At 40.6% G+C, this 72,089-nt stretch overlaps 2 protein-coding genes across 6 annotated transcripts in view; both read right to left on the bottom strand.

The window, feature by feature from the left end:
• Positions 1–21,958: 21,958 nt before the first annotated feature.
• Positions 21,959–44,820, bottom strand: LOC118362571 (protein phosphatase 1A). Of its 4 annotated transcripts, none has more exons than XM_035743001.2 (6): positions 44,034–44,231; positions 42,619–43,464; positions 42,304–42,421; positions 42,060–42,171; positions 41,694–41,751; positions 21,959–22,570 (listed from the first exon to the last, which is right to left on the bottom strand). In XM_035743001.2, exons 1-6 carry the CDS (start codon positions 44,064–44,066, stop codon positions 22,541–22,543), a joined length of 1,197 nt encoding a protein of 398 aa, XP_035598894.1. In that variant the 5' UTR covers positions 44,067–44,231; the 3' UTR covers positions 21,959–22,540. The 4 variants fall into 4 exon arrangements, with proteins under 4 accessions (XP_035598894.1, XP_035598896.1, XP_035598893.1 ...); XM_035743003.2 differs by lacking the exons at positions 21,959–22,570; positions 44,034–44,231 and adding exons at positions 28,089–37,047; positions 44,451–44,820; XM_035743000.2 differs by lacking the exon at positions 21,959–22,570 and adding an exon at positions 28,089–37,047 and having other exon boundaries at positions 44,034–44,229.
• Positions 44,821–68,025: 23,205 nt separating this feature from the next.
• LOC118362570 (pecanex-like protein 4) overlaps positions 68,026–72,089 on the bottom strand; it is an 11,024-nt gene continuing 6,960 nt past the window's right edge. For both annotated transcript variants that reach the window (XM_035742998.2, XM_035742997.2), the window contains exons 10-11: positions 71,967–72,089; positions 68,026–71,781 (exon numbers count right to left, since the gene is read on the bottom strand). The exon at positions 71,967–72,089 is cut by the window's right edge and continues 64 nt beyond it. In XM_035742998.2, coding sequence (XP_035598891.1) covers positions 71,530–71,781; positions 71,967–72,089 — 375 coding nt within the window. In that variant the 3' untranslated portion in view covers positions 68,026–71,529. The remainder of the gene's footprint in view (positions 71,782–71,966) is intronic.

The following is a 72,089-nucleotide window of genomic DNA, read 5'->3' as shown; positions in this document are numbered from 1 at the left end:
GTTGTTACTCTTTGCTTATTTGAACTTTTCTTGCCATAATATGGACTTGGTCTTTTACCAAATAGGGCTATCTTCTGTATAACAACCCTACCTTGTCACAACACAACTGATTGGCTCAAACGCATTAAGGAAAGAAATTCAACAAATGAACTTTAACAAGGCACACCTATTAATTTAAATTAATTCCAGGTGACTACCTCATGAAGCTGGTTGAGAGAATGCCAAGAGTGTCCAAAGCTGTCATCAAGGCAACGGGTGGCTACTTTGAAGAATCTCAAATCTCAAATATTGTTAACACTTTTTTGGTTACTGCATGATTTCATATGTGTTCTTTAATAGTTGTGATGTCTTCACTATTATTCTACAATGTAGAAAATAGTAAAAATAAAGAAAAACCTTTGAATGAGTAGGTATATCCAGACTTTTGACTGACACTGTATGTTTTTTAGATAAGTATTCTTACCACAAGCCTTCTCATTTCCTTCTGTGGACATGCTCACATTCAACCACTTACTCTGGAATTATGCTGAATATGCATAACCATGGTGTAATAAGTTGTAGATGAACTGGGTATACAGTGCAAGCAGGAATTACTTTACACAGAAATTCTTGAAATATGACTGATATATTCATAGAAAAATTAATCCTAAAAATATAAATCAGAAGAAAATATCTGTAATGGTTAAGCAGAATATTTATTGTATAGTGTTACAGTACTTTACCTTGTTATGTTTAGTTAATGGGAGGTATAGGAGAACAAATAGCTACAGTGGTATCCCTTAAGCCAACTATCTTTGACAGATGTCAAAAACACAGTCGGAGGCTAGCAACCTGGCTGTTCAGCAAGGAAATATCAACAGCAATCATTTTTTCTGATAAATCTATTGTTCCAAAATACCAGCCTTTCAGTGTACACTTTACCCTTAATTACACTTTAAAACAGAAACACTAAGTTTTGTTTTTCATGCGAAAATATTGAATACTTTTGAAGAATATCCCCAAAATCTAATCATAGCATTTCAGGTTGCTAATATACACTGGGTGTACACCCCCTACACAACCCACCTTGCACTCAGAACAGCCTCAATTGGTTGCAACATGGACTCTATAGGGTGTCAAAAGTGTTCCACAAGAATGCTGGCACATGTTGACTGCAATGCTTCCAACAGTTGTATCAAGTTGGCACTGACACTGATTGAAGTGGATTTAACAAGAGAAATCAATAAAGGATCATAGCTTTCATCTGGTCAGTCTATGTCATGGAAAAAGCAGTTGTTCTTAATGTTTTGCACACTGAACATTGTGAAGACATGGGTAAAATTATCAGATCGAGTTTCTATTTTGCACAATGTTTTTCACCTTTACTGAATGTTCAGATTCATCCTCTGAGCCAGAGGAGAGATGGTCACCTGCAGAACCTTTGTGACAGAGGGAGCGTCTCTCCTGTCCTGTACATGTCAAAGGGTCTTGATGTCACCCAATGGTGACAGGAGTCAAAACTCATCATGGTGAGGGGGCCAGGGACCCATATGATGCGCGAGTCAGGGCACAGGTCACGGTGCTGCAGTGTTGTCTCTCTCTCTCTCTCGCACAGCCTTTGCTCTTTTATTGTCTGCAGACCTTAGCTTTTAGGCAATAACGACCTCTAGACACCCAAACCGGGGGTACTAGCTAGTGTATTTTGATATATGGTGCTGTCTATGTAGTGTAACTGTGTGAGGGACGATAATGCAGTAAAATCTGTGTATTCACTGGCCAGTTCATCAGTATTGAGGAGTGATACCATAAGATTGAAACACCTCCAGCCCTTCCAAATAGGGTATTAATTCCGCCATGTTTCCTTCTTGCTCTGACTGACAATGGGACAAAGCTGCACGGAGCCTGAAGTCTGTCCATTAGCTCTGCTGGGTGATTCATAACAAGTCCCTGGTAGCACAGTGACTTCATGCTGATCTCAGAGTAACAGTACAGTACACTCATCGTTAGGCTACACTTCGGTCTGGAGACTCCGTCATCACCACTTCCATGATGAGGCTCCCTTAGATTAGTCTCCTTAAAAATAGCACTGTTCTGTTTCCTATTTAGAAGTAAGCCCTTCAATAGAATCAGCCGTAATACAACCAGGCACCCACCTTACCTTCTGTAGCGGGAATGGGTATTTGGGCTTTGCGTATAAAGTGCAGGGGCAACATCACCAGGCAACTTAAGCAGTGCTACATATATCACAGCGAGCAGCTTACAGACACCAATATGTTACTTAACAGTAAAGCATGATGATCATGTCTTGGAATAGCTGTCTGGAACATGCTGAACATTCCTGGACACCACTATTCTAGTATTACAGGGAAAAGTCCCTGAAATACACTACCGGTCAAAAGTTTTAGATCACCTACTCAATCAAGGGTTTTTCTACATTGTAGAATAACAGTGAATACATCAACACTATGAAATAACACATATGGAATCATGTAGTAACCAAAAAAGTGTTAAACAAATCTAAATATATTTTATATTTGAGATTCTTCAAATAGCCACCCTTTGCCTTGATGACAGCTTTGCACATTCTTGGCATTCTCTCAACCAGCTTCATAAGGTAGTCACTTGGAATGCATTTCAATTAACAGGAGTGCCTTGTTAAAAGTTCATTTGTGGAATTTCTTTCCTTCTTAATGCATTTGAGCGAATCAGTTGTGTTGTGACAAGGTACGGTTGGTATACAGAAGGTAGCCCTATTTGGTGAAAGACCAAGTCCATATTATGGCAAGAACAGCTCAAATAAGCAAAGGGAAACGACAGTCCATCATTACTTTAAGACACGAAGGTCAGTCAATACGGAAATTGTCAAGAACTTTTATAGTTTCTTCAAGTGCAGACGCAAAAACCATCAAGCGCTATGATGAAACTGACTCTCATGAGGACTGCCACAGGAATGGAAGACCCAGAGTTACAGTGCCTTGCGAAAGTATTCGGCCCCCTTGAACTTTGCGACCTTTTGCCACATTTCAGGCTTCAAACATAAAGATATAAAACTGTATATTTTTGTGAAGAATCAACAACAAGTGGGACACAATCATGAAGTGGAACGACATTTATTGGATATTTCAAACTTTTTTAACAAATCAAAAGCTGAAAAATTGGGCGTGCAAAATTATTCAGCCCCTTTACTTTCAGTGCAGCAAACTCTCTCCAGAAGTTCAGTGAGGATCTCTGAATGATCCAATGTTGACCTAAATGACTAATGATGATACAATACAATCCACCTGTGTGTAATCAAGTCTCCGTATAAATGCACCTGCACTGTGATAGTCTCAGAGGTCCGTTAAAAGCGCAGAGAGCATCATGAAGAACAAGGAACACACCAGGCAGGTCCGAGATACTGTTGTGAAGAAGTTTAAAGCCGGATTTGGATACAAAAAGATTTCCCAAGCTTTAAACATCCCAAGGAGCACTGTGCAAGCGATAATATTGAAATGGAAGGAGTATCAGACCACTGCAAATCTACCAAGAACTGGCCGTCCTTCTAAACTTTCAGCTCATACAAGGAGAAGACTGATCAGAGATGCAGCCAAGAGGCCCATGATCACTCTGGATGAACTGCAGAGATCTACAGCTGAGGTGGGAGACTCTGTCCATAGAACAACAATCAGTCGTATATTGCACAAATCTGGCCTTTATGGAAGAGTGGCAAGAAGAAAGCCATTTCTTAAAGATATCCATAAAAAGTGTTGTTTAAAGTTTGCCACAAGCCACCTGGGAGACACACCAAACATGTGGAAGAAGGTGCTCTGGTCAGATCAAACCAAAATTGAACTTTTTGGCAACAATGCAAAACGTTATGTTTGGCGTAAAAGCAACACCCTGAACACACCATCCCCACTGTCAAACATGGTGGTGGCAGCATCATGGTTTGGGCCTGCTTTTCTTCAGCAGGGACAGGGAAGATGGTTAAAATTGATGGGAAGATGGATGGAGCCAAATACAGGACCATTCTGGAAGAAAACCTGATGGAGTCTGCAAAAGACCTGAGACTGGGACGGAGATTTGTCTTCCAACAAGACAATGATCCAAAACATAAAGCAAAATCTACAATGGAATGGTTCAAAAATAAACATATCCAGGTGTTAGAATGGCCAAGTCAAAGTCCAGACCTGAATCCAATCGAGAATCTGTGGAAAGAACTGAAAACTGCTGTTCACAAATGCTCTCCATCCAACCTCACTGAGCTCGAGCTGTTTTGCAAGAAGGAATGGGAGAAAATGTCAGTCTCTCGATGTGCAAGACATACCCCAAGCAACTTACAGCTGTAATCGCAGCAAAAGGTGGCGCTACAAAGTATTAACTTAAAGGGGCTGAATAATTTTGCACGCCCAATTTTTCAGTTTTTGTTAAAAAAGTTTGAAATATCCAATAAATGTCGTTCCACTTCATGATTGTGTCCCACTTGTTGTTGATTCTTCACAAAAAAATACAGTTTTATATCTTTATGTTTGAAGCCTGAAATGTGGCAAAAGGTCGCAAAGTTCAAGGGGGCAAAATACTTTCGCAAGGCACTGTACCTCTGCTGCAGAGGATACGTTCATTAGAGTTAGCAGCCTCAGAATTTGCAGCCCACATAAATGCTTCACAGAGTTCAAGTAACAGACACATCAACTGTTCAGAGGAGACTGTGTGAATCAGGCCTTTATGGTCGAATTGCTGCAAAGAAAACACTACTATAGGACAGCAATAAGAAGGAGAGACTTGCTTGGGCTAAGAAACATGAGCAATGGACATTAGACTGGTGGAAATTTGTCCTTTGGTCTGGAGACCAAATTTGAGATTTTTTGTTCCAACCGCCATGTCTGTGTGAGACGCGGTGTGGGTGAATGGATGATCTACACGTGTATTTCCCACCGTAAAGCATGGAGGTGGTGTTATGGTGCTTTGCTGGTGACAATGTCTGTGAGTTATTTAGAATTCAAGGCACACTTAACCAACATGGCTACCACAGCATTCTGCAGCAATACGCCATCCCATCTGGTTTGCGCTTAGTGGGTCTATCATTTGTTTTCCAACAGGACAATGACCCAACACACCTCTACGCTATCTTACCAAGAAGGAGAGTGATGGAGTGCTGCATCAGATGACCTGGCCTCCACAATCCCCTGACCTCAACCAAATTGAGATGGTTTGGGATGAGTCGGACCACAGAGTGAAGGAAAAGCAGCCAACAAGTGCTCAGCATATGTGGGAACTCCTTCAAGACTGTTGGGAAAGCATTCCAAGTGAAACTGGTTGAGAGAATGCCAAGAGTGTGTAAAGCTGTCATCAAGGCAAAGGGTGGCTATTTGAATAATCTCAAATATAAAATATTGTTAACACTTTTTTTTGGTTACTACATGAGTCCATATGTGTTGTTTCATAGAATATTAGTGAAGACATCAAAACTATGTAGAAAATAGTAAAAATAAAGAAAAACCCTTGAATGAGTAGGTATTCTAAAAACTTTCCTCTGGTACTGTTATTTTTCAAACTACAACAAAACCTATAGCAGAATGTTGCAGCACTGTGCAACAAAAGCATTCCCAGTGTGATAACCAATAGAAGGCAGTGTTTTAGCTTGCAATCGCCAAAGTATGCATTGCATAGGCATAACGTTTCTGAGAATGCATTTGTGTAATATGTGTGGCAGAACAGAAGTCAGATTTCAATCTGAGTGATGCAACATGGATAACTGTCAGCTGTGCCATAGATCAGAACATCCAGAGAGGGCCTCGTGTTCAGATTACAGACAGATTACAAGGTCAGCATTGCTGTTGTGTGTTTTTCCTCTTCAGGAGACCAGGAATCTTCTGAATGTCCACATTCTTAATGTCTGTCAACTGTGCTTTATTGATGGCTTATGTCAAATGCCATTCTGACAGAGCTCATTAGGCTGAGGGGCTCTGCTAGGTAGAGGGAAGGCAGGGGAAGACAGAGCTGTCGCGATGCCCCATCATTGTCTGTGCAAACCCTGCTGTACTAGTACCAGGGGGTTGATGTGGTGATGAGTTTGACAGGGCTTTGCTGACAGGTCTGTGTGTGTGTGTGTGTGTGTGTGTGTGTGTGTGTGTGTGTGTGTGTGTGTGTGTGTGTGTGTGTGTGTGTGTGTGTGTGTGTGTGTGTGTGTGTGTGTGTGTGTGTGTGTGTGTGTGTGTGTGTGTGTGTGTGTGTGTGTGTGGTGTGTGTGTGTGTGTGTCCGCGTGACTACTTGAGTCACCCTGTGTCACAGAGCAGGTCTCCTGCTTGATGCCATGACTCGAATCACAACTGACAGGCTGTGAGTCGTCTCCCTTTCGCCCCTTACACGTATTCAAATATTTATCTCTGCAGAGCCTCCTCAGTGCAGTGCCTCACATCAGCAGTCCTGCTCTGGGAGGACAAGGCACTGGGAGGACAAGGGAGGACAAGGCACTGCAGAGGTATCCAACTGAGTGAGTGAAACGACTTCACATTGATCCTCTCTCAACCAGTCTCAACCATACCAAAAAACGTCCTACAGCATGAAAATGGCTTTCCTTACACTCTCATAACTAGAAAACACTGGGCGTATAAGCAAAGTACACGCTTTCCCTTCAGCATCACATTACATGTTTACACAATGATGCGGTAAATAAAAATTACCCCTCATTACACTAACAGATTCAGCAAACACACGGATTATTGTATTGCTGTCGGCGGATGAGGCCCAATGCCACTGTAAATAGTCTAATGCACATCTGCTATGGCTAATGGCGAGGGCTATGAGACCAGACTGTTATGTGACATCTTAAGGTAGTTTTCTAATATGCTGATTAAAAATTGATGTTTGGAGGGCAAGCAGAGGGGTACACTGTCAGAGAAGATTAAATCATCATATTTAATACACATTCTCAGGATTAGGGTCAATGTAAATGAGCAAACTGTGGGACGCCAAAGTCAGCAGCTGCGCAGATAACTGTACAAAAGGGGGAATAAAGATAATGTCAAAATGCATGATAAAAATCCTTGCACATGGCTGCATATGTACAAAGTGTAAATTAATCACATGGGTGAACCTTCCTTGGCTGAAGGCTTTTTCATCTAAATTGTAGTCAATTCAAAACAAATCCTTGATTAAATGAACCTGAACAATTATTGTATTAATTTCACTGAATTGAAATATAATTCATCCCAACTGGGTAACCTTGATTCAACAGAAGCATAATGCTACCATTCAATTGAATAGAAATTCAGCTAACATTATACAGTGCTTTCAGAAAATATTCACACCCCTTGACTTTTTCCACACTTTTTGTGTTACAGCCTGAATTTAAAATGGATTACCCCATAATGTCAAAGTTGAATTTTCGTTTTTCTATATTTTTTTACAAATTCATTTAAAATGAAAAGCTGAAATGTGTTGAGTCAATAAGTATTCAACCCCTTTGTTATGGTCAGTCTAAAAAAAGTTCAGGAGTAAAAATGTGCTTAACAAGTCACATAATAAGTTGCATGGACTCACTCTGTGTGCAATAATAGTGTTTAACATGATTTTTGAATGACTACCTCATCTCTGTACCCCACACATACAATTAACTGTCGATAAGTGAATTTCAAACAGATTCAACCACAAAGACCATGGAGGTTTTCCAAAGCCTCGCAAAGAAGGCAGGTAAAAAAGAAGGTGGTGAAGTTATTCATTACACTTTGGATGGTGTATCAATATACCCAGTCACTACAAAGATACAGGAGTCCTTCCTAACTCAGTTGCTGGAGAGGAAGGAAACCTCTCAGGAATTTCACCATGAGGTCAATGGTGACATTAAAACAATTAGAGTCTATGGCTGTGATAGGAGAAAACTGAGGATGGATCAACAACATTGTACTTACTACACAATACTAACCTAATTCACAGAGTGAAAAGAAGGAAGCCTGTACCGAATAAAAATATTCCACATCCTGTTTGGAACAAGGCACTAAAGTAACACTGACAAAATATGCCAACATATTACTGAGAATTACTCTCCATATTTTCAAGCATAGTGGTGTCTGCATCTTGTTATGGGTAATCGTTAAGAACTGGGGAGTTTTTCAGGATAAAAAATAAATGGAATAGAGCTAAGCACAGGCTAACAATGGGAGATTAATTCACCTTTCAGCAGGACAATAACCTAAAACACAAGGCCAAATCTACATTGGAGTTGCTTACCAAGAAGACAGTGAATGTTCCTGAGTGGAAGAGTTACAGTTCTACATGAAAATCCATGGTAAGACCTGAAAATAGTTGTCTAGCAATGATAAATGAATAAATGGGTAAATGTTGCACAATCCAGGTGTGAAAAGTGCTTAGAGACTTACCCAGAAAGACTCACAGCTGTAATCACTGCCAAAGGTGCTTCTACAAAGTATTGACTCAGGGGTGTAAATATTTATGTAAATGAGATATTTCTGTATTTAATTTTCAATACATTTGCTTAAATTTATAAAAACACATTTTCACTTTGTCTTTATGAGGTATTGCGTGTAAAAAGAAAACTATTTAATCAATTTTGAAATCCAGCTGTAACACTACAAAATGTGGAATAAGTCGAGGGGTACATTACTGTAGCCCACAACAGAGACAGACACACACAGACAGATAAGTAAAATCCTTGGCAGTGATAATGCCCTGATAGCTTAGAGAGGCTCTCCCTGGTACATCTTAGTCCTTTGGCGGTATGCAGGGTGGCCAAAGGGGATGTTAATCCAATCAGCTAACAGACAAGCCCATATGCTTTGAGCCAGGCTTTGAATTGAGCCAATCAATAATTCCTGCTCTCCTCTCTAACAGTTCCTTTCAATGGCAAAATTCTGAGAAACCACTGATTGAATATGCAACTACACCACACACACTTCAATCCTGCTACAGTAGCACCAGTAGTACTGTTACAAAAAACAATGAATGTATTTTGAATTTCTCCAAGGTACAAATCCATACCGTTTCACAACAATAAACATAAAGTGTTCCGTGTACACTGTCCTGTGGACGTATCCCTGGGTTTTGGTATTTGGGCTGAGATATCATCTAGCTTTGATATCTCTGAAGTATTCTCTCTCCCTCCACATCTATCTTCTGGTTCCAATGTAGTCTGCACTGGTCCTTTAATGACTCTGTTGTGATCCTAAAATGCCTGAAATAACTCAGTGTCTGTCCTCTCAGAAAACATTATGTTGCACACACATACACACCTATTGGCTTTTGACCCCCTTTTACACGTAAGCCTTTGCTTTCATACCGAAATGATGATCCATTGGAACTGAAAAAGAAAAACTCAAGTGCAATATCACATTCTCTACTTTATGCAATTAGTTCGATGTGGAGTCACTTTTTAAGGAGAACAAAATACTTTTTCTTCTTCTGAACAACCCTTCATGTGGAAATAAATGTATTCTATGAGGTATTCAATGGAGGATATTGGTATAAGATGACAGCCATTGAGCGAGGGAAAGAAAGACGAGACAGAGAGTGTCACATCCTGACCTTAGTTCCTTTTTTCTATCTCTATTTTAGTTTGGTCAGGGAGTGAGTTGGGGTGGGCATTCTATGTTTTGTTCTATGTTTTGTATTTCTGGTTTTAGCCTGGTATGGTTCCCAATCAGAGGCAGCTGTCAATCGTTGTCTCTGTTTGAGAACCATACTTAGGCAGCCTGTTTTCCCACTATGGGTTGTGGGTAGTTATTTTCTGTTTTTCACCTGACGGAGCTGTTTCGGTTGTTCTCTTTTGTTGTTTTGTTCATCAGTGTTCAGTTCCATTAATAAAATGACGAACACGTACCACGCTGTGCTTTGGTCCTCACCTTCTTCCACCGACGGCTGTTACAGAGAGAGAGTGGAAAATACTAAATTCATTAAGAGTTGTGGGGACAGTTGATATGGGATAAGGAGGGTGTTATGTTCTTTTTGAGAAAACATTCACTGTTTTACACAGAACAAATGTTTCAACCCCCCCCCCCCACGTATACAGTACATACCTGTATTGCTGTGCCCATTGACTTACTAGAGACTAATTGGTTTAACAATGAGACAGGGTTAACACTGATGAGGTCAGTAAAGCTCCATGACAGATGCCTGAGTTATATTCACTCTAAGCCCATACGTGTCCCATCTCATTATATCAAGATGAATGGATCTAGTTATGATATCAAAGGATATTCACACTGTGTCTGTCTCACTGCACAACGCAAAGGGAGAGGTCAGACCATGTATATATACACTATGTAGACTGTCTATATGTCACAATGTTAAAGGCTCAGTGTAATCAAAATAGGATTTTCCTGTTTCATATACACCGAGTGTACAGAACATTAGGAACACGTGCTCTTTCCATGACAGACTGGCCAAGTGAAAGCTATGTATCATCCCTTATTGATGTCACTTGTTAAATCCACTTCAATCAGTCTAGATGAAGGGGAGGACAGGTAAAACATGTATTTATAAGCCTTGAGACAACTGAGACATGGATTGTCCATGTGTGCCATTCAAAGGGTGAATGGGCAAGACAAAAGATTTAAGTGCCTTTGAGCCAGTATGGTAGTACGTGCCAAGCACACCGGTTTGTGTCAAGAACTGCAACACTGCTGGGTTTTTCACACTCAACTGTTTCCCGTGTGTATCAAGAATGGTCCACCACCCAAGGAATATCCAGTCAACTTGACACAACTGTGGGAACAATTGGAGTGAACATGGGCCAGCATCCCTGGGGAACGCTTTCGACACCTTGTAGAGTCCATGCCCCGACAAATTGAGGCTGTTCTGGAGGCCAAAAGAAAGAGAGTTCCAAACCGCTCTGCATACAACAGCTAGTTTTCAGTTTTTCCCTCCCCACTCAGACCACTCCCAGACAGTCCTAGAAAAATGATTGCTTGAGAAATTTTTATTTATTTTTCATAATTTCAATTGAAAACAATTATAGTAAGGTACTTAATTGTTACCCAGAAATGATTTGATATCGAGATAAAAATGGCTGCATTGAACCTTTAAATCAGAAGGGTTACTGTCAGATGAGTTGCCTGCCGTTTATTCCAGAGAAATTGCGTGTCAGATGAGATAATTGTATTTTTTTAAATGTTGTGTCTTTTGTGGATAACTGAGAACCAGAGAGTTTCTCTCATCACCATTTTCTACCTCGAATGCTTTTAGAAACACTGCCTGTCATGGCCTTGCGCTTACTACACAGCTTTCGAGTGAGCAGGGGAATTTTTCTTAGGGCACAGGTGTGCCCTGATAATCTCAGCAGCCTCCAGCAGCACAAAGGAGGGGAAGGTGCTTTCGATGTGGAGAGGAAGAGGACAGTCAGGGTGGAGAAGAATATCCACAATGTGTTTTCCGGTCTATTCGGTTGTGACCTTCAAGCTGAGCTTCAAATAAATGCAACACTAAGAGATAAATCAAAACATTGTGGTGACCCTGAATTTCTGCACCATGCCAAGGATGAATACGTGATGTTGATAGACTGTATTTACAAAAAATATACAAATTCTCAATGTTTTATATTTTCAGACAGAGACCTGGGAAAATTCTGTACCAGCACCAAAATTACACCATAACAAACATTCACATAATTCTGCCAAACTAACAAATGCACATAATAAACAGCATAACCTTCCATCGTGGTCCAGTGCTCCTGGGCACAACAGGCTGAATCTATACTATTAAGATGCTCCCTGTCTCAGTGGGTGGTGTCAGCATTTTAAAGTGATTTGGACCCATCCTTAAAATTCATGCAGTCAGGGGCAAGAAGACCCCCCCCCAACCACCACCACCACACACACACACACACACACACAGAGACACACACACACACACACACACACACACACTTCCTTGTGTGAAAGATAAAAAGATCAAGCTGCAGACCCTACTACAGTCTTCAAAGGTTTCAATAAACAGTCTGTTGTACACATGCTGTTTCAATCTGCAGAAGCTTACGTCAATGATGGCTACAGTGTATGAGTTGTCTTAGGAGTCTCCCTCCCTCCCTCGCCCTAGAGGCCCCTGAGCAGGCTATCAGTGCAGTGGAGGTGCCATGCTTGACATGCTGTAATGGGGGGTGACAAGGTGAGTGGCCAGACTGCTGAGTCAGAGAGTGCTGGAGCCATGCACACAGAGGATGGAACAGCAAGAGTGTCTACACAGGAAATGTTAACTATTAGGAAGAGTAAAGAGACAGCTTCTTTGTGTATATAGGTTTGTTAATATGGCGGACCAAAACTGAGAAAGACAACCGTTTGTGCATATCTTTAGGTCTACTGTTTGTAGGAATACTTTATAAGACATATGTCACTGCCGTGTCGATTCATTCCTTGGTAACAAAAATATTTGTACAATAAAGAGCGGAGAGAGGACTGATACTCCCTGGCGGCATCCCTGCTATGAAGGAGGCTGGGTGGGGGTGGGGGGGTCAAGGGAAATTCAGCATGTTCTTGTGTGTGACTTACCAGCCTCTGGAAAATACCAGATTTCTGCTGATGCTGCAAACGTGTCTCTATGAAGCTAATACTTAATGTCAGATTCTATACTCACCTTCGCATTAAAAAAGAAGCTATTCACTTCTACATCCTCATCTCTGAAGCACTTCTCACAACCCTTAGGTTTTTCTCTCTCAACGTGTCTCCATAGTTAAAAAGATGATGATTGGGTTCCTAAGTAGTGCTCGGTATATACAGTACAACTCCTGCATGTTTTAGCCACTCTCTCTTTACCTTCATTATCAACACTTCATCAATGAGGAAGACAGACAAGTAAATTGGTGGGAGGAGGGTAGGAAGAAAACAAAACAAAAAGGAAAACAGAAAGAAGTGCCAAGCAGTGAGAACTGGCATGCTGCAGTTGTCTGTCAGTCACCTAGCAACAAGTCCTCCCCATCTCCCGCTGTGCTCTCTAATTCAACAAATCTGCTCAGAATGTATGGCTGCTCTCCTGACAAAACGCATTCTGTGCTGGGGGCTAAGGACGTGGGCCTCTGCTGAACACGCCACTCAGCTGCCCATTGACCACCGGGGCCTTTCTCTGCACACACTAAGGAGCTGGGGACAAAACCCCTGAAAGCAGGGCCAGCTCCACAGAGAAAACATTTGCTTGTAATTGTGTTTGACTGCGTAATGAAAATGATGTTCTTTTTAAATTTGGGCTTGTTAAGGCCACACTATTTTCCTCTTGTCACCTGATTATTGTAAAGAAGCCCCCCTCCCCCACCCTGTGGGGGCACTGGGGGAAAATATTGAAAAAAGCCCAAAGACCCACCCTCTCTTTACTATAACCCTTCTTGTGTTTAAAGTGTTCAGCGACAACAACATCAATCTGAAGACCTGGTTCAATACAGGATGGAAGACAGGATGCTGGAATTTGGGTTTTCAAAGTGGAAAAGGGTGTGCACACACACACACAGCTCTGTCATCCGGTTCTAAAACCTGCAGTGAGTTGGGAGGTATTGAGGAGGTAGAATTCCTTGTGCTACTTCAGATAAACAGGCCATTAGGGGAAGCATCGGGCTAGCACCAGAACACTGCCTCAATGGACACATTCACAACCACGGGTGATTTGCACACTTCATCCTCTAATTTCCTGGTTTCATTAACTGGACTTTTCCACATTCCACATCCACTTGGTTTTCTTCCTTTTCTCCTCCACCTTAACGGATGGAAAAGGTGGTGAATAAACACACAGGTGAATGTACAAGGGAGGAAAAGTTCAAAAACAAAGAGAAAACCCTCACATTTCAAGACCCCTCAATTTGATTGTTCTGTTGGAAAGGGTTGTGTTATGCTTGAAAGAATTTTGTAAAAAAACAACAACCATTCCACTCTCTCCAAGGGGTCAGCAGCTTTTTCGCCAATGTGCAGCCACACAGTCTTGTCCTGACTGATGACATGTTAAATTACACTTGTAGCCATCAAAGAGCAAAGGTGTTGTTGTATTCCTCAAGGTTTCTCCTCACACCTCATATGGATTGCTATTGAATTACTTAATTGCTTTGGGATGTGGTCCTATCTCCTGCCTTCACTGCACATCAATGAGAGAGCATGAGGCGTTTCAAAGAGACGGGGAAAAGGAGACAGTATTTCTGACCCCCGTACATCGATATTCTGTTTTTTATGCCCTTCTCTGAGCAACTGGCTTATTTTAACCCTTTATGTTGCTTTCATACACATGGAGCTGTTTTCTTTGATAGTGTCCACATTTTGTCTTACGTAAACTAATGTCAGAGACTGGCACTCAGCAAACAAATTCAGTTTTCCCAGTTAGCAAGCAAAAATGTAGATGGTTCTACACACACACACACACACACACACACACACACACACACACACACACACACACACACACACACACACACACACACACACACACACACACACACACACACACACACACACACACACACACACACACACACACACACACACACACACACACACACACATCTTACAGGACATGTATTTACTAATAAGTGTCTCTCTCATCGACACAACCGCAGTGGGATTTCAGACAAATACAATCCCTAAGAACTATAGTCAATTTCCCTAATCTCTGTAACACTATAGTTAATTTAGGGTTCAACTGGTGTATAAAGTAAGAATTAATAGTCTGTGAGGTCAGTTGTGAGTGGTCTCAGGGGCTTGGTCACACTTGAGTTGCTTGAGGGCTTACGGTGACAACTCTCAAGGAATTAACGAGTTCCACCACATTGACCAGAGCCTGTTTTATTTGTTTTTAAAAGTGGCAACAAGCAGAAGTGTGGGTCTGTGGGTGTTTTTGGAACTCTTTCACCATTAAGACCCCAACTCTGACACCAATTAAAGAGATTATGTCTTAAGCTAAGAGGAAAGCCTTAACCGACTCTGTTACTACGGTGATTGCTTTTGACAAGGTCATGGGGCCATGCAACAGTGCATGACCTTAACAGAAATTTACTTTGCTACACAAATGCCCTTTTAACTATTCCTCTCAGCATTTAGCATTTATCTCCAATACCCAATTATGGTTGGCATATAACTGAAAAACACTGACAAAAGGACACACCTGCAAATATGATAGACAAAGGGACACAACTGAAAAGGGTGATCTGTTTTCAACTATTACCAACTGAAATTAATATGATATTAGCCATATTATGTGATGAAAAAAACATTTGAAAGATGATGGTGAAAATGTTTGAATGCTGATTGTGAACATCACCATTGTTATGAAAAGGGTCAGAATAGGCTACATGTCTCCCTAAGCATGCTTGTTCTAAATAAAACAAGCATGTGCAGTAGCATGTTAGTTTCAGTGCTGTGCCTGTTTTAATTTGAATTTATATCCATTTTATAATTGGTTTTACTGATTGAATGACTCCAAACAACATTCACACAAGGATAATAATGAGGTGTCTTTTAATATATAATAATAATATATGCCATTTAGCAGACGCTTTTATCCAAAGCGACTTACAATCATGTGTGCATACATTCTACGTATGGGTGGTCCCGGGAATCGAACCCACTACCCTGGCGTTACAAGCGCCATGCTCTACCAACTGAGCTACCAGACAGACAGGCCAACCGGTTTTGAATGGATAGTTTAGTGCAAGATGTGTGATCTTTACTGTACAGGTTTTAATGAACCATAACATGTCTTCCCACATGTTGTGCAATTAGGCCTATCACACGTTTACTGGAATATAGACTACATGTTATGGACATAGGCCTACGTGCCATTTTGGTTGGGATGACTTATTGTAGGCTACATGCATGTGTTTATTATGTTATTGTGAACGTTGTCGGTGTCTACTGTAGCCTAGTTCAATATGACTAGGGCTGGAGGATAAAGATCCAAGGTCATCTCGTCTCACAATGGCGTGCACATGAAAACCAGAGCGGCTCATCTCTTTCAGTTCAAGTTCAAGCTCGTAATAGGCTAACGCATGAAGTTAGGCTACTTGGCCATGTTTTACTTTTACAATAATTCACGAATAACACATAGAATACTTCAAAGTTTGCCACCTAATTTAGAACCAGCCAGCCATAGAATCAAACCATGTATTTAATTGGTCCTATGACTTACATCAGTAGGCTAAGTACATTAATTCAAAAGCCGGATACATTTTGGACCAACATTTATTAGTAGTGTAGGACAAAATGATTTACATAAATTTCAGCCTATAACCAACACAATAGCCACCTATTTCAAAGTGAGCATATAGGCAAAATGCTATATTCATTTCTACTGGCCCACGGCATTTTGAAAAGAAAGATGAAACAGGCTATTCCGGGATCACACAACCTAAAATATAATAAGTTAACGTATCAGCCAAACTGTTAAGATTTATGATGTCTTACCTTTATGTCGAGTGTATGATTAATCTTAAAATTTTATAAGAAAGAGTAAAAATTAGAGCTGGCTTCCTCCATCATGAGAATTCTCTTTTTGTCTGTTTTCACGTTAATTGGTAGCAGTTGAACTGCGAGCCGTAAATCAAGCACTAAGGAGTGTATTAATGAGTTGGACCACCCAGGACAGCATTTTCTCCCTAGTTTCTTGACGGACAATGTAAAGATACTCGAGTCTGCCATGCTCTGAAAACCATGAATGAACATTCACAAGAGCAATGTTCTCCTATACAGTCACATTTCCAGTACGGGCCTATCGCGGGGGTGTAGGCCTAGTTAACTGAAGAAAAAAAAAGTATTTCACAAGGCTCAAGTATTTTGGAAACAAAAGACAGAACTTTCAATTTCATTAATTTGGCTATTTTATATACCACATGTTTGTCCACATCATGAAATGTGTGCAAATCGTAGTGAAAACCAATGTAAGGAATGGGCCTATTGGCTGTGCAATAAACTGTTAATTAGGCCTACATTTTAAATGTTTTATTGGGGATACATTTGTATGCCATTAACCAGGTTTCCATCCAACCTTTTTATGTGATAAAGTCCATGTCGAATAAAAAAAGAATGACAGGGCTGATGGACACGGCTAATTTTCCGGTAAACTTTCCAAATGTTGACCAAAAAATGCCTAGACAAGGTGGGATCTTTTTGCGTATGTAAAATGTATTATGCAAGAAATGGCGGTGGAAACTCATTTATGAGCAAATATTGATAGGCTATAATAACCGTCATATCATCATGTGACGATATGTGCGGTCCTCCCTCTGACTCCGGAAAGCATGTAGTTTATTAGGCTACAGATGAAATAAATTCTGATAAACTTCACATGTTGGTGAAGTGCATGGTGATCGGTATTTCCAATAAATATCGAGGGTCTTATTCAGGTGACATGATGATTGATGCTTGGCTGCCGATTGACAAATAAAATGTATCTCTCTCTTTGTATGTGTACTACATCATCACGCATAGAATTTTATCAACACCAAATCCGTTTGATGGAAACACCCCTCTGTGAAAAAATGAGCATAATGTTTTTATTTGATAATATTCCCATGAAAATCTGTCTTCAATTGGATGGAACTCTAGCTATTGTTTTAATTATTGTTAACTCGGCTCCAGTCCGCTGTGCATAATTAGGCTAATTTCATGAGGGAACACATTGTTTAAGCTTATACAAATCTTAATACAATTCTATAATCAGTTTCATTTTGACCGTCTGCAATCAACTTCTCTTTTTTTCCGTTAAAAGTACTGTTTTGAAAATTCGGTTTAAAATATCCTGGGTTTGTATAGCTTGTAGACTTAGTCCCCTTGAACAAGTTATACGCTATACAAAGCTTTAAAAGTCTTCCTTTTATTTCATAGAAGTTCAAATAAAAGTAGGCTATATATCACGTTGTAATTAGGCTAATGTTGTAATATTAAACATATCAATATCTCCAAATATCTCATTCACACAACATTGATACAGCCTACTGAAATTATTCACCTACACATATTCCCTAATTATGGCCTATGATTTACAAAACGTAAAGATGAATTTAATGAAATCTTTGAATAACCAATTTAAAAATAGTTGATCAGTCATTCACCAAGAAGTGAAGTCCTTGTTCTCAGTATTTTATATGGTAATGTGCACTTCATTGCTTTATAACTTAATTTTAAAAAGTTCATTCAAAACCTGCCAAAAATTCCTAGCGAAATATGAATTATACCTATTTTGCACACCAACCACGTTCCCATCCACAGTTTGTATGAGCAAAGTCATACCACACACACACACACATACATATATATATATAATATATCTACATACACATATATAAATAACGACAGTTGTGATGGAAACAGGTAATTTCGGTCAAATTTTATAAATGCCGACAGTTTGTTTTCTCGACATGGTGGGATCTTTTGTGTTGGTAAAAAATATTATGCGAGAAATTGTGGTGGAAACGCCTTAATGGGCAAATATTTATATAATAACCATCATACAAGTAAACTTGAGAGTCACGCGATTATGTGTGTGGTCTTCCCACTATGACTCGGGAAATCATGCAGTTTATTAGGCTACAGATGAAATACATTATGATAAACTTCACAGGAGGGTGAAGTGCATTGTGATGAGCTTGATGCGCATTTCCAATAAAAATAGAGGGTCTCATCCTGGTGACATGATGATCGTTGCTGGACTGCCTTTTGACAAATAAAAATATTATCTCTCTTATACATAATAATCTCATTATGTAGACTCAGCAACCCACACAGCCTACCCGCACTTTAGGCCTATCTGCAAGCGGTTGGCTAGAGCGCTTGTGCCAAGACCAGAGTAGGCACATTTGCTATTTAACGCAACAGATTTAGTGACAAAACTATGGTAGAGTTAAAAATGTGATGGAAACACATTGAACACTTTAGATTTTTATTCGGTACGTGAAAACTTAAGCGAAAAAGTACATTGTGTGCACTACGTCATCACACACCGACTTTTATCCGCAACAAGTCATTTTGGTGTAAACACACCACTGGTGGGAAAACGCACGTTTACAGATTTTAGAATATTCTCATGAAAATCTATCGCCAATTGGAAGGAAACCTAGCTAGTGTCTTCTATTATAATGCTTCACAAAGATAGAACAGTGAACTACAAAACACCAAGGCTTTATCAAAATGTATTTTTTCCTCCAGGATACAAAATATTACATTTAGCAAAATACACACTTCAATATGAAGGGAAAGTATTATTTATTGAAATGTTAACCTTGATGAGCTGGCTTTGAACTTTCAACCAAGTTTGACATTCCTCATTCAGTGAACAGAATTTAAACATAACACTTTACTCAACCACAAAGACTGATGATTCATTTTTCAGTATCTTTTGTTAATGGGTAATATGTTTGTCCTTGACAATGTGTTCAGGCCTCCTCACTGCTCTAACTCACCCATGTCAACCTTCTCTACAATCATGTTCACTTGTTTAGGTTAGAATTCAATATATAGGATTTCTGCCTCCTCCCATCTTTCTCTCTCACACACTGTCTCTTAACTCTGCCAGGCTGCCCAAGCATTCCTAAAGTGGAGAGTGGAGGAGTCCCCATTGGGAAGCTGAATGTCCATTTTAAAAGACCTTTGTTCTCTTGTCACTGTGGCTTTTTAACCCACATCCTCATGTAGAAAAAATATATTTCCTCCCACACCTGGCTCTGAAATGGGTTCTCTCTGTAAACACTGTAGGCCTGTGTGTGTGTCATAATGACGGGACCTCAGTCAGACAGGCAGTTTAACCAATTACCTTACAAAACTGTACGGGTGGTTGTATGTATTGAAAGAGGGGCTCATGCATTTATCTTACTTGAAGCGGTTCTATACTGAGAACACAACAGGGGATGTAGCAAAATAACTGCCTCATACTCAACAATTGCCTGTTATGATGAATGCAAACGGAAGTAACCTTCCAACCTCCAATTCTCATAATCACACTTAGGCTAATGGTAGTTGTCACCTAATCACGGTTTGTGTGTATGATATGTAATTAAACTAGGAAACGCAGAACACTACACTGTGACAGGGAAATGGCCACAGACCTGGTAATTACAAAGCACAAATAGGAGAATAGTGAAAAAGTGTTGGGTTGATATTCCTAATGGATTCCTATCCATGATTTCTTAGCCACTTCATCATATTTCTACATACAGTATACAAACTGCATATACAGTGTACAGTTGAAGTTGGAAGTTTACATACACCTTAGCCAAATACATTTAAACTCGGTTTCACAATTCCTGACATTTAATCCTAGTAAAAATGTCTGAGGTCAGTTAGGATCACTACTTTATTTTAAGAATGTGAAATGTCAGAATAATAGTAGAGAGAATGATTTATTTAGCTTTTATTTCTTTCACCACATTCCCAGTGGGTCAAAAGTTTACATACACTCAATGAGATTTTGGTAGCATTGCCTTAGAATTGTTTAACTTGTGTCAAACATTTCAGGTAGCCTCCCACAAACTTCCCACAATTAATTGGGTTAATTGAGGCCCATTCCTCCAGACAGAGCTGGTGTAACTGAGTCAGGGTTGTAGTAGGCCTCCTTCCTCGCTCAAGCCTTTTCAGTTTTGCCCACAAATTGTCTATAGGATTGAGGCCAGGGCTTTGTGATGGCCACTCCAATACCTTGGCATTGTTGTCCTTAAGCCATTTTGCCACAACTTTGGAATTATGCTTTGGAACATTGTCCATTTGGAAGACACATTTGTGACCAAGCTTTAACTTCCTGACTGATGTCTTGAGATGTTGCTCCAATATATCCACAATTTTCCTACCTCATGATGCCATCTATTTTGTGAAGTGCACCAGTTCCTCCTGCAGCAAAGCACCCCCACAACATGATGCTGCCACCCCCGTGCTTCCCGGTTGGGATGGTGTTCTTCGGCTTGCAAGCCTCCCCCTTTTTCCTCCAAACATAACGATGGTCATTGTGGACAAACAGTTCCATTTTTATTTCATCAGACCAGAGGACATTTCTCCAAAAAGTACAATCTTTGTCCCCATGTGCAGTAGCAAACCGTAATCTGGCTTTTTTTATGGCGGTTTTGGAGCAGTGACTTCTTCCTTGCTGAGCGGCCTTTCAGGTTATGTCGATATAGGACTCGTTTTACTGTGGATATAAATACTTTTGTACCAGTTTCCTCCAGCATCTTCACAAGGTCCTTTGCTGTTGTTCTGGGATTGATTTGCACTTTTCGCACCAAAGTACGTTCATCTCTAGGAGACAGAACGCATCTCCTTCCTGAGCGTTATGATGCCTGTGTGGTCCCATGGTGTTTATACTTGTGTACTATTGTTTGTACAGATGAACGTGGTACCTTCAGGCAATTGGAAATTGCTTCGAAGGATGAACCAGACTTGCAGAGGTCTACAATTGTTTTTCTGAGGTCTTGGCTGATTTGTTTTGATTTTCCCATGATGTCAAGCAGAGGCACTGAGTTCAAGGTAGCCTTGAAATACATCCACAGGTACACCTCCAATTGACTCAAATGATGTCAATTAGCCTATCAGAAGCTTCTAAAGCCATGACATCATTTTCTGGAATTATACAAGTTGTTTAAAGGCAGTCAACTTATTGTATGTAAACTTCTGACCCACTGGAATTGTGATACAGTGAAATAATCTGTTTGTAAACAATTGTTGGAAAAATTACTTGTGTCATGCACAAAGTAGATGTCCTAACCGACTTCCCAAAATTATAGTTTGTTAACAAGAGATTTGTGGAATGGTTGAAAAACGAGTTTTAATGACTCCAACCTAAGTGTATGTAAACTTCCGACTTCAACTGTACATAGTGCTTGTAATAACCAAATCAGAGATTCAATATAGTGTACCGGTCTTTGTGTCTTTGTCTAGCCTACACAATGAGGATGCTTGACCCCTCAGTGTCAGTGAAAGAGTGAAAAGTGGCCCTCCCCCCAGATACTTACCCACTACAAATACCAATTAGCCTAAGTTAGCATGGGTATCACAACGACCAACCACACACCTAGAAACCAACCAACCACACAAGAAGAGATTTCGAGAAAGAGCGTCATCTGCTCACGAGTCTTTATTCATGTCGCTCTTGACAAGGTGTTGGGCACTAAACATCAAACAGAGAATCACTGAGCGTGTTATGTGTGTGGTTCCAAGGCTGAGGAAGCCCTCTTCCTAATCTCTTTCTACATTGATGTGCTTTACCCAAACAAAATGAAATATACTTTCAAAGCACTCTTGTCAAAATACAGTACATCATAAAGAGAGAACCATTTAGACTAGTAAGTGCTAGCCCATAGACTGTTTGGTCATAGGAAGAGATTTCACATCTTTGAGGTACCAGTTTATCTCTCAGATCCGCACCTTGGGCTGGGATGATGTTATGTGAACGATTCAGACAGGTGAGGTGTGTGGAAAAATATTCAGTTTTGCCAAAGAGGGTGCAGATAATCACTGAGTTTCTCAGACTATTCTCAGCCTCTTTGGGAGGAAGGGGCCCGGTGTATTCAAATTCATAAAATATGTGTGAGAAAATAATAGTTCAAACACTTCCAAGATCTGACAATAGACAACAGCAAACACTCAGGGGGAAAGGTGGGTGGAGACCATCGGTTTAGTTCCTGTTTTAGCTGAAACCCCGGAAGAAGAGGATGTCCTGGGGAGGAAAAGGGGAGGAGGTAGGTGAAGGATGGAGAAATAGAGTAACTAACAGCATGCAGGGACATGGATACCAAACATTACTGACTACATGCTAACAAGAGATGCAAAAAAACCTGAGAACTGTCTGTATGCAGAGGGAAAGAAAAGTGACTCACTACCTTCTCAGAGGTACAAAGGAATAAAAACTGACTTCCGCATTGCATTCCGAGAAAGAAAACAACCACTGACTGAAGGCCAGAGGCAGAGGCAATTAAAAAATTCAAAGAGAGGGAGATAAACACTTCCACCTCACTCCAGCACAGTCCACAAAGCAGAAAGCACAAGCTGACAGACAGACAGACAGACAGACAGACAGACAGACAGACAGACAGACAGACACGGACCATGCTTAGTTAGAACAGGTGCTTCGGTAGTCAGCTACAGAGAAAAAGCAGACAGCCATGTATTCATCAACACATTTAAATAAGAACAAATAGTATACTTGATCTTGGGGAGAGAAAGGAATGAACAGATCAGCAGGTAGAGCTTGAAATTATGCTGAGCACGCAAGGTCAGTTTCCAGTCGAAGGGAAGCAGAATGTGATAGCATATTATTAAAGTTGTACTAAGCAGATGGTTGAACGGTGCAATATACATCAAGTAAAAGTCAAAATAATACATTTAATACAATAGGCAAGCATGAAGTTGGAATTAAGGACCAGGCTTTGTACAAGGCAGAAAACAGCTGTGAACTTTGAATGAACACAGGAGAGGTGACAAGAAGATGGTTTCCATGCCCCATCACATAATGAATCTCTGACGCAACTCGACTGTCATGCTATATCAAAACAAGGGGGATCCTAACAATGGATTTATTTCCCTGCAGTGATATTTGTAGGAGGAAGGGTGGCTGGGGGTCGCATATCAAAGTTTCAAGCTGACATAAATCAATCAGTCCCATAACTGGACAAAAACAACAGTAGTGACCTGTGGGCCATATCTGACATTAATCCTAAACCTTCCAGTCAGTGTGGAGGAATGACAGGACACGATTTTGTGGGAGAGAGAGAGAGAATGCTGATACAGGGCCTAACGAGGAAAGGTGCTGATGCTAATGAGTGCATCCGTGAGCCCTTAATGAGGCCGTCTCGTTTGGTGTCCTAATTCACAGTGATCCGCGTCTCAGGGGTGCAGGATAATGAGCTGGGCTGGGATTCCCAGGGCAGGGGGTTGTGTAACCCACCTCAAAAGGGGGACACAAACTCCCACAATGCGTGTGTGTGTGTGTGTGTGAGAGAGAGTGTGATAGAAAAGGGGGGAGGGAGAGAGAGTGTGAGTATGTGAGAGAGATACAGTGTGTCTGTGAGAGGGGGAAAGGGCGAGAGGAGGAGGGGAAAGAACAGCTAGATGTCATCCCTGCCTGATACGCTTGTTTGTACCCATCATTGAATTGCTGTGACCAAGAAAGAAAAGCTTGGCTCTCTGTTACAAACTGACCTCAGGCAACAAGTACACTCAAGAATAGGAAACGGTGAGGTAGACAGAGCAAGAGCAAGAGAGAGCAAGATGAGAGAGACAGGGTTAGAAGCAAACAAGAGAAAAAGGAGATGACAAGCCATGCAAGTCCTCAAAAAGTTTGAATGTTGATTCACCACAATATTTACATTAAGTGTTGTTGGCTTTGAACTTGCATTTCTAGGAGCTACTGTATGGCCCACTTCAATCATTATCAATGAGCTAAGGCTCATGAACACTCTATATACCATCCAGGAGAAATGCCTATCCTGTAAAGGGATGGCATTCAGTTTCAGGTCTTTTTCACTGGGCTACCAAGGAAAGCTAACTAACAACTACAGGAATCAGTGACCTCACTTTATAAAACCCAAATGCAGAGTATGCATTGAGCCCCGCCGCCCCCGCCTCTTTCTGCTGTGTCTGCATTAGTAAGGCTCAAATGGGTTTCTGCCATGAGAAACAGAGCATGACATGCACTAAACAACGCCAGGCCAGCTCCATTTGATGATGGCCGCCGCTGATGCGGACGCTTTTTGATGTGGAGAAATATCAGGGCAGCGTAAATCAGCATGAGACGCAGCTGGCTGAAGACCTAATGAGTCAGCCACATTACACACATCTCAAAATGCAAATAGAAAATAACTACAGGAAATGTAACATTGATAAATTCACCCAATGGTGAGTTATGGTCTCATCTGGAATTTAAGCAAAAGCTAAAATATGGGAATAAGTACTTGACATGGTTTTTGAGAACTGTGTCATCAAATAATTCAGACACCACTCTGAAAACCCTGATCAATAACTTTCGTGGAAAGTCTGCTCACTGTCCACTACTGTTTTGTCAGTGAGAATGTGTTTCGACACAACTCTAATTGACACAGTTAATAACACTGCCACCCTCTGGCTGGCTGGCTGGCTGGCTTCATGCAGATCTACCAGTAACTGTGACTTTGCTCATTCTTCCAATCACATTCACAGATCTGAATAGGAAGAGGAGATGTAGGGAAAGGAGGAGGGTGGCTGAAGGAAAATACCTTTATCCAATTTTATTGCCAGAAACGGAGATGCACATAGGTCGACTGTCTATAAACAGATAACTACAGTGCCATTTACAGATGATTGTTAAAGAAACAGACAAATAGCGTCACAAAAAAATTCATTTACAGTATTATGTTACTTTGAATCGGATACACTTACTCTATTCTTCTGAAAACAAACCAGACTATATAAGAGTGCACACTTTACATTTAAATGCTGATACTACTCTCTGTTATTATCTATGCATAATCACTTTAATAACTCTACATACATGTACATATTACCTCAATTACCTCGACTAACCCGTGCCCCTGCGCACCGACTCTGTATCCACTGTATTTTGCCGCGCTACTGTTATTTGACTGCTGCTCTTCAATTATGTTACTTTAATTTCTTATTTTTGAGGTATTTTTCTGAACACTGCATTGTTGGTTAAGGGCTTGTAAGTAAGCATTTCACTGTTGTATTTGGCGCATGTGACAAATAACATTTGAGTTATTGACTAAATCCGGGATAAAAGATCATTGCTCTGCTCCCCGTCCCCCAACCAGACCATTCAGGGGATCATAACAATCCAAATTATACCTGATCTATCAACGGCTTGGCACTGAGCACCGTTTGACCTTTTAACACGGCTCATGACATTATGTTGACATTTCAAGTAATCCCTCCCACGGTTCCTAATCTCAGTCGCTGTAGATGGCCCTGGACCATCCCCTGAGCTGCAACTACACCATGGATGCAGACAGGCAGACAGAGACAAGCAATATCCATGGCAGGGCTAATGATTCCACACTCAGGTGATGGGACAAATGCAGACATACATGCAGGCATGGGAATCAATGTTCATGTGTATTATCGGTGTATAATATGAAATGTGTTCGTTGTGTGTAAAAGAGAGGGATATTGCTCCCTACCTTCTCAACCTAATTTGAGCTACAATGCCTTCCCAAATGATTCACACCTCTAGACTTTTTCCATGTTGTTGTGTTGAAGCCTGAATTTAAAATGGATTAAATTGAGAAATGTCTTGAGTCAATAAGTATTCAACCCCTTTGTTATGGTCAGTCTAAAAAAAGTTCAGGAGTAAAAATGTTCTTAAGTCACATAATAAGTTGCATGGACTCACTCTGTGTGCAATAACAGTATTTAACATGATTTTTGAATGACTGCCTCATATCTGTACCCCACACATACTTACACATACACATATACATACATCTGTAAGATCCCTCAGTCAAGGAGTGAATTGCAAACACAGTCAACCACAAAGACCAGGGAGATTTTCAAATGCCTGGCAAAGTGTGTCTATTGGTAGATGGGTTAAAAAATATATATATATTTTTAAAAAACAGATTGAATATCCCTTTGAACATGGTGCCGTTATTAATTACACTTTGGATGGTGTATCAATACACCCAGTCAAGACAAAGATACAGGCGTCCTTCCTAACTCAGTTGCCGGAGAGGAAGAAAACCGCTCAGGGATTTTAACATGAGGCCAATGGTGACTTTATAACAGTTACAGATTTTAATGGGTGTGACAGGAGAAAACTGATGATGGATCAACAACATTGTAGTTACTCCCCAATACTAACCTAAATGACAGAGGGAAAATAAGAATGCCTGAATAGAATAAAATGAACAAGACTTACAATTTTTTTTCTGAGGTCTTGGCTGATTTGTTTTGATTTTCCCATGATGTCAAGCAGAGGCACTGAGTTTGAAGGTAGGCCTTGAAATACATCCACGGGTACACCTCCAATTGACTCAAATAATGTAAATTAGCCTATCAGAAGCTTCTAAAGCCATGACATAAACTTTCCAAGCTGTTTAAAGGCACAGTCAACTTAGTGTATGTAAACTTCTGACCCACTGGAATTGTGATACAGTGAATTATAAGTGAAATAATCTGTCTGTAAACAATTGTTGGAAAAATTACTTGTGTCATGCACAAAGTAGATGTCCTAACCGACTTGCCAAAACTATAGTTTGTTAACAAGAAATTTGTGGAGTGGTTGAAAAACGAGTTTTAATGACTCCAACCTAAGTGTATGTCAACTTCTGACTTCAACTGTACATGTGAATGTGTAGCACTCAATAAAAACATAAATATACCCTACAAGTCATCACCAGTCAGCTGTACTACACAATACTACAACATTCCCCACCTCAGGGTAAAACACCCCACAAAGCTCAGTGCTACAATTACACCCATTTGGCATTGATTCCACTCCTCTGTTGTCCATGCATGGCTGGATAATGTTATACTGCTGCATACAGCATAGCAGCACAGTCCAAAAGAGGATTCACTGCTAAAAAGGTCAGATCTGTTGGCTAGGATCAATTACAGTTACAATGTATCTTTTAGAACAGCCATACTCAACAGGCGGACAGACAGCAGGCCGGATCCAGACACAGAAGTGGGTCAATACGGACTGCGGGTCGACTTAAATACACATTTATTTTATTTTAAAATTCGGTTGGGTTTCAACTTCTGGTATATTAACACATGGAAAATGTGTGGAATTGCAAAATGTTTCTTTAGTGCCCTGGCATAATGTGAACAATTATAGGAAATACAATTTAAAACAGCATATTTCTCTCTCTGCCAACAAGAGGGGTGTGGACAGTTTGGGGGTTGAATTGGTTGCGAGGTAGGGGTTTCTTACTACACCGATAAATAACACTCATCCGGAGACCTTTGCCACCGAGGAAGTGTGTGACCAGACCTTCTCAAATAGTATTTAAGTACCCCAGTTTTAGAGATCACCTTTATTCCAAACGAGGGGGGGATGCCCTTTTTGTATCCGCAAAACATTAATCAGTACTTAGTTTGTGTTGGTGGGTCTTTCAGTATACTGTGTTAATGAAAACACTGGTCTTTTATTAAGGAATCTGACATGGAGTTAAATTTTATATAATTATTTAAAATGCGACAATGAATTGAACAGATCAAGACAGGAAATGAGAAGAGCTATGCAAGGTAACAACCCATTTATTTAGTGATACATTCTGCAAACTATACATTTTATTTCAAACTTCAAAAGGCTAAAAAAAAAGAAAGAAATAAGGACGGAAAGGCGGCGAGGAAATTCAGGGAAAGAAGAGAAAAAAACTCATTCACAAGCAAGGAATGCAATTTGTTCAAGCGACTCAACACAAGTAGCACAATTTAGTTCAGGGAACAAAGCTTTTTAACATTTTATTTTCGGTCTTTCCTTTGGAGATGGGACATAATACAAAATATACAGTTATTGAACTTTGCAAAGTCAATCACAGAGGCCTCTGAGAAGCAGTTGAATTAACATAGACAATACTACAGCAGTCTAAAGCCATTCTTGAATGTATTCATAAATACAGCAGACATGAATGTATGTATGCACATTTCTAATGCTTACAAGGTTACCCAATTGTTATACACTTGCATTTGCTTAAAGTATTACATCATCTGCAGGAGTGAGCAATTAAATAAGCTTTCAAGATTCAACAAGGTAATGTGAAAAAAATAAATGTATACAAACCAGAAACGGTTGAAAATGTGTACCATGTAACCACCAACATAGTATGCCACTTTGAAGAGAAGCACCCTAACATGGAAACACTTGATTTGATTTATTTCTCAGTTACAAGAAAGTCATGTCTACATCTCTCCTTGAAGTGTTCCAATAAACAAGTACTTAAGTGATAGGGTTAGATTGGGTAAGGCAAATCGGTGAGCTTATTAGTGAGCTGAAAAGGTCAGCAACATGGGGTTCAGGTCCCCTGTTTAAGGGGACACAACCCACCACTGCTAAGGGTCACACAGTAACGTCACAACTGAGGTACATCAATATGGACAATATGGGAGCGAGCATTCAAATCTACTTTACTCCAGCCAGATATACCTCTGAACCTAACAGAACTAGTTCCAGAGGAGCAAAGGGACAACCTGTAGAGAGCTTTATCGTTTTTTCTAGAACAATAATTTGTGAAAAAGCTGATAAGAAAGACTATCAGTGCATATTTAACCATTGTCATTAATTACACCAAATACCTCTCACACATCTTACATTTCTAGAACCCTGAACATTGTTACAATTCTAGATCTCTGAACTAGTTGAATATCACACAAAAGCTAAACAAGTTGGTGAAATTACACAAGCAAGGGTTTGAGGCCATTCTTTTTCATATAAGGTCAATGATTTTACTAGTTAATAAAATAAAACTAGCATTTGCAGTGGATACATTATAGATAAACATTTCAAATTTGCACATTTCAGTCAAATACATTTACAATGGGTCTGCCCAACTCTATGACAACTCAGTCTGACATTCCATAGATTCTGAGTCAGAACAGCCAAGTGTATGATGGCTGTTTTCAAAGCAAAACTACAGAGGGGGTGGGGTCTAAAACAACAACCAATACAAATAGGTTTTCTATGAATTTATGAGGTACTGTAGTTATGGTATATAAGAAAAATAATACATTGGATGCTTAGTAAGTGCTACGCTTTTGAACAATTAGGTCAGTCTTGTATGGTACCAGACGGGTCAATTTTTGATCAAAAGTCAAATATTGAAAAAAATAAATGCACCCTAATTGAGCATTCTTTTACAGCCATATCCTATTTCAATGGGAGGCAAAGAAAGATTTACAAAAGTTCAAGCATGGTGAATGGATCTAAGATCAGGATATGGCCTCTGAATTTTGCAAAAAGTACCTTCAGAAAAGTATTTATACCCCTTGACGTATTCCACATTTTGTTGTGTTACAGCCTGAATTCAAAATGGATTGAATACATGTTTTTCCTTTGCCTGCCTGCCTGCCTGCCTGCCAGCCACACACACACACACCGAGATTTTAGCACATTTATTGAAAACGAAATACAGAAATCTCATTTACATAAGTATTCACACCCTTTTGCTAAGACACTCAAAATTGAGCTCCGGTGCATCCAATTTCCTTTGATCGTGAGATGTGGACTCAAAGTTGTAGTGACCTGTGGCCAATTCAATTGTTTGGACATGATTTAGAAAGACATACACCTGTCTATATAAAGGTCCCACAGTTGACAGTGCATATCAGAGCAGAAACTATACCATGAAGTCTAAGGAACTGTCTGTAGATCGCTGAGACAGAATTGTGGTAAGGAATACCTTGGGGAAGGGTATAACATTTCTACAGTCCTGAAAGTTCCAAGAGCACAGTGGTCTCGAACTTTGAAAAAATTAAATAAAATTGGAACCACCCAGACTCTGCCTGGAGCTGGCCGTCTGACCAAACTGAGCAAGAAGGACCTTCAAATCAGGGAGGTGACTAAGAACCCAATAACCACTGACAGAACTACAGAACTCCTTGGGTGAGATGGGAGAACCTGCCAGAAGGACAACGGTCTCTACAGCACTTCACCAATCTGGGCTTTATGGGAGAGTGGCCAGACGGAAGCCACTCTTGAGAAAAAGGCATATGACAGCACATCCGGAGCTTGCAAAAAGGCACGTGAAAGACTGAAAGCATAAGGCAAAAGATTGTGGTCTGATGAGACAAAAATGTAATTATTTGGCCTGAATGCAAAGCTCTATGTCTGAAGAAAACCAGGCACAGCTCATCTAACGCCATCCCTACCATCAGCGGCAGGGACTGGGAGACTGGTAAGGATAGAGGGAACAATGAATGGAGCCAAATACAGGCAAATCCTTGATGAGAACCTGCTTCAGAGTGCAAATGACCTTAGAATGAGGCAAAGATTTACCTTCCAACAGGACAATGACCTCAAGCATAAAGCCAAAGCAACGCTGGAATGGCTTCAGAACAAGAAAGTGCAAGTCCTTGAGTGTCCCAGCCAAAGCCCAGACTTGAATCCCATTAAATCTGTGGAAAGACTTGAAGATATCTGTTCACCACCGCTCCCTATCCAACTTAAGAGCTTGAGAAAATATGCAAGGAAGAATGGGGGGTTGGGGGGAAAATAAATCACAAAATCCAGATGTACAAAGCTGATATAGACATACCCAAGACCACTCAAAGCTGCAATCGCCACCAAAGGCGCTTCTAAAAAGTATTAACCATTGGGTGTGAACACTTAGGTAAATTATATCTGGATTTCATTTTCATTTTCAATAAATTAGAAAAACATTTTCATTTTGTCATTATACGGTGGTGAGTAGTAGATGGGTGAGGGAATTTTTTTTTTTTACATTTTATATTCAGGCTGTAACAACAATGTGGAATAAGTCGAAGTGTATGGCTACTTTGAATGCACTGTACATACGTTCCTTATGAGGCTCACATAATTACATGACATATTCATGTAAGGCCCCATCTCTAACACCTTAGTCACTATGCAAGTCTTACAGTATATATGCAAGTAGTCCGCATTCAAACTGGTGTGTCGACAACAGAACACTAACATACTATCCAAAACTCTTTAAAAACAAAAGCGCCGCAGCACAAAATCAGTGTCAAGCTGTACAGATGACTGAAAAATATGCGGCTAACCTAAAGATAAAAGTAATGCATTTCTGAAATAAAATATATTTATTTCCAGTCTAGCCTTATAAAAACATTGACAGTAAACAAGTAACCTGCAAGTTTAAAACAGGTTAAGACAGATTTTCCTTTGACTTCATTTAGGTACTTGAAAATTATATACATTCTGCAGTATTTCTGGAGAAAATACTTGAGTATAAGGACAATGAACGTTTGCAATCCTCAGGGGAAGATCCAATTGTCTATGCAGGTGCTAAAACAGCTAGGGCTTGTGTGTTACAGCGGGCGGCTCTGTGCTCCTAAAAAGTTGGTTCCCTTCCACAAAACCAGTGGGGAAATACAACTTTTAATTTTTTTTTAACGATTACCAAACTAACCACATTTCTTTCTCATTTTAAAAAAGTGACTTGGGTACCGGATTCATTCAGTCACTTAATGTTTTTTCTAAGATCGCAAATGCTGTGTAATAATTATGAAGCATTGTTTGACTTAAGTATACAATTGAACAATAAGTGTTTGTGTGATTGACATTTCAGCAGTTTAAGGGTACATCAACTGTTCGTATATCAAGTTCACAACAAAAAAGAACCTGGGTCCAAGTCCCTCATTCATGGACAAACATATTTCAGCGTTAATCTGAGACATACTTTAAATGGTTTACTTTCTAAACAACTGCAGGTACGCATAAAACACAGTAATAAAAGGGTGGCATATCAAACCATCTCTAAACTGTGGGTGTGTGTGTAATATAATATATTTTATATACACACACATACACACTACCGTTCAAATGTTTGGTGTCCCTTAGAAATGTCCTTGTTTTCGATAAAAAAGCAAATATCTTTGTCCATTAAAATAACATCAAATTGATCAGAAATACGTAGACATTGTTAATGTTGTAAATGACTATTGTAGCTGGAAACGGCAGATGTTTAATGGAATATCTACATTGGCGTAGAGAGGCCCATTATCAACAACCATCGCTCCTGTGTTCCAATGGCATGTTGTGTTAGCTAATCCAAGTTTATCATTTTTAAAGGCTAATTTATCATTAGAAAACCCTTTTGCAATTATGTTAGCACAGCTGAAAACTGTTATTCTGATTAACGAAGCAATACAACTGGCCTTCTTTAGACTAGTTGAGTATCTGGAGCATCAGCATCATGAGTGGGAGGCCCCGGTGCACAACTGAGTCTCAACGTAAACAGTGAAGAGGTAACACCGGGATGCTGGCCCTCTTGGCAGAGTTCCTCTGTCCAGTGTCTGTACTCTTTTGCCCTTATTAATATTTTTTTCTTATTGGCCAGTCTGAGATATGGCTTTTTCTTTGCAACTCGGCCAAGAAGAACAGCATCCCGGAGTCGCCTCTTCACTGTTGAGACTGGTATTTTGTGGGTACTATTAATTGAAGCTGACTGTTGAGGAATTGTGAGGCGTCTGTTTCTCAAACTAGACACTAATGTACTTGTCCTCTTGCTCAGTTGTGCACCGGGGCCTCCCACTCATTCTATTCTGGTTAGAGCCAGTGAAGGGAGTAGTACACAGCATTGTATGAGATCTTCTTGCATGGAATAGCCATCACTTCTCAGAACAATAATAGACTGACGAGTCTCAAAAGAAGGTGCTTTGTTTCTGGCCATTTTGAGCCTGTAATCGAACCCACAAATGCTGATGCTCCAGATACTCAACTAGCCTAAAGGAGGCCATATTTATTGGTTCTTAAAATCAGGAGAACAGTTTTCAGCTGTGCTCACATAATTGCAAATGGGTTCTAATGATCAATTAGCTTTTTTGCCATTGGAACACAGGTGTGAGGGTTGCTGATAATGGACCTCTGTACGCCTATGTAGATATTCAATTAAAAATCAGCCGTCTCCAGCTACAATAGTGATTTACAACATCAAGTGTCCACACTGTATTTCTGATCAATTTGATGTTATTTTAAAAATGGACAACAAAAAAATAGCTTTTCTTTCAAAAACAAGGACATTTCTAAGTGACCACAAAATGTTGAACAATATATAGGGGTCAAATTCAGGAGACAACATGGTAGTTTGTTGCCTGAAGTTAGCCTACATCATTAGATTGTCAGTTGGTTAAAGAGAGAGAATTTCAAATTCAGTACGTTACCCTGTGTGTCAGACAAACAGGATAGTGTCCCAACCCTGAGCAGAGCCCACAGGTATTAGAAGGGCACCTTAACCTACAGTGCTCCATTCTAATTGATTAAACATCCACAAACAAAACAAGAGCATCTTGCTCACCACTTATCTAACCCAATAAACTGTGGACAGTTTATTAGGTACACCCCTCCGTTTACGAAAATGGATCGCTCCTACAGTGAGTCACGTGGCCATGGCTTGCTATATAAAGCAGGCAGACAGGCATCGAAGCCTTCAATTACGGTTTGATTGAACGTAAGAATGGGCAAAACGAGTGTCCAAAGCAACTTTTGAGCGTGGTATGATGGTCAGTGCCAGGCGCGCCGGATCCAGTATCTCAGAAACGACCTCCCTCCTGGGCTTTTCACGCATGACAGTGTCTTGGGTTTACAGAGAATGATGCGACAAACAATAAAACATTCAATCAGTGGCAGTCCTGTGGGTGAAAACAGCTCGTTGATGAGCGAGGTCGAATGAGAATGGCAAGAATCGTGCAAGCTACCAGGCGGGCCATAAACAGACAAATAACAGTGCAGTACAACAGTGGTGTGTGTAGAACGGCATCCGGGACCTCACAGCTCGTCGATCCATGTCACGGATGGGCTATTGTAGTAAATGACCACACCGGGTTCCACTCCTTTCAGCTAAAAACAAGAAGCGTCTCCAATGGGCATGCGATCACCAACACTGGACAATTGAGTGGAAAAACATTGCCTGGAACATGACAGTGAGTTCAGCTTACTTGAGTGGCCTGCGTAGTCCCCAGACCTCAACTCAATAGACTATGTTTGGGATAAAATGGAACGGGCTGTTCGCAGAATGAATGTACCACCGTCTAATCTGCAGCAACTGCACGATGCCATCGCGTCAGCATGAACCAACATCCCTGTGGAATGTTTCCGACACCATGTAGAATGCCCCGAATAATTCAGGCTGTTCTGGAGGCAAAGCGGGATCCGACCTGGTTCTAGATGGATGTACCTAATAAACTGGCCACTGACTGTATATACATACAACAATGAATTTTAAACAATGGAAGAAAACACATTTAAATAAAACCATCTCACCACGAAATACATACTATACACTTTTTTCTTAAAAGGGAAAAATTAATTGCAAATCAATCATACACTTTAGCAGCATAACGTGCCCTAGCTCCTGGTGCAGTGGCTGAGGTCTCTACAGTAAGAGCACCCCAAACCACACAGTAAATACAAGGACCTCTAGGAGAGCTCAATGCATTTAGTGGATTTGTTCTTGGTTGTATAGTTGAATATAGCAACATTTAAAGCAGCAATCAGCAGTTGAAACTATAACACCCCTGTTTCTGTAAAAAGCTAAGGGTTGAAGCTGGAGAAATGTAACCAATCAAATGCATAGAGCTATGCATGCAAAGACTGACCATCCATGATATCAAAATGATAGTTTTATCCATATTTTTAGGCTAGTGTTTGTTCACAATTTTACAAGAATTTGAGTAAAACAAGCGTATATCAGCAGTTGACCTAACTAAGCCCTAGGCATTTAAGTTATATTCTTCAAGAAACAAAATGTGAACATACCATTAATTTACAAGCCCAAAAATGCATGTAACAACTGAAGATTGCTTCTTTAGAAAAAACACCACTTGGAAATTGGAATTAGAAGATTGAATGTTCACTTAGACTGGTGGTGGTAACTAGGGTTTCTAACAATCAGCACTTAAACACTTAAATGTTGTGATTTGAACTCCTCTCTGAAACTTAGAAAACTTAACTTGGCATGGGCTGTCATAAAGCTGACCTATGCTATCATAGACCACGTGGCACCTGTCACATATTATGCTTATTCCAGTGGAGGCTGCAGATGGGACGGCTCATGTCTGGAACAAATGGAATGGCATCAAACACATGCGTTTGATACTTTTCCACTCCAGCCAGTACCATGAGCCCATCCTCCCCAATTAAGGTGCCACCAACCTCATGTGGTTTATTCAAAGTAAATGATCTAACACTCATGACACATGAAAACATGTCAACTAGTCAAGGTTCAAACTAAAAAAATAAAAAATAAAATTTTATTTTTTAAATCACTGTATGTCATTAGACAGGTTAACTGTGTCAGACTTCACTGACAATTACAAAGTGGTTGTGGTAGATGTCATTTTGAAGTACAAATTGCAATTTGTCAACTTAATCCTTCCACTGTCAAATAAAGTGTTATCTGAGTGAGGGGTAGTGAGAGATTGTATTGTGCTGATATGAAGGACTGATGAGGTGCAGAAGAGGTATGTAGGAGTAATGGCGCCTAAATCTCCAGCCCATGTGGTTCTGACATCAGCACCACCATAGCAAACATTAGCTAGTAGCTACAGTGCTGCAGATAGAGACCTACCTCTACACATACACACAAGCACCCAGGCACGCTTGCCAGTATACGCACACACACACACACACGGAATCCAACACAGCAAGTGTTAAAAGGTGTCAGGTGGGATAATCTTCACTTGCATCTTGTTGTTTACAGGAGAGCAACAAGATCATTTCTCTCCAAAAGACAGGAACACAATGAAGGACTGTGTAACACTTTACCATAGTTACTACAGCGTATAAAGAAAAAGGTATATGAAAAATAATTAAAATTGAACATGTAAATATTAGGATTTATAATGGTTAGATTTAGAGAGCTTACTGTGCTGTGAACCTATACAATTTACCCGTTTCTTTAATGAGCAAAGACTTAAACTAAAAAAGAACAAGAGCAGGAGGATAATATCACCTGGAGGACAAACAGTAATATTCACTGAATAGACATTTGTTGGAACTCCAGAAGAGCAGGAAAAAGGCAGATAGTGCATAAAAGGTTATCTTTCTCACTTCTTTCATTGTTTTACTTGAACTCAAGCTGCATTAAATACAGGCTGTTTGTACACAACAATTGCACTTCACAAAAACATACAAAACACAAGGAAATGTGAATCAAACTAATTACAGCAAAAAAATAAATTGTTTCAGCTGAATTTATAAAAGAACCTAATGGACTTGCTAGTTATGGGTAAGGTTGGGGGGGGGTAAAAGGTGAGACAAAATGGAGGGAATCCTGAACTTCAGAGCGGACTGGTGCTGCACTATCCAGGGTGTAGAGGTGTGTTTGCATCTCCTCGTCCTCCCATCATATTCCCTTCTTAAAAATGTAACGCTCAAAGTGGTGGGGAGACAGACTGCTGAACGGAGCTGCTGTGGGTCTTGAGAGGGTTGCGGGTTGTAAACTCTGTGCTGTGTTTGTGGTGGGGGTTGTGTTACCACATGTCGTCTGTGGACGCTGAGTCCTTGAAGGAGGGAAGGAAGGAAAAACCCTTCAGACTCTGGGTCTACATCCAAAGGGTCTCGATTTCAACTCCTGGAGACGTGCAAGAGGGCTGATCTTTCCACCCAAGAGGTTAATTTTGTCCTACACTAGTTACGAACTTGGACAGGAATAAATGTAAATAAAGTCCAAGACATTGTTCAAGAAAGAGTACGGATAAGTGAGCAGAGCTTTCCGGCAATTGAGATTGAGATCCCTGGTATTAACAGCAATATCTTGAAGTCTTCACTTTAACCAATTACATTTTTTCCAGTTCTGGACTGTAAAATAAGGGGATTTTATTTGTCATATGCCATTTGATAGTGATACTGTTACATGGTCATTTTAGGCTGATCAAACAAACCCAAATGATGCTATTCCTAATCCAGAAACAGCTTAGGAACAGCATTTTATTACTGGTTTGTTTGAATAGCACCCTTATATTTTCTGTGATAAAAATTCCTGTTTCCTGCTTAGAAAGCCATGTCAGAATAAAGAAGCACAACATTTCATTCACATAACCATGAGAATGTTTGTATATGAATGGTTGTTATGAATGATTGCTTCAATGAATATATTTCTTGTTAAACTATTTGTAAGATGCTCCCATTTGAAGAATCTTGAATATTATCCCCATTGATGGAACTTTAGGGAGCAAGTACACAAGATTGATATCAAATAATTGCAGCCTAAATAATGGTCTAAGATTGCTCTGCCAGCTGTCACTGCTACTAGAATGCTACCCGCATAGATCAGAAAGCATATTTGGCCTTCAAACACTGGGAGGGCCATACTCGAAACATTAGAAACAGTTTAAATTAAAATTGTTTCTCAGTCTCAAAAGCCGCATCAGCCAATTACAATTGTTGACGAGGTTGCACGTGATAGAACACTACTTGTTAGCTTTTCCCCCATCAGATAGCATAGGGTTAAGTATGCCAGGTTAACACAACCAGCTGGACGTGATTATTTCCTGTAACAAATTCTGTATCAACCAATTACAAACGTTGACGTCACTTTGTCTTGAGAGCGTCCTAAAAGTAAAGTCCCCCATTTAGGGGACTGAGCGATTGTAGACTGGTTCCGACTAACATTTTTGTTAAGAGAGCGCTCTGTCAATGGTGCAACATTGATTGCTGTACACTACGTAACAGCTCTGGTTGTCCCGCTTCACATGCCGTTCTACGCTCTCATCTGAGATGCTGTATATAAAATATGATACCTAATTTACAAGGGGTGACATCACATTTTCTGGCTTATCCAGACAAATGATCGAACTCCAGTCTGAAATGTGCAGCTCCGCTTAAAATAATGCATATGAAATGGGAGACTAGCGATTGCTGCAAACGCAGTCTAATCTCGCTGTGCTGTCAAATGGTTGGATGCAAAAATCATTCCGTAGAATTGAAACAAGATTAAATCACCCGTGTTTACAGCTCAAGTTGTACAAGTCAGCAGACATTTGAATGGCTTCTGCACGTCGCTCAGAAGACACTAGGCAGAAAATGCTGTCAATCATTTGAAATGATACCAATTTTGTATTGTCACCGAGTACAATAATATTTATTTTATAGTTAAAAAGTGAAATAATTTGATATGTAATATACATAACAAGCATGTCAAGCCCTATTCCCCCACTTTTGTTTAATAGGAGAAGATTTAATAGATTATTTTTTTCATATGTTCATTACACTTGAGCTTACAGTACATTTGGAAAGTAATCAGACGCCTTGACTTTTCAAACATTTTTTACTTTACAGCCTTATTCTAAAATGGATTAAATGATTTCCCCCCCGCCCCACACACCTCATAGTTACAAAGCAAAAACTGGTTTAGAAATGTTTGTTAATTTATAAACAAAATATGACATTTACATAAATATTCAGACCCTTTCCTCAATACTTTGTTGAAGCACCTTTGACAGTGATTACAGCCTTGAGTTTTCTTGGGTATGATGCTATATGCTTGTCACACCTGTATTTTGGGAGTTTCTCCCATTCTTCTCTGCAGATCCTCTCAAGCTCTGTCGGGTTGGATGGGGAGCGTCGCTGCACAGCTATTTTCAGGTCTTTCCAGAGATGTTTGATCGGGTTCAAGTCCGGGCTCTGGCTGGGCCACTCAAGGACATTCAGAGACTTGTCCCGAGGCCACTCCAACGTCGTCTTGGCTGTGTACTTAGGGTTAGTGTCCTCTTGGAAGGTGAACCTTCAACCCAGTCCTGAGCGTCTGGAGCAGGTTTTAATCAAGGATCTCTGTACTTTGCTCCGTTCATCTTTCCCTTGATCCTGACTCGTCTCCCAGTCCCTTCAGCTGAAAAACCTCCCCACAGCATGATGCTGCCACCATCATGCTTCACCTTAGGGATGGTGCCAGGTTTCCTCCAGATGTGATGCTTGGCATTCAGGCCAAAGAGTTCATTCTTCGTTTCATCAGACCAGGGAATCTTGTTTCTCATGGTCTGAGTCCTTTAGATGCCTTTTGGGAGTGGCTTCCGCCTAGCCACTCTGCCATAAAGGCCTGATTGGTGGAGTGCTGCAGAGATGGGAGAACCTTCCAGAAGGACAACCATCTCCACAGAGGAAATCTGTCAGAGTGACCTCCCTGACCAAGGCCCTTCTCCTCCGATTGCTCAGTTTGGCCGGACAACCAGCTCTTGGAAGAGTCTTGGTGGTTTCAAACTTCTTCCATTTAAGAAGTATGTAGGCCACTCTGTTCTTGGGGTCCTTCAATGCTGCAGAACATTTTTGGTACCCTTCCACAGATCTGTGACTTAACACAATGCTGTCTCGCGCTCCTTCGACCTCATGGCTTGGTTTTTGCTCTGACATGCACTGTCAACTGTGGGATCTTATATAGACAGGTGTGTGTTTTCCAAATCATGTCAAATCAATTGAATTTACCACAGGTGGACTCCAATCAAGTAGTAGCAACATCAAGGATGATAAATGGAAACAGGATGCACCGGAGCTCAATTTCAAGTCTCATAGCAAAGGGTCTGAATAATCCTGTAAATAAGGTGTTTGTAATTTTTGTTTAAATAAATTAGCTAAAAAATGTAAAATAATGTCATTATGGAGTAGTGTGTAGATTGATGAGGAAAAATGTATTTAATCCATTTTAGAATAAGGCTAACTTAACAAAATGTGGAAAAAGTCAAGGGGTCTGAATACTTTACGAATACACCTAAGCAAATATTTTGTATTTGACAGAAACGTGAGATAATAATATTTGGTTGTCAGTATAAGCATCACTATGTATTGTTTATGACCCTCGTGATAAATAATTACTTTTGGGTATGTCTATTTAGGTGGAAATCTACAATTTGACATTACATTTAACAGGTGAACAGAAGTCACATGGCACAATCTTCTAATCAAAGTTACTAAAACATGCACAAAAGTTAAATTGGACATATAGCTCACAGTATTGTGGGGGGGGTTCGTGGTAAGTTCAAATCCCAGGTGAGATTGTTTTTTTCCTTTGGGAAATGTATAATTACGTTTATTATGCTAGTGTGTTGTGAAGGGTGTAGCCAAAACTTTGTAAATTAAGATTACAAATATATTTAACAAGGAGCTTATTGGAGTCCCTCTTGCAGACTGAGACTACTGCTATACAGGGGTGTAGAGCTGCCGGAGCCACACTTTGCCACTTCTTAGAATCATCTGTTGTGGATGGCTCCCGACACTGCGTCTCAAAGCTGTCATCAAGGCAAAAAAGGTGGCTACTTTGAAGAATATCAAATATAAAATATGGTTTGATTTGTTTAACACTTTTTTGGTTACTATATGATTCCATATGTATTATTTCATAGTTGAGGTCTTCATATTAAAAATAAAGGAAAACAAAGGAATGTATAGGCGTGTCCAAACTTTTGACTGGTACTGTATTTTAAGAAATGCCATTGATTAGTGGATAAAGTTTAAGATCTTTGATAGGTTGATGTGGAATTTGTTGCAGGAAATATTCACTGTCAGCTGGTGAGATTAGCATTGGGCTAACCTGTACCAGGTTATCTGATGGGACCAGCAACAATTTAGCGTTCTATTGTGACAAGTAAATTGACGATTTGAATTGGCCGTGTTTACACAGGCACCCCAATCACTGGCAAGACTAGATCTGATTGGTCAAAAGACCAATTAGTGGAAAAAGATCAGAATTGTGCTGCCTGTGTAAACACAGCCCAGAGATGTGTTAACTGTTCTGTGATATTGGCTGCAGTGTTAATTCAGGAGTGAACTAAATTATACACATCATGAAACAGTTGTTAACTGTGGGAAGAACTAAATGAGTTCTGTGATGTTATGGTAACGAGTAAAGTGGATTACAGAGCAAATCAAAAGTGAATTACAAACAAGGATGATACTCAAAAGATGAGTGCTACAATAAACTAAAACATACAGAAATCCATATATTGCCTCCCCTTGATTCATCTTTAAAAACAGATATGGTTATTGATATGTTGAATGTTACAAATTGGGTTGATGGAAGTTAGAAAACGAACACAAAATTATTCATGTAATTGTATTTTGCCCTCGAAATACAAACGGATCTGCACAAAAATGTATCTACGTACATTCAAATAAACAAGCTTTTGTGTGTGGATAGCAGTTGCCAGGAGATACTTACTGTGTCGTCACTTCGGTATGGGTTGAGTTTGTTGTACACCGCTTCAACAACGTTTCGCCTAGGACACAAAAGTTAACATGCAGGTTTAGCGTAGCAAGCAATAAAAATACCAATGTATATAAGCCCAATAAAAACAAAACAGTTTATACAGAAAAGCTCAATGCTGAGCATACAAGGCTGGAATTGAAGGGCAAAAATCAATTAGCCCAACTAACAGCCCAAACTTCCACGCTAGTCCAAACTATCAAAACCACTTTAGTGAAAAGTAATTAAACCTTACCCTGCAAAGCATGGTACTATTTCCCTAGTACTTAATCGACCTCAAACTTTGAGTTGGCTGAGGTCCAGTTAAAAGAGATCACTCACTTGCTGGCCAGTTCACCCCCAGGAGGGAGGTTAGGGATGCTCTCTGATGCTAACGTCCGCATCACGTGGACCAAGTCTGGAACCCCTTCGTTTCCCTGCTTCTTTATGATCTCTGTGGGAATAGCAGAACAACATTCTCTGTGAGTAGAAAACAATATCACACTGAGTGAAGTGAGCTTCAACCACATCAAATTCATGACAATGTTCTATCTAGGTTTCTATATGGCATATTTAGATAATGCACCTTCTACTCTGCTCTCCAGGTACTTATCCAGCTCTGCTTCCCTTTTCACGGCATCTGCAGTCACCTTTGGAGCCCCTGGGAGGCAGATCAGCACAACGCTCATATTGTCCCGACTCCCCTGTTCAAAGGGAGAAAGCGAGAGCAATACAGACAGACTTAAAAATGAAAATAATTTACATTTGCTTTAGCATCTTCAAGTAATCCAAAAGGCATCTATGACGCCTACTCATGTGACAAAATGCTGTGGTAACATCCAGGTACATGCAAATGCTTAGCTGTTACTGATTCAGTAAACAATAAATTAACAGGTCTCACCTTGTACAAGCAAGTGTCAACAATTTCATTGCAGACTCTCTCAAGGTCATTGGTCACCTCTAGCCTGGACCTGACAAAGTCACACAGTTCCTCATTGGCCATGACATCCCAGATGCCATCGCAGGCTAGGACAATAAACTCATCTTCCACCTCAGACCTTTCAATGGCATACACCTCAGGCTCTGGTGAAACCAGCTGCTCAGTGGGGCCCTTGCCATGCACACACTTGTAGTCGAAGTCTCCCAGGGCCCGGGACACAGCCAGAGAGCCGTTCACTCTCTGGATCATGACAGAGCCTCCGGCGTTTTGAATCCTCTCCTTCTCCAGTGGGTTGCTGGGCTTGTGGTCCTGTGTGAAGAAGTGCACAGCTCCTCCACGGCTCAGAAGACCCCGGGAGTCTCCACAGTTGATGAAATAGATGTGGCCTGGGGAAATCATGACCCCCACCGCAGTTGAGCCACTGCGGTCCACACCGTGCTTCTTCTCTGAGATGTTCCGCATGTGCTCGTCAATCTGCAGGAAACCTGTGCGGATGCCGATCTTCACACTCTCTACGTTGGGCTCCAGACCACTCTGGAAGTCTGGGTTGCTGGTGATGTGCTCCAGCAGGTGCTCACAGCAGTATTTGGCCACCTGGGAGCCAGCATGCCCATCATAGACAGCAAAGAAGGACCAAGGGTCGAGCCCATGAGGCAGGCCAATGACTGCCGTGTGCGCATCCTCCATCTCCACCCTCCAGCCCTGCATGCTGCTCAGGCCATAGGTCAGACTGTTCCCCTCACCATGAGCATTGTGCTTCTCCATCTTTGGCTTGTCCAAAAACGCCCCCATTGTAGCTCTTAAAACCTTCAAAACAGGAATAAAACAAAGGATAATATAATATGTTAACTTGTTATTCTGCTAAACTCGGCTACATGTTTACTAATTAAACCCCAAAATATTTGCCAAATATAATTAGTTAAGATATGGATGATTTCGAAGCAGATGACACAGATACAATCCTTTTATGGCAAAAAGATTAGATAGCACCTTGGGCTGCACTCATACGTTGCACCCTCTAGTCTAAAAATAGGTGAGTACTGTAGACATTTTAAACACTAGCTAACGTTAGTTAGAAACATCTATCAATTAATTACTAACGTTAGCTGCTAGCTAAATAAACTATTTTGTAGGTGTTGGCCATTAATTGTGTGATGTCAACAATAAAGTCAGCACTGCAAATAGTTAACTACCCAAATTGCAAAACAAGATCCTCCCGCTTGCTATTTTCCGCTTTCCTTACGCCCAAGCCAACGTTCGCTAACTACGTGTTATTGTTTTGTAGCTAGCTAGAATACAGTGCAGTTAGCTATTTAGTTTAGCGTTTTAGTGATGTTAGCCATCAATGAAGTAACTTAGTTAGTAGGTAATCTTACCTGACTAATGCTAGTTACGTCAAATAGCCTCATATCCCAACTAGCTAGTTACTGTAGACATCGTCCAACTAAGTCAATGACAGAGCCAGGGTTACTTAAATGTAAATAAGTCACATTTGTGATGATCACAAAATTACGAACAACAATGTTTTCAACAACGTTAACTAGCTGGCTGGCTATGGTAGCTAGCTAGTTAGCTTAAATCCTTCGGTCGCAATAATATGAAAACCAAAATAAACAAACAGCTGCGTCGTTGTGGGCCTTGGCCCCATAGCTTTGGCAGGCCTTAGTTACACTGCCCCACGGCCTATCCTCGTCGCGAAACACCCGCTGTGTATAGCTAATCAGTAATGCTAACAGACTAGCCTGGTAGACAATCAGAGAGATTTGTCACAGGCACAAATCACCGTGACTTACCAAAATCCGAAAGACCTGTTTTGAAGTTGTAAAGACAGCAACAGAGCAGAGGTGCTGTGACCGAAACAGAAACACCGACGAGATGGAGGGAGTTTGCGGGTAACGTTAGCTAGCTAGCAATCACCTCACAGTGCATCAATTTGTGAAAGTGCGGAACTCCCTGTTCTGACTAAACCAGGGATGCATTACTTTAACATTTGTCGACGTAAAGTATAGTTAAAATGTCCCTCCTTTGAATTTTTAGGCCGGAGCTGTTATGGCCAAATGAGTGTCAAGCCCCAGCCTATTCACTTGAATTTGACACAGCCTGCAAACACTAGCTAAACCAAACAGTGGACTCAAAAAATACCCGGATGTTGCAGGTTGCGTGCTTGAAAGCATTACATCATCCCTATGAGGCAGTTGGTAATCAACACAAAAGCCCATACATTGATTCAACCATATATATCCTATTACATTACTAGTTACATACATTACTGCTATTATTAGTATTGTAATTCCTAATTCTATGGATTCAACATTGTAAAGGCGAGCACGCATATTAACATAAAGCCAATACATTTCGTATGGAAATATCTGTGGGCTGTGGCGATTCAAAATGTTCTCAGTATGCATTTATTTCAGTCACAATTTGCATCACTCTCCGTCTATATTAAAGTGGCACAGTGCGCCAAATATCAATATTAATCGGGTCTATTCATATTGAAAAATATTTAAAAATTCGAGATAATATTTTTCTATAAGAGTAAACTGTAACCAGAAGTGTTTTGTATTTCTAATAGTCGCTTCCGGGTTATTGAGAAATTATTTTCTGCTAAGGCCAAATATTATTAATATACTGATACTTTTCTCTCCGCCCTAAAAATGGGAGTCGTTAATTAACAAAGCGGCACGGCAGACTGTCTAATCAAGGAGGGCTGCTGCCGCCGCGTTCAAAACAACTGGGAACTCGGAAAAATACAAGGTCGAAACATGACGTCAGTGATCTTCAGGTCACTCCAGAAGAGTCCCGATTTCCCGAGTTGGATGACCGTTCAAATCGATTTTTCCCAGTAGAATTCTCAGTGGTTTTGAAGGCACTGAAGTCGGAACTCGCAGATTTCAGAGTTCACACTTCCCAATTGTTTTGAACGCGGCATATGCGTTCTCTGGAAAATAATGAACGACGTAAAGGTGTGTTCCACGACGCGCCAACAGAGTGGAACTGACCGTCCACGGAGTTGTGTTATTTTCCATAGAAAGCATAGAGCCCCTAGTTAACCATTTTATATAATGGCTATAATTTACCACATTAGCCACTAGAAATGTGTTCAACATCCAATGAAGTAGCCAGCAAGTTTAGATAGCTGTTTGGTTACCACGGCAACTATTGCAGCTAACCAAACCATCTGTCCTAGCTTGCTAATATGAAAATTGAATTCAACAATACCAATGCTGTTTTCAATTCAACTTTTGCATTCAAAAACAGCTCAAATAAAACATGCAAACAGGAACGATAGCCATTCAATTCTATGGTGCAAATATACCATGCGTTATTTACGCAATAAGGCCCGAGAGGGTGTGGTATATGGCCAATATGCCACACCAGTTGTGTGTTCTTATGCACGACACAACTAACAAGAAGATACATGTCTCTCCGCCCCAACAATAGAAGTAGTTGTTCAATGTCCACAAAGCGACACCGCGGGCTGTCTAGCTTCCGCCTTATACATCTCATTATTGTAATCCGTTTTAAAATATTAAATGAGGGTTGTTGTGGGAAACCGCATGTATTCAAAGGTAAAATATGCTATGTTACTAGCCTCATACCTTGAACATGCATAGCCATCTCGAAACAAATCTGATATAAAACAAATTTGTGGGGATGCCACATCATACACTCCTAACAACCTAAGCATAGAGCCTCACAGTGAAGGTGTCATAAAGCCAAGTGATCAAACACTTAATTGGTTCCAATAGTTTTTCCCAGTAGAGGATTTTAGAAAATGTAAAGGGCTGTATTTCGTGTAGGCTTATCCTGGCGTGACCTTTTGATAACCATGTAAATCTCTCGGACAAGGTGACTGTTATTAATATTAGGCTTTATTTTGTCTCAGATTCAAAAATGCTAATTAGCATCAAAGTAGACATCATGCAAGACTACAAATCCCTGCACGTCATCTCCAGCCGCCACCTTTGTTAACAGGTACATATAAAAATATTTTAGCCAATTTAGCTAGATAGTTAATCCAGAGATTTTTACCTTTGCCTCCTCCAGCTTGTCATGGCATTTTTGTAGTTGTTTATGATAGCCACATTAGTAGCTAATTAGCATTTCATTTGTTGGGGTTAAATACAGGCAAATATATTGATCGTCACATTGTCCAAGAGAGATTATGGTTATCAAAACGGTTATATGACCTCCATATAAAAACAAAAAAATGCCAACTGCTGGAGGAAGACAGATTTTCCACCGAGTTGGGCCTCTCTTCACCTCTTCCTCTCTAAAGCTCAGTGGTCACAAGGGCTGCAAATGACCATTGTTCTTGTGTTGTGACTGTCTTTCATATCATTTTCACACCAGCCAGACGAATATGGATTGTTGCATGACTTCACTTGTACAATTTGGGCACTTCATATTTGCAGACTCGGACTTTACCTTAGTATGGGCAACTTTGTTCGGGATCAAGCCAGGTATCAGCACCAGTCCCTTAATTGTATTGATCAAGAACTCCAGGCATTTGCCACTGGTATCATTGTATGATGAGTTTTTCGATAGATACACTGTAAGCAGTGGCCTATATTCATGGACGCTAAGGGAAGCCAGGAAGCCTCCCCCCCAAAAAAAATATATAATAATAGTAACATTAAATAATATCTATCATCTCGCTGTGTTTTGTCAAATGTTCCTTCAATTCGCAAGACGCTGAAAGTATGACAGAAGAAAGCACCCGGGCGAGCGAAACAGTGCCCCTCTGTCTCTCTGCGTGTAGGCCATCTATTTGATACTGTCTGGTCCGAACGAGTATGACATTGTTGCAGCCCGTAGCATTGAATGCAAGGGAAGCAAGAAGCAAGCGAACATTTGGCCACAAATAGAACAATGACAGATATTTCATCGAACTTATAAATGTGAAGCATCCGCTTGGCGTTTCCACTCACTCCCAAATATGTTAGTGAGAGAAAGCCAATTGGCCTGCAGTGGGAGAAGACGTAACAAGAAACATTTTGGCCGACATTCTGCACATTTTCTCATCAATGAAACATTTTTATCTCTACAGTTTTCTATTCCCAAAACTAGAATATGTGCTGAACAAAGTAGACTTTAACCTTCGTAAAAGTTTTTAAAAATTGCGTTGTTTAGGAGTGCAAAGGCGAATTGAGTTATTGCACACGCGCACTTCATGGAGTAGGCGTTCCCTAACAGAAATATGCAAACGTATAATAGAAAGCGTAACAAAAATGATCTTGCTTGTTTGTGCTTGGCTCTGCCCACCTCCTTGCTTGTTCTGCCCGCTATGATTTATTTGTTCCCATTGGAAACAACAGGCTCTGGTCTATTTTAGTTATAATAATCTTAGATTTGGCCTCCCTTGACAAAAAAAGTATAACAAATTAGCCAATCAGCGTTGAGCTAAAAAAAAAACTCGCCGAGCGAGTTTACCAGCGAATGGTCCTGGTGAAGAAAAAGCAGTGTCAAGGGAAGCCAGCTTGGATTTGGGGTCTCTCCTATCAAATCGCGTTGTTAATGACATATCCTCTGTCATTAATAGAAACAACTTGAATTGTTGCATCTTGTTGTGTTGTTGTCGTCCGGTGGCTACCTAAAATTGGCCCAAATTAGCCATGGATGGAGGTAGGGATTTGGACTTGTGGTTTTACTTATTTTTTTCGTACTGGCCAGTGATTATTAGGTTGATTCTGATCCAACCATTAATTCATGCATTGTCATTGTTGTGCCCCTGATCTGAGATGATGTTAGTTCAATATGTACATTAACTAGATGTAGAAGGCTAATGTTAACTAGCAAATGTTGCCGATGAATGGAAGTTAGGCTAGCGAGCAAGCATTTTAGCCAGGTAATTTAGGACAACAACAAAAAATAAAAGCGTGTACTGTATGACAGCGTGATAGACTGTTTCATCAACATGAAAGAGAGGAGGATGCGTAGGCATTTTTCTAACCGAGGTAAAGACCGTTTCAAATTGGATATTCCGTGCTTTCAAACCACTTGAGCCACAGACTCCAAATAAGTGTCATGATGTTGGAATAAATTGTGCACAACATTACACAGTTCTTATTTTCACGATTTGGACATTAATTCGATTTCCAAAGCTAATAAACATGTGGAAATGTGAGCAGCATTTTGTGTTGCTAATTGAATTTGTTAGGGAGCGTAAACAAAGTACAAACTTTTTTTACATTCGAATTTCAATAGTGACCTACTTGACTCAAAGGTTCAGAATGTCCACTGACTACCCTTCTATATTGCACACCCTTTGGTTTGTCCATTTTCATCTCACATGTTATTACATTAATTTTTCAAACTTTCCAATATCAACAGCTCCTGGGTCATGTGACCTACTGACTTCAAACAAGGTTCAGAATCTACACTCAGTGGGCCTACACTTTGCACACCCTTTAGTTTGTCCATTTCCATCTCACTTGATTTTACATGAATTTTTCAAAATGTCAAATTTCAATAGCTCCTTAGTTATGTGACCTAATGACTTCAAACAAGTTGCAGAATGTACACTGACTAACCTTGTATATTGCACACCCTTTAGTTTGTCCATTTTCATCTCACTCGATTTTACATGAATTTTTCATGTGACCTACTGGACTCAAACAAACTTCGGAATGTCACGGACTAGCCTTATACATTGCACACTCTTGTTTGTGTACTGTAAAATCACGCAGTGTAACATATATATTTTTCATAGTTTTACATTTTTAACGCTCCTTGGTCATGTCAATTACACACCTAAGAAGTCTGCAGTGGATATACACCCATATTGCATAACCTCTAGTCATGTATCTTCTATATTGTTGTACGTTAAAATTAGTTTGACAATTAGGGGGTTCAGTCTTTAATATTTATCTATAATAATTGGTAGTTCTAAGTACTTATTTTCCCTGTTTTTTTTATTTTGCCACAGTATTTAACAGTGGTACACAATAGGAGAGAGACAGATAATATCTCCTTTCGTCTTTAATATCAACCATAAATGAAAAGGGCAAAGTAGAGTCATGCTATTAATTGTCCAAAGCAGGGATGGAGAGTGAGGTAGGCTGCAGTGGGTTTGCTGGTCAATACATATACTGAACATGTAACCACAGTAATGGTGGCCAGAAAATCAATGAATAAAAATTTAATTTTGACAAATTAAACAAATTGTAGCCCTTTAATCTTTTCCAACATGTCAACAGACACGTTACTTCAAATAAGTGCAAAACATTTCAGTGTTAACTTTCTCTTTATCCCTGGTTGATGTACATTCAGAGCCGCTTCAGTGTGGATGGGGTATAGCATATATTTTCAACAACAAAGACAGCACTTCCAGTCTGAAATCTTTTGTCTTCATTCCTAGGCACAGCACATGGAACCAGCGTTGGAATGCAAAACATTCAATCTAAAACAAAACAAAGTGTAACACGTTATAAATAATATCAAATATCAATGCAGTATGACGAATTAGCCATCCATTGTGTTATACCATAAATTGTCTTAAATGCCGTCAGTGTTGTCAAAAGATTCTAAACATGTTAAATTAAGTTACTAACCCAGTCAGTCTTTGGACCACATGCAGGTTCTTTATCAGTGGCACACATGAAGCAGTTGTTGGCTTTGTTGAACTCTGAAATCATAGGCATGAACTGAACATATGGCTGTACCACACAACTACATGAAAATAAAGCATTTACTTTGAATTAAATGTCATTTACATACCAGGCATTTTTAGTAAACCCATAGCCATTTCTTTTCACAGTTGCTCCATGTGTTTTTGTGAAGGTTCTATATCAATTTGGGAGGGGATGTTGGTGAAGTTCTGTGCAACTTCCTTGGCCATCTACACCAAAAAATAAATTGAGTTTTTGACCTAATTGTCACATAACAGCGAATCATTCATTATTGAAAATATAACTATCAAACCTGCATTACAAAGACCCCGCAGCTGAAGGTGTCCTGCTGGGAGTTATTGGTGGGAGTTATTTCCCCTCCTTTCCACTTTATGTCCGCCCAATCATCTTTTCCATGGCAGGATCTTCTCATTTTGTAGTATTCTCTTTTTTCATATAAACAAAATTGAATTCTGATTAGTTATAGGCAAATGAATACACAGGCCAAAACTGTATGCTGATTTCCTTATCACTATAATCTAATAGAGGTAATTTCCTTTATGCCCCATTCTACACACAGCCTAAATTATAGGCCCTGAACCATTTACAGGAGAATAATAAAAGTAGCATATAGTATCCAACCTTATCACAGAGTGAATAAATGTAGTGTGTTTGTAGACTTGAAGAAAACAATATTAAGTGACAGATTCATCAGTAGTGCTTAGTAATATCACAAAGATCACAGATGACAGTTTAAAAATATATATATATTGGTATAAGTCGCTCTGGATAAGAGCGTCTGCTAAATGACTTAAATGTAAATGTAAATTTAACCAGGTAGGCTAGTTGAGAACAAGTTCTCATTTGCAACTGCGACCTGGCCAACAATAAAGCAAAGCAGTTCGACACATACAACAACACAGTTACACATGGAATAAACAAACATACCGTCAATAATACAGTAGAAAAAAGTCTATATACAGTGTGTGCAAATGAAATAAGCTAAGGGAGGCAAGGCAATAAATAGGCCATGGTGACGAAGTGATTACAATATACCAATTAAACACTGGAGTGATTGATGTGCAGAAGATGAATGTGCAAGTAGAGATACTGAGGTGCAAAAGAGCAAGATAAATAAATAAATACAGTATGGGGATGAGGTAGTTGGATGGGCTATTTACAAATGGGCTATGTACAGGTCCAGTGATTTGTGAGCTGCTCTGACAGCTGGTGCTTAAAGCTAGTGAGGGAGATATGAGTCTCCAGCTTCAGTGATTTTTACAGTTCGTTCCAGTCATTGGCAGCAGAGAACTGGAAGGAAAGGCGACCAAAGGAGGAATTGGCTTTGGGGGTGACTAGTGAGATATACCTGCTGGAGCGCGTGCTATGGGTGGGTGCTGCTATGCTGACCAGTGAGCAGAGATAAGGCGGGGCTTTACCTAGCAGAGACTTGTAGATGACCTGGAGCCAGTGGGTTTGGCGATGAGTATGAAGCGAGGGCCAGCCAACGAGAGCGTACAGGTCGCAATGGTGGGTAGTATATGGGGTTTGGTGACAAAACGGATGGCACTGTGATAGACTGCATCCAATTTGTTGAGTAGAGTGTTGGAGGCTATTTTGTAAATGACATCGCCGAAGTCGAGGATCGGTAGGATGGTCAGTTTTACGAGGGTAGGTTTGACAGAATGAGTGAAGGATGCTTTGAACCTCTTAGGCCGCCCCATCCCGCATGCGGGATCGTGACTACAGCCTCAAGCTCATTACCATAACGCAACATTAGCGATTTCTGAAAATTGCAAATGAAATGAAATAAATATGCCTGTCCTCAAGCTTAGCATTTTCTTAACAATCCTGTCGTCTCAGATTTTCAAAATATGCTTTAGAACCAGAGAAAATCAATAATTTGTGTAAGAGTGGTGATAGCTAGCTTAGCATTTAGCGTTAGCATTTAGCACGCAACATTCACAAAAACCAGCAAAGGGATCAAATAAAATAATTTACCTTTGAAGAACTTCAGATGTTTCAATGAGGAGACTCTCAGTTACATAGCAGATGTCCAGTTTTTCCTGAAAGATGCTTGTGTAGGACACAACGTTCCGTTTTGTTACTATGCATTTGGGAAACTAACCGAAAATTCAGTTTGAACTTTTTCCATTAACTCCATAATATCGACTGAAACATGGAAAACGTTGTTTGAATCAATCCTCGAGGTGTTTTGCTGCCTTCCCTGGAAGCGTGCATTCTTCTCTGATGGAAAAATACTGGTACCTGAAAATTTCCACGCAGGCGGGAGATTGTTCTATGGTCAATCTTCAATGATATGCCTACAAATACGTCACAATGCTGCAGACACCTGGGGGAAACGAGAAGTGTCCGTTCATTCCTGTCGCATTCACAGCCATATAAGGAGTCTGCCTCCAGAAAGGATTTTGTTCTATGGCAGTCTTCTTTCCAAAACTATCAATTCCAAGCATAGTCGAGCATATTTTCGTGTTACACTGCCCCTATAGGACTAACAGGTTAAGAAATAGGAAGCCGATTCTAGATTTCAATTTGGATTGGAGATGCTCAATGTGAGTCTGGAAGGAGAGTTTACAGTCTAACCAGACACCTAGGTATTAGTTGTTGTCCACATATTCTAGGTCAGAACCGTCCAGAGTAGTGATGCTGGACGGGTGGGCAGGTGCGGGCAGCGATCAGTTGAAGAGCATGGATTTAGTTTTACTTGCATTTCAGAGAAGTTGGAGGCAATGGAAGGAGAGTTGTATGGCATTGAAGCTCGTCTGGAGGTTAGTTAACACAGTATCCAATGAAGGGCCAGAGGTATACCGAATGGTGTCGTCTGCATAGAGGTGGATCAGAGAATCACCAGCAGCAAGAGCAACATCATTGATGTTTACAGAGAAGAGAGTCGGCCTGAGAATTGAACCCTGTAGCACACCCATAGAGACTGCCAGAGGTCCAGACAACAGGCCCTCCGATTTGACACACTGAACTCTATCAGAGAAGTAGTTGGTAAACCAGGCGAGGCAGTCATTTGAGAAACCAAGGCTGATTAGTCTGCCGATAAGAATGTGGTGATTGACAAGAGTCGAAAACCTTGGCCAGGCCGATGAATACGGCTGCACAGTAATGTCTCTTATCTATTGCGGTTATGATATCGTTTAGGACCTTGAGCATGGCTGAGGTGCACCCATGACCAGCTCTGAAACCAGATTGCATAGCGGAGAAGGTACGGTGGGATTTGAAATGGTCGGTAATCTGTTTGTTAACTTGGCTTTCGAAGACCTTAGAAAGGCAGGGTAGGATAGACATAGGTCTGTAGCAGTTTGGCTCTAGAGTGTCTCCCCCTTTGAAGAGGGGGATGATCGCGGCAGCTTTCCAATCTTTGGGAATCTTTGACGATACGAAAGAGAGGTTGAACAGGCTAGTAATAGGGGTTGCAACAACTTCGGCAGATCATTTTAGAAAGAGAGGGTCCAGATTGTCTAGCCCGGCTGATTTGTATGGGTCCAGATTTTGCAGCTCTTTCAGAACATCAGCTATCTGGATTTGGGTGAAGGAGAAATGGGGGAGGCTTGCGCAAGTTGCTGTGGGGGGTACCGGGCAGTTGACCGGGGTAGGGGTACCCAGGTGGAAAGCATGGCCAGCCGTAGAAAAAGGCTTACAAAATTCTCAATTGTAGTGGATTTATCGGTGGTGACAGTGTTTCCTAGCCACATTGCAGTGGGCAGCTGGGAGGAGGTGCTCTTATTCTCCATGGACTTTACAGTGTCCCAGAACTTTTTTGAGTTTGTTCTACAGGATGCACATTTCTGCTTGAAAAAGCTATCCTTAGCTTTCCTAACTGCCTGTGTATATTGGTTCCTAACTTCCATGAAATTTTGCTTATCATGGGGGCTATTCGATGCTAATGCAGTACGCCACAGGATGTTTTTGTGCTGGTCAAGGGCAGTCAGGTCTGGAGTGAACCAAGGGCTATATCTGTTCCTGGTTCTACATTTTATGAACGAAGCATGCTTATTTAAGATGGTGAGGAAGGTACTCTTAAAGAATAACCAGGCATCCTCTACTGACGGGATGAGGTTAATATCATTCCAAGATATCCGGGCCAGGTCGATTAGAAAGGCCTGCTCGCTGAAGTGTTTTAGGGAGCGTTTGACAGTGATGAGGGGTGGTCGTTTGACCGCAGACCCAATACGGATGCAGGCAAGGAGACAGTGCCCATCAAGTCTATGACAATAGAGAATGAATTGTTAGCAACAAAGTGTGTTAAAGTGTGTTTGTCAAAATAATATCTGAAAATGTTAATTGATGAATATAATACTTCTATTTACAATAGCAATTTATGATAATGCAGTTGAGGAATATTTCATGTACCAACACCACATGTAGGGCGGACATAAGACATTCCCACATACAGTATATACCTTACATAGAGGCATTGTTCAGCTATGATTTAACACTTAGAATCCAGAATGGATATGACAATGGGGCCAGCACAAGACGTAATACATCCTTACAACAATCTACTTTTTGATCTTCTTGACTTCTTATCTGGTAAACTGCTACTGTGTGTCAAGAAAAGAGACCCAATTAGGGGTTAGTGTACTTCAGTAAAAATGGTCTGGTTTAGATTGAAAACTTTTGTGTCCCCGTTCATAGGGGCATGAGAGACTAGTCAGTGGTAGAATTGAGTTGGCACTTTATTGGCCCAAACACCCACAGTCCCACAAGGTTGAGGTTACTTACTCATGGACAGTAATTAGTAAAAAAAAAAAAAGCGTTTTACTTTGTGTCTTCTAACTATCCAAGAATAGGATCCAAAGTGTTCGGACATATTTGTTCCTATAAATACAAAGGAGGATGTCTCTCCTCATACTTCCGGCACTTTAGTCAGGCTGCCAGACTGTAAAAACTTCATGATGGGACCGGCAACTGAGTTCCCATTGACTAATCACCACGGAGACCAATCAGTAGAGAATACATACAGGTCAAGGGTGCCAATTGAAAGTCAAGGGGTGTGTCTTAGCCTTTTGGATTACTCTCTCTTTACAGAGAACCCCTGTGGTTCAAGTCAAGAGCTACCCTTCCCCTTTCAGTTTGCTCTGCGCATGTTTGAAAGTGACAGAGCCAGCAGCCAAGAGTTTTTCACAGTATGTCATAAAAAATGATTACACTTATGAATGTATGTAAAATGCTAATATGTATTAGATCCAGTACAATGGAATAACTATTTAATTATTTTATTTTTATTTCACCTTTCTTTAACCAGGTAGTGTATAGTCCACTGACTATATAAGGGTCGTCAGTGGACATTCTGAACCTTGTTTGAAGTCAGTAGGTCACATGACCAAGGAGCTATTGAAATGTTAAAGTTTGAAAAATTAATGTAAAAACATGTGAGTTGAAAATTGAGCTATTGAAATTAAAAAATTTAAATAAATAATTTCAAATAGTGTGAGATGTAAATCGACAAACAAAAAGTGTGTGCAATGTGTGTGCAATCTATGCCATCGGATTAGCTACAACCAGTTTTGAAAGTTTTAGGAGTAATGGTTAAAGAGCTATTGACATTTTTAAAATTAGATTTGTCACTATGTTGACGGTCCCTAACTGCTGTTGGTGGACATAAGGAAAACTACAGGTGAATATCCAGCCTGAAACTGTCTTTACCTCAGTGTTTCTGTACAAGTTGGGTGAGTCAACATATTTTTCTACTTGTATGAACTCACACACGCAAACATAAATCAGAACCATGGAAAGCCACATCATATTTAGCTTATGTTGATTGGACTAAATTGTTTAAAATATATATTTTAGTTGACACTGACCAAAGCCCAGCTCAGCTAATCCCTACCAATTTGACACATAGTTGTCATAATCCTTCATCAAATGTACATTACACCAGGGGTGTTGGCAGACACAATGTAAGTAACCTAATTTATGTCCTGGATGCCTCTGCTGATCCTACAGCAATAGTATGCAGTAATCATGTGCCTATAACCAGATTTATACTGTTAGCACTGAGCCGGTGTGCCCTAGGAGGAAGTTCATTGTGTGCAGTTCACCCTGCACTAGCATCAATAGCATATCTACTTCTGCTAACCAATACAAACAAGTAAGCATCCCAGAAGAAAAGTACTCAAAATAGCCCACGTTAACATATGAAACAAGGTTCATGAAATCAATAATTTGCCAGTAACAGATGACATTCGTATTCTGACTATCTCTGAAACCCACTTAGATAATATTTTTGATGATACAGTGGTAGCAATACAAGGTCATACCATTTACAGAAAATACAGAAATGGCAGTGGTGGAGGTGTTGCTGTTTATATTCAGAACCACATCCCTGTACAGCTTAGAGAGGATGGCATGTTAAATACTGTTGAAGTAATATGGCTACAGGTTCACCTGCCTCACCTCAAGTCCATTCTTGTGGGAAACTGCAATATACCACCAAGAGCTAACAGTCAGTATCTGGATAACATGGGTGAAAGGCCTGATGTATGTGATATCAACAGAGAGGTATATTTTCTGGATGATTTCAATATTGACTGGCTTTCATCAAGCTGCCCACTCAAGAAAAAGCTTCAAATTGTAACCAGTCAACCTATCAGCGTAGTTACAAACAGCACAGGAATGAAATCATAAAGATGTATTCATCACGTATTTTCTAATGCTGCAGAAATTTGCTTGAAAGCTGTATCCAGATCCATCGAATGTAGTGATCACAATATAGTAGCCATATCTAAGAAAAACCCAGTTTCAAAGGCTGGGCCTAATATAGTGTATAAGAGGTCATACAATACATTTTTTAGTGATCCCTATGTTGTTGATGTAAAGAATATTTGTTGGTCCGTGGTGTCTTAATGAGGAGCATTATTCCAGTTACTAATAAGCATGCACCTATTACGAAAATGACTGTAAAACCGTTAAATCCCAGTGGATTGATGAGGAATTGAAAAATTGTATGGTTGAGAGGGATGAGGAAAAAGGAATGGCAAATAAGTCTGGCTGCACAACCGATTGGCAAACATATTGCAAATTGAGAAATCGTGTGACTAAACTGAATAGAAAGAAGAAGAAACTACAAAATGAAACAAAGATAAATGACTAAGAATGATAGTAAAAAGCTTTGGAGCACCTTAAATTAAATTGAGAAAAAAGCAATCTCTGCTCTATCTTTCATTGAATCAGATGGCTCATTCATCACAAAAGCAACTGTTATTGCCAACTACTTTAATGATTTTTTCATTGGCAAGATTAGCAAACTTAGGCATGACATAACAGCAACAAACGCTGACACTACACAACCAAATATATCTGACCAAATTATGAAAGTCAAGCATTGTAATTTGGAATTTCATATAGTGAGTGTGGAAGAGGTGAAAAAATGATTGTTGTCTATCAAAAATGACAAGCCACCGGGGTCTGACAACTTGGATGGAAAATTACTGATGAAAATAGTGGATGATATTGCCATTCCTATTTGCCATTATTTTCAATTTAAGCCTACTAGAAAGTGTGTGTTCCTAGGCTTGGAGGGAAGCAAAAGTAATTCCACTACCTAAGAATAGTAATGCCTCCTTTACTGGCTCAAATAGTTGACCAATTAGCCTGTTACCAACCCTTTAGTAAACTTTTAGGAAAAAATGTGTTTGACCAGATACAATGCTCTTTTACAGTAAACAAATTGACATCAAACGTTCAGAATGCTTATAGGGAAGGATATTCAACAAGCACAGCACTTACAGAAATAACAGATGATTGGCTGAGAGAAATTGATGATAAAAATTGTGGGGGCTGTTTTGTTAGACTTCAGTGCAGCTTTTGACATTATCGATCATATCGGTCTGCTGCTGGAAAAATATACATGTTATGGTTCTATACCCTGTGCTATATTGTGGATAAAGAGTTATCTGTCTAACAGAACCCAGAGAACAGAACACAGTGTTCTTTAATAGAAGGTAGAATCAAGAATTCCCCAGGGCAGCTGTCTGGGCCCATTACTTTTGTCAATCTTTACTAATGACATGCCACTGGCTGAGGATTGCAACATCCGCATACATATCAGCTACTACTGAAATGACTGCAACACTTAACAAAGAGTTGCAGTTAGTTTCAGAGTGGGTGGCAAGGAATAAGTTAGTCCTAAATATTTCTAAAGCTAAAAGCATTGTATTTGGGACAAATCTTTCAATAAACCCTAAACCTCAACTAAATCTTGTAATAAATAATGTGGAAATTGAGAAAGTTGAGGTGACTAAACTGCATGGAGTAACCCAGGATTGTAAACTGTCATGGTCAAAACATATTGATACAACAGTAGCTAAGATTAGTGAGAAGTCTGTCCATAATAAAGCGCTTGGCTTCCCCAATGATTTTACATACGGACTTCTACTGATTGTAACTTGTTGCTCTCCCTTCAATTGCTACATTGTTTCAGTTTTAGTCTCCCCTTATCACTTTTATTTCAGTGGGATTTCAAGTAATCGTAATTCAATTCAACTTAGTGTCTGACAATTTCCAATTGATTAACCACTCAATCAAGTTTTAAGAAGTAACCAGTCATTAGTCACTTAGGACATAGTTTCTTAGCATTTACTTAATAGTCTGGCCAGACTGGCCTTACTTATTTAAAAGACAAGACATTGTATTCAATGCACATGTTCAAAATGAAAATGGAATTCAAGGCTAAGTCCAGTACAGCTCAGTCTTATTAGATGTGTTGTCTTATTCTAAGGGCTCTATATTATAAAGCCTAACGCAATGGTAAATCTTAGCGCTGGAGGTGATATAGGTTTGGGGGTGTGTCAGAAATATTTGTGCTATTTTCACAACCAGAATAATGTGCTCCATGGCTAAATATGTGGTTGCTTTAATCCGTGTATTTAGTATTTTATGTATTGTGTTGTCATCAATTCCAATGAGAATGTTAGTCCATTATAGCCTACAGAAACAAAATAACAAAATATAGGATATCCCATATTTGCTAAATATGTTGAACATGTTTTCAGTCCACATTGTTCTAATTAAATGCATGGCTTCAATATGGAAATATATTGTTACATAGCATTCACACTGATATAAGCCTACAGTAGGCCTAAAATGCATTATGTCTGAGCCATGGACCAAACGGAGTCAATAATCAAGATTAAATTCACTATACATAAGATCTAAAAAGACACAGAATAATTCTAATCAAAGTCTAATAAAACAAAACAACTTGCTTTAAATGATCTAAATACAGTTACAGGCAGCATAATTGCCCACTGTGGGCATGTTATATTAGGCCTAAGACAACATTGACTATGGAGGTTTTTTGCACATATCCAAACTTTTCACAGGAGCTTGAAAAATATCCAATATAAAGAGAAAGTGGAAATGTCTACTTAAGCAATGTGTGTGTGGTATACAGTGCATTCGGGAAGTATTCAGACCACTTCCCTTTTTCCAAATTTTCTTACTTTATTTAGTCTTATTTTAAAATTGATTTTAAAAAATCCTTATCAATCTAAGCACAAAACCCCATAATGACTAAGCAAAAACATGCTCTCAGAAATGTTTGAAAATGTATTAAAAATAAAAAAACATTATTTACATAAGTATTCAGACCCTTTGCTATGAGACTCGAAATTGAGCTCAGGTGCATCCTGTTTCCATTGATCATCCTTGAGATGTTTCTATAACTTGATTGGAGTCCATCTGTGGTAAATGCAATTGATTGCAATTAGATGCAATTGATTGGACATGATTTGGAAAGGCACACACCTGTCTACGTAAGGCACACACCTGTCTACGTAGTTGACAGTGCATGTCAGAGCAAAAACCAAGCCATGAGGTTGAAGGAATTGTCCCTAGAGCTCCAAGATAGGATTGTGTCAAAGTACAGATCTGGGAAAGGGTATTAAAACATTTCTGCAGCATTGAAGGTCCCAAGAACACAGTGGCCTCCATCATTCTTAAATGGAAGAAGTTTGGAACCTCCGAGTCTTCCTAGAGCTGGCCGCCCGGCCAAACTGAGCAATCGGGAGAAGGGCCTTGGTCAGGGAGGTGACAAAGAACCCGATGGTCATTCTGACAGAGCTCCAGAAGGACAACCATCTCTGCAGCACTCCACCAATTAGGCCTTTATGGTAGAGTGGCCAGACGGAAACCACTCCTCAGTAAAAGGCACATGGAGCCTGCTTGGAGTATGCCAAAAGCATCTACAGGACTCTGACCATGGGAAACAAGATTCTATGGTCTGATGAAACCAGGCTTTGGCCTGAATGCCAAGCGTCACATCTGGAGGAAACCTGGATCAACCAGCATCATGCTGAGGGGAAACCAGCATCTGGAGGAAACCAGCATCATGCTGTGGGGAACTTTTTAAGTGTCAGGGACTGGGAAACTAGTCAGAATCGAGGGAAAGGTGAATGGAGCAAAGTACAGAGAGATCCTTCATTAAATCCTGCTCCAGAGTGCTCAGGACCTCAGACTGGGGCGAAGGTTCACTTTCCAAAAGGACAATGACCCTAAGCACACAGCCAAGACAACGTAGTCGTGGCTTCAGGGCAGGTCTCTGAATGACCTTGATTGGCCCAGCCAGAGCCCAGACTTGAACCCGATCAAACATCTCTGGAGAGACCTAAAAATATCTGTGCAGCAATGCTCCTCATCCAACCTGACAGAGCTATTTAAATGTTTTATACGTTTGCAAAAATATCTAAAAACCTGTTTTTGCTTTGTCTTTTTATGGGGTATTGTGTGTAGAATGATGAGGTGAAAAAACACAATTAAATCCATTTTAGAATAAGGCTGTAATGTAAGAAAATGTGGAAAAAGTAATGGGGTCTGAATACTTTCTGAATGCACTGTATGTATGCAGTCTGGAGAGAGATACAACATATCTTTGCCACACACCCTTCCCCTTCTTCTTGATGCAACATTTTAAATTATACTCAAGACACAGTATCTTCACACATTTTAGGTGCTTTTCACTGACAGCTGCAACTCAATCAGCTAGACCTATTACCACGCGCACTAGCCAAATTGCGGGCTTCCCAAATAGGATGAGGCCTACACACTTGGGATTTGAAACAATCCACACCCCAAAAAATATAAAGATGCCAATGAACCTCCGTGGCTACGTCATGCTCCCTGGTTTAGCATTTTGAATGATTTTAGACAGAAGTAATTATATAATTTTGGCAAAACATCAATTTAATTTAGGGCAGTCCAGCATCATAACAGTGCACTGTGCACCTGCCAACTTTCCTTTCCAATTCGCAAGAGGTTGAAACCAGAGGACTGTATATAATGACGAGATGCTCATGTCTCTGCTTAAACATTGGGAGTCTTTGTCCCAAAGGCGGCAAGACAGGCGACAAGTTTAGGTCTGCATATTATTCCCATAGAAACACATTGGGCTTACAATGGACAGAGTTTGGCTAGAGTGAGCTCGCTTTCGCTTCACGTCTTCCTCTCTGCTGAAACTAAATCACCGGAGAAAGCATCCAAGCGAGCAAAACAGCTCCCCTCTATGATTGTGTCTACACTTGACACTTGCATGCGACTTCTGATATCAGAATACAAAGATAGCATTGAAAATATGGGTCTAGCCGCTTCAAGAAGTGGTCAGGGATACATTGTGTGCAGATTTCTCCTCCGTCTGGACGCAATCAGGCTACCGAAAGTGCATAACTACAATGGGCGACATCATCAGCACAAGTCTCCAGAAAAGTTTTGTTTTGGGACAGAGAGGTAACCTTTTCATTATAATGTTGGAGGAAATACGTTCCTAGCATGCAAGGAATGTGTTTGCTGGACTCATAAATGCTAGCTAATATTTCGAAAAACAAATAGAGTTATGCTAACCCATTTGCAATCCCGTTAGCGTTGCTTGCTAGCTTGCTGGCTATCTACAGAGGTTAACTGGCTAGTTAGCTACAGTAGTTAGCTACTGCCATCAGTTGTTGTTGTGTTGTTAGTGTCCCTCTAGGCCGGGTAAAGTCCTATTTGTCAGGTAGGGAGCAAGTAGTAGAGGTTAATGGTTCACTGTCACAGGTAAAACCAATGAGTTGTGGCATTCCGCAGGGGAGCGTGCTTGGGCATCTACTGTTTTTACTGTATATTAACAATATGAAAGATGCTTGTTCTTGCCATCTTTTCTTTTATGCTGATGACTGACTCTACACCACTGGTGTCTCACAAAAGTAAAACTATGTTGGAGACCATACTTAGCACAAAGCTTACTAACATTAGAATATGGCTTGGCGATAATAAGCTATTTCTGCACTTAGGTAAAACTGAGGCAATTAGCTTTGGGTCCAGACCTAAATTGAGTAGGTCATCTGAAATCAGAGTGGAGTTAAGGGGTGAGGTGCTGACTACTAAAACCTCTATCTGCAGGATTGGGTAGGTTACTTTCTAATTGTAATCCATTACAGTTACTAGTTACCTGTCCAAAATTGTAATCAGTAATGTAACTTGTGGATTCCCCGAACTCAGTAACATAATCTAATTACTTTTAGATTACTTTCCCCTTAAGATATTAGAAGAAGACATAAATAAATATTAGAGTTTACATAGCTGCCCATAAATGGATGTTGCATGTTACTTTATGGGTTGGTTATGTAGCTTTCTTCTAACCCATTGCTTTCTACTACAGATAATAATGTGTGTGTGCATCTATCAGTTACACACATCAGTACATACACACAACAAGTAGGTCATATAGGGGAGAGGCGTTGTGCTGTGAAAATACCCCTGGTGGCATGTCTGGTGGGGTAAGTGTGTGTGTACTGTATGTAAGTTGACTATGCAAACAATTTGGAATTTCCAACACATTCATGTTTCTTATAAAAACAAGAAGCGATGCAGTCAGTCTTTCCTCAACTCTTAGCCAAGAGAGACTGTCATGCATGGTATTGATATTAGCCTTCTGACTACAATGAAGAGCAAAACCTGACACTCTGTTCTGAGCCAGCTGCAGCTTAACTAGGTCCTTTGCAGCACTTGACCATATGACTGGACAATAATCAAGATAAGATCAAACTAGACCCTGCAGGACTTGCTTTGTGGAGTGTGGTCTCAAAAAAGCAGAGCATCTCTTTATCACGGACAGACTCACAACCATTCATGACAGTTTAGAATTTAAGGTAACACCACGAAATTTAGTCTCCTCAACTTGTTCAACAGCCACCCCATTCGTTACCAGATTCAGCTTAGGTCTAGAACTTAGAGAATGATTTGTACTAAATACAATGGTCTTAGTTTTAGAATGGGTGGCCAGTACTAAACTGGTCCTGAACATTCTAAATCTGACTGCAATTCTTTGTTTAGTGATTTCACTAGCTGTGGTTGCTGACATGTATAAGGTTGAATCATCAGCATACATAGACTCACAGGCTGAAATCTAACAGTACAGTTCCCACAATCTTCTTATTATACATTTATTTCAACCAATCATCAGTTAAATATGTCAGTGTATTACATATTTGAGTGCCCTTCTCTATAAGCATGCTAAAAGTCTGTTGTTCATTTGTTTATAGATAAATAGCATTGTATTTGAATGACTTTGGCTTCCCTCAAGTCTGTCAGATTTCCAGTCATTCCAATGAATTTAATACGCCTTGATCTTCAACAATAGGACTTGGAAATGTGGAAATATAGATTAGCCAAATTGTTTTACCTGAGCATAACCCAAAAACAAAGGACTTATTAGCCTACACTGTTGTTTATGCTGCTCTCATGGAATGGCATGCTTGGGCACTACACTCTTAGAAAAAAAGGTTCCAAAAGGGTTCTTCGGCTGTCCCCATAGGAGAACCCTTTTGGTTCCAGGTAGAACCCTTTTTTGGTTCCATATAGAACCATCTGTGGAAATTGTTTAACATTGAACCAAAAAGGGTTCTTCAAAGGGTTCTCATATGGGAACAGCTTTTAGGTTCTAGATAGCACTTTTTTTCCCCTAAGAGTGTACTGAAAAGTGCTATATGTGAAAAATGAATGCCATATGCTGCATTTACTATAGGCCTATTGTTTAAATTTTTGCTGGTGACACTTTGATATCTCAATAAGCTTTTTAAGTCTAGCAAAAGTGTGCGAGTTTGAGCATGTGTCCGTTAGACCTGTGGATTTTTAAAGTTTTTATCAGAACAAATGAGATTGAGCAAGAGAAGCCCCACTCGTGTTGTTCTCAAATGTAACTTGTTTTTGACCATATGGAGGACAATACCACCGAGGAGTTTAGAAGGGAGGAACTCCCTCAAACTGTATTTCATAGGCTGGGATCTGTACTATTCAGGTGTTGCAAGATCCCATTTTCCACTAGCTGTCCACAGGTCGCAAAAACAATGATAGGTAGCTTAAAATAATTCAAAAGTAATCGTAGAAGTAATCATCAAGTTTTTCAAAAGTATCTGTAATCCAATTACAATATTTTTGCTGGTAATGTTTCAAATTAGTTAATGTTTTTTGTAATCTGTTACATGTAACGGATTGCATGTAATCCGTTCCTCCCCAACTCTGGCTACCTGGGATGCATCCTTGATGGAAGCTGGGGATGTTGAAGCATGGCCACTAAAGTGCTAGGGAAGGTTAATGCCTGGACTAAAGTCCAAGCTGCTTAATAAGGACTCCATGAAAGTGCTAGCCACTGCCCTCATGCAATGCCATTTTGACTGCGCTAGTACTTCCTGGTTTGGGGGCTTATCTACGCTTATGAAGGGGAAGCTCCAGATAGCCCAGAATAAGCTGATCGGGGTAGTATTGAAGGTGAGTCCACGTACTCACATAGGCAGGAGCTGCTTTCAGGAACTCAACTAGTTGCCTGTTGAGGCTAGGGTGTCCCAGATTAGACTGGGTTTGGTTTACAGGAGTATTTCTGGTTCTGCACCCAGATATTTAACTGATTACTTTCCCCATGTTAGGGATACACACAATCACTGCACCAGATCAGATGTTGCTGATATGTGCTTATACAGGTTCAGGAGTAATGCTGGGAAAGGTACTTTATTGTATACTGGAGCCTCAGTGGACCACAATGGAATAATACCCAGACTTTATTGTGTGTTATCCTCTGATTTTACTCATGTGTATGTATGTATTTTATGTGTGCTTGTTTTTGTTAAATGGTCGAATTAATAAACTAAACTATCATATTTAGCCTATTCCACCACTTGTAGAATGCATACTGGGAGTTTAATATAGCCGAGGAAAAGGGAATCCGGACACACTGTGGACACGGTAGACACAATTAAATGTGGGTGTAGACGAATGACACGTTCAGAATTCTGTGATCAGAACTGTCAAGTCTAGACACGGCCTATATGCTGCCCGTGTATCTGATGCTAGTCTGGCCAGAAATACTATGACATGCCATAATATTTTGGTCCTGACAGCATCAGATACATGGTGTACACATACTGGGAAAGAGAGGCGCTGTTTCGCTCCCCTGGATGATTTAACTGAGATTTAGGCATCGGTCAAATAAATTCTCAATATTTCAGTTGCTCTGACTGAAATTGGCATATTGGTGCATGTTTTTAAGGACGCACCTCAAATATTTCCATCCCTCCCACCACAAAGTAAGCAAGCTGATGTTAGACGGGTAAAATGCTGAACCTGGCGTAAGGGGTGGAAAATGCTAATGCATCAGTTTTTACATGACAAAATTGCAAACTAATGTGCGCTTGACACTTGCGGCTCCTTAGCACTAGCCGAAAATAAACTGTGTTTTCTTATTCTCTTATTCTGGGTGTGTTTTTTGTGTTATACCCATGACAGAATTTGAATATCCTACCTGGGTATAATGAATACATTTAATTCCTTAAAAAAAAAAAAAATAATTGGTGATATGAGTCATGACTCATCCCATCTGTCCACACTGGCTTGCTTTGTTCCTATCTCCCTCTCGATGCCCATTCAGATTGACATCCTGATTAACAATGGTGGCCGCAGCCAACATTCTCTGTCCCTGGAGACCAGTGTAGATGTGTACCAGGTCCTGATGGAACACAACTTCCTGGGCACAGTGTCATTCACCAAGCAGGTGTTGCCCCACATGATGCAGCGAGGCTCATGCAGTGTAGTGACTGTAAGCAGCACCCCTGGCAACTGTGATACTCTGCCAGTTAACATGCTCTTCGAGTGAGATCAATCATGGGCTGCCCTCTGCCCGTTTGTAGATGTACACCATCTAGACACATACATTGAGTGAGACATGAGATAACAATCTCTTCTGTCCACAGGGCTTCTTCAATTATCTTTGCTCAGAGCTGACTTCCCAAGGATGCTCATCAGCACAGTATGTCCAGGGCCTGTACTGTCACAGTCCAGATCACTTTCACAGAGGAAGTGTGAAAGATGGGTTTCACTGCAAATTTGTGAGAATTCATTTAAAGGTTTAACTCGCATGTTACATTTTTTGCTGAATTCATGCTGAATGTTTGATTGACATTGGACACATTACAATTGCATCACAATTGTTGTTCTTGTCAAGATGTCACAGACACACATTCATTGGAAAGCCAATGGTCTTTCAAATAATTGTCATTCAAGTGACCATGCATTTTTGTAAAAAGTGTTAATTTAATTAACATTAATTTAATTATCATCCCTTTCCTATCTAAGGCTATTCTCACTGCTGGGGACCAACAACACAAGATGTCTACTAGTCCTTGTATGTGTCTCATCCTGGTGGGTATAACCAATGGCGCCAAGGAGATGTGGCTCGCCTGGCAGACTGTTCTGCTGTTCAACTATGTGTGGCAGTATGCTCTCATCTGGGCCTGGTTCATCACTGATGTCCTGGGCAGGAAGAGGGTGCAGAACTTCAAGGTTGGCCTGGTTTGTATTGGTTTATTGTAGGTCTCTCAACATGATGTCGATTACAAAATGTGTTTTTTGAGCCGCAAACTATACATTTTTTGTCTTGCTTATAGAATGACTATAACTCAGAGCTCAGTGTATTACACAGAGGACCAGCACTCTGACAGAATGGGTGAATCACACTCGGCATTGTTCATGCATGGGCTTGCTGTCACATTTCCTAAGGTGTACCTTGCCTCTCCAGGCCATGGATAGGGGGACTCTGTGTGAACAGTCTGAAAATACTTGAGGAAAGCAGAGTGTGGCAGACACTATTTAGAGCTGTCTCTTAGCAGCTGGGGGGCTCAGCTGTTACTGACCTTGCTTCAGTGTGATAAAGAGAAGGGGGTGGGCACTACCCAGGGTATAGCAGTGAGTATGACTGCTTCCCAGCGGCAGTAACTGACTTACTGACCACTATGTCTGGTGGCCTCTGCCAGACAGTGACAGCTGAGGGCCACGCAGAAAGGTCATGTTCTGACTGACCAGACATTTTAGTGTCAGGGTTTGGATGGACAATGTCACCCTTTGGTTCAGTTGTATTGTAGGAATGCTCAAGACGGGTATGTCTAAGAATTATTTAAAAAAAATGTTTCACCTTTATTTAACCAGGTAGGCCAGTTGAGAATAAGTTCTTATTTACAACTGCGACCTGGCCAAGATAAAGCAAAGAGAAGATGGAAAGAAAATGCACACTGTCAAACGTGTCATTAAACATTCCACAAAGGCAACTTAATTAGCAAGTTTAGTGTGCAGATGCCATCTAATATTTTATCAAAAGCCTCAACTTGTTTCTTGATTGACAGTGAAGTTTCTTCCCAGAACATAAAACGCTGTGGCTATCTGCATTTAAAAATCTGATTAAAAAAAATAAAAAAATGAAGCGTTCTCTTACTTTACAATTCAAATCAAAGTTTATTTGTCACGTGAAATGCTTACTTACAGGCTCTAACCAACAGTGTGAAAGAAAAAGGTGTGTGTGTGTAAGTAAAGAAATAAAACAACAGTAAAAAGACATTTGAAAATAACAGTAGCAAGGCTATATACAGCCACCGGTTAGTCAGCCTTATTGAGGTAGTATGTACATGTGGTTATGGTTAAAGTGATATATATGATGAACAGAGAGTAGCAGTAGCGTAAAAGAGGAGTTGGCGGGTGGTGGGACACAATGCAGATAGCCCGGTTAGCCACTGTGCGGGAGCACTGGTTGGTCGGGCTAATTGAGGTAGTATGTACATGAATGTATAGTTAAAGTGACTATGCATACAAGATAAACAGAGTAGCAGCAGCGTAAAAGAGGGCTTGGGGGGACACACAATGCAAATAGTCCGGGTAACCATTTGGTCACCTGTTCAGGAGTCTTATGGCTTGGGGGTAAAAACTGTTGAGAAGCCTTTTTGTCCTAGACTTGGCACTCCGGTACCGCTTGCCATGCGGTAGTAGAGAGAACAGTTTATGACTGGGGTGGCTGGGGTCTTTGACAATTTTCAGGGCCTTCCTCTGACACCGCCTGGTGTAGAGGTCCTGGATGGCTGGCAGCTTTGCCCCAGTGATGTACTGGGCCGTACGCACTACCCTCTGAAGTGCCTTGCGGTCGGAGGCTGAGCAATTGCCGTACTAGGCAGTGATGCAACCGGTCAGAATGCTCTCGATGTTGCAGCTGTAGAACCTTTTGAGGATCTCAGGACCCATGCCAAATCATTTTAGTTACCTGAGGGGGAATAGGCATTGTCGTGCCCTCTTCATGACTGTCTTGGTGTGTTTGGAACATTCTAGTTGGTTGGTGATGTGGACACCAAGGAATTTGAAGCTCTCAACCTGCTCCACTCCAGCCCCGTAAATGAGAATGGGGACGTGCTCTGTGCTCCTTTTCCTGTAGTCCACAATCATCTCCTTAGTCTTGGTTACGTTGAGGGATAGGTTGTTATTCTGGCACCACTCGGCCAGGTCTCTGACCTCCTCCCTATAGGCTGTCTCGTTGTTGTCGGTGATCAGGCCTACCACTGTTGTGTCGTCAGCAAACTTAATGATCGTGCCTGGCCATGCAGTCGTGGGTGAACAGAGAGTACAGGAGGGGACTGAGCACGCACCCCTGGGGAGCTCCAGTGTTGAGGATCAGCGTGTCAGATTTGTTGCTACCTACACTCACCACCTGGGAGCGGCCCGTCAGGAAGTCCAGGATCCAGTTGCAGAGGGAGGTGTTTAGTCCCAGGTTCCTTAGCTTAGTGATGAGCTTTGAGGGTACTATGGTGTTGAACACTGAGCTGTAGTCAATAAATAGCATTCTCGAATATGTTTTCCTTTTGTCCAGGTGGGAAAGGGCAGTGTGGAGCGCAATAGAAATTGCATCATCTGTGGTCTGTTTGGGCGGTATGCAAATTGGTGAGGGTCTAGGGTTTCTGGGATAATGGTGTTAATGTGAGCCATGACCAGCCTTTCAAAGCACTTCATGGCTACGGACGTGAGTGCTACGGGTCTGTAGTCATTTAGGAAGGTTGCCTTTGTGTTCTTGGGCACAGGGACTATGTTGGTCTGCTTGAAGCATGTTGGTATTACGGACTCAATCAGGGACATGTTGAAAATGTCAGTGAAGGCACCTGCCAGTTGGTCAGCACATGCCCGGAGTACACGTCCTGGTAATCCATCTGGCCCCGCAGCCTTGTGAATGTTGACCTGTTTAAAGATCTTACTCAAATCGGCTACAGAGAGCGTAATCACAGTCGCCCGGAAGAGCTGATGCTCTCATGCATGCCTCGGTGTTGATTGCCTCGAAGTGATGTAGCTTGTCTGGTAGGCTCGTGTCACTGGGCAGCTCACGGCTGTGCTTCCCTTTGTAGTCTGTAATAATTTGCAAGTCCTGCCACATCCGACGAGCGTCGGAGCCTGTGTAGTATGATTCAATCTTAGCCCTGTATTGACGCTTTGCCTGTTTGATGGTTCGTCGCAGGGCATAGCGGGATTTCTTGTAAGCTTCCGGGTTAGAAAGCACCTTGAAAGTGGCAGCTCTACACTTTAGGTCATTGCGAATGTTGCCTGTAATCCATGGCTTCTGGTTGGGGTATGTACGTACAGTCACTGTGTGGGACGACGTCCTCAATGCACTTATTGATAAAGCCAGTGACTGATGTGGTGTATTCCTCAATGTCATCGGAAGAATCCCGGAACATGTTCCAGTCTGAAAGCAAAACAGTCCTGTAGTTTAGCATCTGCTTCATCGGACCATTTTTTTAATAGACCTTGGGGTCTGGTGCTTCCTGCTTTCATTTTTGCTTGGGAGCAGGAATCAAACCCCAAGACTTCCTGAAGTAGACTTCAATGATGTTGTTGCATTCCTAATGCTTAAGCTCCACATGGAAATGGGTTAATTGCCTCTTCTATTTAGGTGAAAGGGAACATTTTTTAGGACGCTTTAAAAGGCTGGCAGCGCTATTTACAAAGCAGAAGAATAGTGATGACAGAAAAATTAACTTAATTCTAATTAGTCATAGATAGATTTTTTTGGAAGGTGGAGTATAATTAGGTAATGCCCAACCACAAATCTGTAATGAATGTCTATAGCACTGATAAATCTCCAGTAAATAGACTATCAGGTTCCTTTGGGGGGAAAAAATCTATTTTATGTATGTACAATTACACACCATACACAAATCACAGTATACGAAAACAGTATGTACAGGAGAACATGACAAATACAACTGTCTTCAACTGTAAACAAGTGAACTGTAAACAAAAGGATGGCATCAAAAATTACTAACCACATTACAAAGACTGCAAAGTCCAACCCAAGGCACATCCTCAAAAAAGCAAAATCATTGTCCCTTTTTGCCTTTGGGAACAGTATTTGAGGGAAAACATTTGTAAGATAAGTTCATCATGTAATTGGGAGCACTGTGTTGGCGGTCTTCTTCTGCGGAAGGTGGTTGTATCTGATCACTTTAAGTACAACGGATAAGTTGGATAAAAACAAACTCCACAAAAACATTTGCAACTAACGTTACAGTACAAAAAGAAAACATTTAATTGACAAGTGATAACTCTTTGTTCAAGAGTATGTGAATGATAAAAAAACCTCTGAACAAACGTATCCCTTGTAAATATAGATTTTTCCCAGAACACTCACATTTCATTGTTTGAACTAGTACCACACATTTGGTAAAAGTTACGTAAATATTTTGAACATAAGTATTGTGCTGTCGCTCCTGCATGAATGAAACCATTTGTTTGGATCTGCCTTATAGGTGCCCTCCTAGGATACCCTAGTGAAATAGACGGGTTACACATACAGGCCACAACATAGGGCCTACCCAGTGATAAAGCTGGGCAAACCAGAGACGGGGTGTTTATAGGAGGCCAGCAGAGGAGAGTCTGAAGGTCCCAGGGAGAGGACAAGGTTTGGGTGTTAGAAGCAGGGGAGGTGCAGGGGGACAGAGGAGTAGATGGGGTACCCCAGAGGGGGGTCGGCTGCCTGGACAGTGAGGTTTCTCAGCATGATGGGGTGGGCCTGGATGCTGTAGCGCTCCTCGTCGTCGTTGGTGGCGTAGAGCAGCTCCCAGGACAGGTTAGCCCACTGGCCACGCACCCCCTCCCCGTTCAGATGGCCTACCTGAACCAGCTGCTCCTGCAGGGACAGAACCCGCCCTGTGTAAGTTCCCTGTGGAGAGAGGAGACAAGCAGGTAGGGGTCACTTACTGTACTGACCACTGCCAAAGACAGGACCACTTAATACATGCTACCAACAAAGACCAAGTTTATGGCTAACCCAAAGAACAGGTGTTTGTTAGGTTACCATAGTGGGTTACTTAGTAACAAGAAAAACAGTGTGGTCAGTAAGGTTACCATGGTGAGGTCATGGCCCAGTGAGAAGAGGAAAGGTTTCTCCTGTAGGACACTGTCCTGCCAGCCTTTCTCAGCCACCAGGCCAATGTACCAGTCCCTCTCATACTCCTCCAGGGTGCTGAA

The sequence above is a fragment of the Oncorhynchus keta genome, chromosome 29, assembly GCF_023373465.1.
Source record: "Oncorhynchus keta strain PuntledgeMale-10-30-2019 chromosome 29, Oket_V2, whole genome shotgun sequence".
In the NCBI taxonomy this organism is placed as follows: domain Eukaryota; kingdom Metazoa; phylum Chordata; class Actinopteri; order Salmoniformes; family Salmonidae; genus Oncorhynchus; species Oncorhynchus keta.
This window is presented reverse-complemented; position numbering and strand designations above follow the sequence as displayed.

What these genes read in the sequence shown, in the direction of transcription:
- LOC118362571 (XM_035743001.2), bottom strand. Translation starts at nt 44,066, where the DNA reads ATGAGGCTATTTGACGTAACTAGCATTAGTCAG. An exon ending in GGGGGTGAACTGGCCAGCAA is followed by an intron (nt 41,752 to 42,059) that starts GTGAGTGATCTC and finishes TTTGTGTCCTAG; the next exon opens with GCGAAACGTTGTTGAAGCGG. An exon ending in CATACCGAAGTGACGACACA is followed by an intron (nt 22,571 to 41,693) that starts GTAAGTATCTCC and finishes TTTCCTCCCCAG; the next exon opens with GACATCCTCTTCTTCCGGGG.